The sequence below is a fragment of the Saccostrea echinata genome, unplaced genomic scaffold (genome assembly GCF_033153115.1).
Source record: "Saccostrea echinata isolate AGI-Se365-2 ecotype Australia unplaced genomic scaffold, CSIRO_AGI_Sech_v1 ptg000033l, whole genome shotgun sequence".
Classification (NCBI taxonomy): Eukaryota; Metazoa; Mollusca; class Bivalvia; order Ostreida; family Ostreidae; genus Saccostrea; species Saccostrea echinata.
In genome coordinates, this window is record NW_026889782.1 from 32,648,512 (window position 1) to 32,720,600 (window position 72,089).

The 72,089-nt window shown below is 33.2% G+C and overlaps 1 protein-coding gene and 1 long non-coding RNA gene across 3 annotated transcripts; both read right to left on the reverse strand.

Annotated features, from left to right (window-relative positions):
• Nucleotides 1-21,226: 21,226 nt before the first annotated feature.
• Nucleotides 21,227-25,814, reverse strand: LOC133199235 (uncharacterized). Of its 2 annotated transcripts, XR_009722768.1 has the most exons (5): nt 25,754-25,814; nt 22,115-22,534; nt 21,918-22,039; nt 21,672-21,768; nt 21,227-21,369 (listed from the first exon to the last, which is right to left on the reverse strand). It is a non-coding gene; the product is annotated as an uncharacterized LOC133199235 (long non-coding RNA). The 2 variants fall into 2 exon arrangements; XR_009722769.1 differs by lacking the exons at nt 22,115-22,534; nt 25,754-25,814 and adding an exon at nt 24,579-24,684.
• A 23,262-nt stretch (nt 25,815-49,076) lies between these two features.
• On the reverse strand, nt 49,077-57,321 carry LOC133199227 (fibrinogen-like protein 1). The gene is made up of 6 exons (XM_061335068.1): nt 56,648-57,321; nt 56,428-56,567; nt 56,188-56,284; nt 55,727-55,894; nt 49,638-49,897; nt 49,077-49,492 (listed from the first exon to the last, which is right to left on the reverse strand). The coding sequence occupies exons 1-5, from the start codon at nt 57,261-57,263 to the stop codon at nt 49,638-49,640; spliced, it is 1,281 nt and encodes a 426-aa protein (XP_061191052.1). The 5' UTR covers nt 57,264-57,321; the 3' UTR covers nt 49,077-49,492.
• Between the last annotated feature and the right edge of the window lie 14,768 nt (nt 57,322-72,089).

The following is a 72,089-nucleotide window of genomic DNA, read 5'->3' on the forward strand; positions in this document are numbered from 1 at the left end:
TGACGCAATGCATTGAAAAATGACGTCACAAAGAGCAATCGTAGAAAATATGTATTTTAAACAAATTCTTCAGTCTTTGCAACTTTGATAAATATTCACTCAATATTTACAGTGTAGAAAAAGTAATGACGACATAATTTGGGATGGTTCAGGCGATTAGTTTACATTTAAAGCAATATGAGCTGCAACTTTGATGTCGGAGATTTTTGTTGCAATATAATATTGTAATTAACTATTTCAATTACAGAAAAAAAGAATGCTTATTAACTTCTGTTGTTTATATTTGTGATGGAAGAACTATTTTTAAGCTTTGTTTAAAGCAAAGCTACATTATTGTCGTCCTGTACAATACTGATTTCTTATTTAATACTGCTGAAAAAAAATCATACTTTATTTTAGTCTAATTGATTATAAAGAATTAAATTACACACAGAATTATCATAACAGCACATTTTAAAAGCAAAATAAAATTCTCAAAAATGCAGCTCATATTGCTTTAATTACATATGTGCCTCCAATTAAAACGCGTGTCTCCTTCATAGTGGACATTGGCTTTATTTGACTGTTCAAGAAAAGAATGATTTTTTTTACCTTTTTATCGAAAATCATCAGCTTTCTTAAGTATATTTTATTCGTTTTCAATTTATATATGTCTGGGATTCATAAATATTAAAATGAAGACAATAGCTAGTGATCGGGGCGGGAAAGGGAGGGGGGCTAGATGGGAGGCTTAGCGTATAGCAGTCACTATTTGAACATTTTTTTCAAACTTGTTATCCTTGTCGCTGTATTGTCGCAGATTTTATTTGACAAAATTAATTTTGTCAGAAAGAATTCTAATGTTTTATCGCTTAATCAGGAAGTGTTTTATATATGACTAAACACTTTTAAATCTTCCACTGCCGACCTACATTTACTTATTGGAGGTCTGCAGCTGGGAATGGAAAAGTTCTTATTTACACATACATTTATCATGCTGATCGGAACATTGACATCAGTGTTTTCAAGTAAATTCGGGTTTAATTTATAATTTACAAGAAAATTTAGATAAGGAAAAAAATTAATTATGTTGACAAACCAAGTTTATAAGGCTTATAAACCTATACAGTGGTGTACGTTTTCGGTATTTTCTACGAAAATTTAAGTGAAACATGATACAATCAACTTTTTTTACTGTCTATAAATAAAGATAATCTGCATGTTAACGTTCCAAGTTCTGTAAGAAATACAAACAAGATCATGCATTACTTGTGGACAAGATACCCACCTTTCCGTTCCATAGTCAATTATTTTACTCGATTTTTTTTTCCAGAAATAATTTCCTAATACATTTAAAGGCATTCCAAGTCTTGAAATGAAAAAAGAAAAAAAAAGTTACTCCATAGATATTTACCTGTATAAAAACGAATGTACATATTAACTACACTACATATTGTTAATCTTGAAGTAAGCGAGTATTTTTAAAAGGATTTTATCAATGAAATAATACATTAAGTATGTTATAGGAAATATGTTCAGTTCATCAGGGCAGAGGAAGGGGGATGCGTCCTGCCCAATATCACCTTTCTGAAAACGGTGCATATTATCTCTGAAATTTAAAGATTTCAACATCCGTCTATGATGATAATCTATTCCAGAAAAAATATTAAAAGCATTTTATCGTTACTACAAGGACAAATGTACAGTTGCGAAGGAAATGCCCCAAAGAGTTAAAGCTATATATGGCGTATCTGAGCTGAAAAGTAAAAATGAAAGATTAAGTGTAGATCAACATGATATTTGTTATTTAGGTTCAAATTAAAATTTGACCGTTGATCGATCTTTTACTGATTGATATCAATGCAAGTGTCTGCCTCTTCATGCTGCATCGCTTTGAAGAAGACATGCACGCGCAGATTTCCATAGCTGATGTTGATAAACTCTATATTTAAATCATACACAAAATATGATATCCTTATTTTAATAACTTTAAGTTTAAGGGAATTATTCCCGTTAGAGCTTACCACGCCCATAGGAAGCAATTTCACTTTGTGGGGGCACAACCATATATTTTCAGTTGGGGGGGGGGGGGCACTATCAACTACAAAATTTCTTTGACAAGAAAAAATAAAAGATCATCAGACGTTATTATTGAGGGGGAGGGGGGCAAGCATATAATACATGTATATCGGGGATTATTCCTGGTTAGTGCATTTGACATGAACCATACAGTAAAGCGGACCCACTGGAATGAATAAATAACGATCTATAAAAGAAATCCTAACATCAAAGAATTTTTTAACGCAGTTTAACAGACACCACCTGCCCGCGTGACGCAGTGGTTAGAGCGTTCGCTCTAGAGTCGCGGAGTAAGAGTTTGATCCTTGCGTCGCGGGTTCGAATCCCACTGTGGGACGTGGAGACCGGTCCTTCGGATGAGACCGTATAAACCGAGGTCCCGTGTCGCAGTAGGTGCTGGCACGAAAAAGATCCCTCACTGCTCAATGTCCCTATGTGCCGAGTATAGGACAAAATTTGCAGCTCTCCACCGGCAAGTGGTGGCGTCTCCATATGAGTGAAAAGTTCTCGAGAGGGACGTTAAACAATAAACAAACAAACAAACAAACAGACACCTCCTAACCCCGTAATAGTGAGTAATTAATACGTTAATCAAAAAAAAGAAGAAGATGATGAAAATACGAAATTAATAGCGCTGCCATTTGATGGAATGGAAAAGGGGGAGTGGTGTCGACGGCTTTTTATTTCCAAAAATCAAATCTTGAAAACTTTATATGGGACGTTTCAATTTTCTGTTTAACTGATTCATGTATCTTTAAAATTTTTAATGTAACTTCATAGACACTAAGATAAATGGTTAAAGAAATCATTAGGAAATTTTTACATAAAAAATCATAGATTTGATAAGCGCACAATTTTAAAAGAAGTACGTACCTTGTCTCGTTTGCATGGATGAATCAAGCTTCATTACTTGTCTGATAAAATCGTTTGCAATAAAATTATATTTTCATACAAATTATTATACTCCTTCCAGCTATCAAAGATACATATACGATGAATTGTTTCAAAATTGTTTTCTGGAACGTAAGGCAGATTAAAGCAAATAGTTTCCGGCTCGGAGAATATAAAGATTTCTCTTAACGTAACGTTAAAATCAGTAACGCCGGGACGTTATCACGTCAACATTTGTAATTTTTAAAGAAAACTTCCCATTTTCCGAGATCTCGGACGGAAAAACGGTTTGTGACAATTTAAAAAAATAAAATGGTTTTGAAAGGACACATTGTAGGCATGTTTGTAAAAACTGAAATCAAATTTGGAGGTAGGGCCGCCTTATTATACGTAACGTACCCAGTTCTTTAAAACAGATTTGACAGACTCTGTGATGTCTTTAATTTTGAGTTTACTGGGATATATCTAGTCGACAGCTGAGATGAAATAACTAATATTTATTTATAAAAAGTCGTCGATATATCTGAATGCGAATTTGAAGACCACATTTTTCTTTTCTTTTTCTCATGTAGAAAATGATACACAACTTTTGAATCGAATTACTTATTTTTGTTCAGGGATTGATTGATTGTATTTTGTTTTACGCGCCATTTAAGAATTTTTCATTCATACAGAGACGTCATCATATACCGGTGAAGGATTTCAAGTCTAGACCTTTACTCGGCACTTAGGGCCATTGAGCTTCAAGGGTTCTTAATCCTGCCAACGCCTACCGTGACACGGGGCCTCAGTTTTTAAGGTCTCATCCGAAGGACCCGCAACTTTCACTTTAAAGTGCCAAGTGCTTGGCGAAGGAACAGTTGCTACCTATTTTTTGTCGACGTAGGTCAGTCGCGGCCGGGATTCGAACACACGACCTTCCGATCGAGAAGCGAGTGCTCTTCCGACTGAGCTACTGTGAAGGCTTGTTCAGGAAAGTTCAGGTACAACTTAAAAAATGCTTTAAATAGACATCGGAAACATAACACAACCAGAATCACTTAGTATTTGAACTGAATAAATTTCCTTTAATCATGGTGTTTCGTAGGCAAACTGCAGAGAGAATTGATGCATTTGATGTAAGCATCCATTTCTTTACAGATGATATTGTAAGCAATTAGTCCTCATTATTATTGAATTAGAAAAGAAGGCCAGACAACGATATTGTGATGACAGGAAATAAACAAATGGCAAAAAGGAGAATTAAACGTTAACCTGGAGTTTGAAAAATTCTCTTTAACTTCAATCATGGTGTGGTCTTAGCAGTTTTGTGCAAGAGAATGAATGCGTTTGATGTAAGTATCTATTTCTCTTCAAGTATTACATAGGTCCTGATGAACAATTAGTCTTCATTAATATTTGATTCAAAATGTCATATTCTACCGACATCATAATTGCTTGGAAAAGTAAGAAGACATAGCTAAATCAACAGAATGTTTACAAAATAAATTTCAAACATGAGCACTCCTCAAGTACAGTGTTTTAGTCCTTAATGATATATAAAATATCATTCATATGGATAAACTTCCTCTTGTTATCCCTGATCCTGATTTTACACACAAATACTTTGATGTTTCTTTTACAAACTGATTGTGTTTCTCATCGATAGTGTCTATAACGCATTCCAAAATCAAAACAGAAAATCTTTTTTTTCTGTTTTAGGCATTTTGCCCTCAGGTATTGACAAAATCTAACAAAAAAAACACACTTTTATAAGATATTTATTCATAAGATTGTGAAAAATCTGCGTTTTTCTAATAGAAACACTATCTAGTGTCACAAATAAACTAAAATGTAAATATTTGGAGGAACTATTGACAATTAAGCAAGACTTTACGGGGTAAATTTCCCCCGAAAGAAAATCACTGATTCACATCTTAAAGTTAGCAAATAACTACAGGGTAAATTTCCTCTCAAAAATGACACTGAAACAGTGTACCTACAGTAATTCAAAACAAAAGCAACCATCTTTTAGATAGCAAGACTTTACGGGGTAAATTTCCCCCATAGAATATCATTGATACAGTATTCACTACTCTTATAAAAAGCGAACAGTTCACTTTGAAAATCGCAGAACTCTACAGGGTAAATTTCCTCTCAAAAATGACATTGATTCAGTTTATATACAGTGTTGAAAGCAAAGGCAACCATCTTGATGATAGCAAGACTTTACGGGGTAAATTCCCCCCCCCCCCCCCCAAAGAAAATCACTGAAACAGTATCTTTGATTCGCAAACATCTATAAGATATCAACAATCTATAAGGTAATTTTCCTATTAAAAATGACATTGATACAGTTGATATACAGTATTTCAAAGCAAAAACACCCATGTTTAAGATAGCAAGACTTTACGGGGTAAACCCCCCCCCCCCCCCCCCCGCAAGAATATCACTGATACAGAATTTATAATATCTTGGAGATAGTAAAAATTTACTGGGTAAATTTCCTCTAAAAAATATTACTGATACAGTTAACATCATACTTAAAAAAAACAAACATTAAACTTTGAAAATAGCAAGTATGCACGGGGTAAATCCCTCCCTCCCAAAGAGTATCAATAATACAGTTTATATTATTCAAAGCATGAACAAACTCTGCAACTCGATGATAGCAAGACTTTACGGGTTACCCCCCCCCCCCCCAAGAATATCACTGCTGCAGTTTATATAATTCACAGAATAAAACAAATATTACTTTTTGAAAAAAGCAAAACTTTTCAAGGTAAATTTCCTCTCATAAAATAAACTAATTCTGTAGATACTGTTTACAGAAAAAGCATACATTACATCTTGATGACAAAAATCGGGGTAAATTTCATATCAACGAATATCAATAATATATTATTTTCATATTACAAACGATACCTTTATCTTAATAGCATGCAAGCTGGAAAAGCTAAATATTAAAGTTAACATAATATTAAACCTTCTAAACATAGAAAAACATACAAAAACATAAAAAAAAACCTCTGACATCTTTCTTTCTCTGTTAAAGGTATAAGATTTCTTTGTGTCCCGTTACACTTTCTTTACTTAAACAGCGTCCTCCTTTAATATCTTTGACCGAAGTTCCAATACTATGCTTTTCTCTTGGCTGATACAATAGACAGATTGTAGAGTGCATGTTCCAACGGAAATCTGGCAACCATATTCTGAACCAATCCATAGTCGACCTATGGATGAAAATTTTAAGTCTCATAAACTTCAATTTTCCAAAGCCTTAGGCATTTATATATGATTTCATGACAGATATGACTGGTTTAATATTGCGCACTAGAGTAGATCAGCAGGTGCCTGCTCCGAATATTTGTAAAACAATCTTTCTGTTTATATTGCATGGAAATTGCATTCTTCTAAAGATCCCCCCCCAACACACACTCATATACACACATACATTTATACATGTTTCTTAGAATAATGCTCATTCGTGATATGGGTCTACATAAGATAATTAAAAAAAGTTAAATGCACTTACTATAGTATTGTATTTGTATTGTACATGTATTACTGATGCCCTCTAGTCATCATGGACGTTTTTTAAGGGGAATTGAGAGAGGTAACTGATAGCATATGCAGATAGTTTTACTGCAACCTAAATGTTGGTTAAAGTTTAACATTTCAGCTTCAATTATTTCACGTAATAAAGAAAGCAACCAAGTTCCGAAATCCTTATTCTGCTCAATGGAATAGTAGATCAGGAACGAATTCAAATGCAGATACTGCCTAAAAAATACATATATCGTGACATATGTAAAATTGTATATTTACCTTGTTTGTTCAAGATTTGGACTTGAATTTGTAGTTCAGTTCCAGTACAAAGCAATCTCTTTTGTATCGAATCGTCCATAAAAGTACACTTTTGAAACATTTTAAAGTACTTGTGTCCACAAAACTGAGAGGTCATCTAGCTTGGTTTCCTTTCCCTATTTGCTTAGTGTTCTGTGTGACCTTTGGCGTGGATGAGCCAGTGAACAAGGCAAATGAACGCCGGCCATATCAATACGGCCAATAATATTTAAATTCCCAACTCACTATTCATCATGTAGTGTATATCACAGGGAAACAGACACATTGCTTTCAAGGAAAATGAGTTAATTTATCAATGAGTGGTTGCGAGAAAAAAAAATTAGGTGATCAGTTTCTCATCACTTTACTGTTTACTCTTCCGCTGCGTGAATTCCAGATGTTAATCAACCCTTTTATTGGATAGCATTGCGGTCATGTCATACATCTGACCTAAGCTAAAATAATTTCTACATTTTCTCAGCATCCATGTCTTGATCTATAAAAAGCACAAGTTGCCCTTCTTAAAACTTGGTGACATTTTACATATACTCTACTGCAGTTGCATATGCATCATCTATTCATGTGGCAGTTATTATTACTTTACTAATTATGAAAGATGTTAAAAAATTATGAACAGTTATTCTTTTTCAGTTGATCTTTCTGCTCTGACACAACTTTAGGTTGAAAAAGAGAGAAAAATATATATAGCTAATGGACAGCAATATTGATAGAACGTATTATTGGCTTTAAAACTCGAATTTATTGTACATCAATTTAAAAATTAAAGAAAAAATATCCACCTTCGAATTGCTTTCTATATACTGGTGTCTACCTTTCCTAGCTGTATTCTTTGCGGAGTATCGTATGTCAAATACAAAAATTAATGAAAGAATGATAGACAAAAATTTAAACATAAGATTTTTCATGTACCATAATTACAGTGACGAAATCTATTTCTGTTTATATTTTTCTCTTTACATGTCTTTTTTCCCGAAATTATAACAGTTATATTTTGTATACATATATACATGTGTATATGTACAGATTTAGAGAAATGTACATGTATAAAAAAATAAAACTACAGGTATGCATGGTAGAGGCCGTGTACCATTATTTTAAACACGCTCATATCGGCAATCGTATATTTGATAAGTAGAAAGAAGAAAAAAGGTTTTCCCTGAGTGTTTTTCGAGTATTAATCTCATCTGACTTCTTATGATACCATTTTTTGTGATTAATTTTAATAATTGAATATTTAAACACTGCACATATAGGCAGAATTATTTATGAACATTTTCAAAGAACAGAATTGTTAGTTAGCAGACATTTTCGACAATCGATTATGCCGGAAATGTCCGAGATGATTGCGATTGTCATAGTCAAGGTCATTTTATTTTAGTACAAAATCGTATCCTTTACAATATTAATGACTTTCTCTATTCCACGTTACACAAAACAACCCCGCGCAGCCAAGTATAGATGGCTATCAGAATATCAACCCATTAGTTCACGATTAGTAGCAATGTGTGCTCAACATGTATGCTTTAGGTACTCAAAGGCAATGATATCGCCTTGCCCATCCTGCAGAAGTCGCCATGCAATTCAGTCAATTAATTAGAAGAAAACAATTCTTTTACACTCTATTGCTTAGCATGGTATTACAAGATATAAAGAAATACACAAAAAAGCTTCAAGAACTTTAGTATTGTTCAAGATTTGGTCTTGAATTTGTAATTGTTCCATTCAGCACAAAACAGTCACTTTTGTATCGACTCGTCATAAAAATACACTTTTGAAACACTCCTTAAATACGTATGTTCAGAAAACTGAGAGGTCATCTAGCCTGGTTTCCTTTCCCTAATTTGCTTTGTGTTCTCTGTGACCTTGGCGTGGATGATCCAAGGAGCAAGAAAACGGACGCCGCGCATATCAATACGGCCAATAATATTTAAATTCCCAACGCACAATCCATCAAGTATGAATGTAGGGTATATTACAGGGAAACGAACAAAATCAACTGTTTTAACACAAAAATTAAAATAAACACATTGCTTTAAAGAAAATTATTGAACATATTGAATTGAGGTGATCTGTCCCTCATCATTTTACCGTTTACTTTCCCGCTGCGTGAAGTCCTGTTTATTCAACCCGGGCTTGTATTGGATAGCATTGCGGCCGTGTCATAAATCTGACCTTAGGCTGTTATTTCTAAATTTTCTCAGCAACTAAATCTGTTATCTATCAAACCTAAGAGATTTTGGAAGAAATTCTGTGGATTTTCTCCAGTGTAGTTTTAGACTGAGTTTAATCAAAGTGCAATTAACGCTAATCTTTATATTACCTATGAGAGCGTTGCGAGACAAATGATGTCAGCAGTGTTGAGGGAAGGATCCAAAACTTTTACAGATTTTAAAAATTAAAGCTTTAAAACATTTTCAGAGAACAATTTGAGGCCCTATTTTTTTTTTTTGGGGGGGGGGGGCATGATTTCAATATCCTACGCGCTCAATAATAATAATAATGAATTTAAAATGAAACATATAATTATAGGAAATAAACGAGTTAACAATAAACAAAGTAAAATAAAAAGGAAATTAAAATAAATGTTCGAATCTGTAACCCTTTATTTGATGGTAGAAGGTATAAGTATGTCATAGGTTACTAATTTTACCCCATTTCATTGACCACGCAAGTAGTGCCAATTAAAAACACAGTTTTCCCCCTTAAATATGTCTAATGATGTATACGGGGTGGATTGAGCTGATTTTAGGGCATTGAAAGGAGAGTGTGTTGGGAAAAGAATTAATATTGAAATTTAAAATATTGAGAAATGTTGCCTTTGAATGCTTAGTAGGAAGGGTGTAAATAGGTCATGTTTACTTTCTTCTCAAGGGGTAAGTGAAATATGCATCGTATGGGGTACATGTAACTCGCTGTGTCCTAGAGGGACTTGCACACTATGGATTCTCCTTAGATTCAGAAATATTTAAAGGCTATAATAAAAAAAAAACCCGCTAAATTCCAAGATAAATTTAATTAATTCTAAATAAAATTGAAATAAATTCCACATGTTAAAATGTAGAAGAATACGTGGTAGCGAAATAATTAATCATATCAAAGGAAATAAATGCTAAATTTATCAATGGCATCCTAAGAAAAAAATTGTAAAAGTATTTTTTCCCCTTAGATCCACCTCTCCAAGATTCTGCCATCAATTGTCTCGAATCACTCTTAGGGGAATATCAGTGATTAGCGTTAATAGCACTTGTATTGAGTTCAGCTCACAGCTAAATCGGACGGGATTTCTTGCAATTCACAAGCTGCCCTCTTTGAATTTGTTGATTTTTTTAAGGTCATTGAATTTCATTCCATTATACTAAGTTACTTGTTTTACATGTACTCTACTGCAATCGCATATGCATAATTCATTAATGTGGCAGTAATTATTGCACTGTTGAATTTTTTTTTCAAGATGTAACAAAAATCATGAACAGTTTTTCTTTCCTAAGAAAGTTCATCTATCTATACGGCTACTCCTTTAAGTAATAAAAAGAAAAAATTAATAAAATTAAAAAAAAATAGCTATTAAAAAAGCAATATTAATAGAACTTTATTCCGAACTTTAAAAAAAATTGAATTTATGAGTACATCATCTTTGACATTAAAAAAAACTATGCATTCTTTGTGTATTTCTTTATATCTTGTAATACCATGCTAAGCAAATGAGTGTAAAAGAATTGTTGTCTTCTAATTAATTGACTGAATTGCATGGCGACTTCTGCAGGATGGGCAATGCGATATCATTGCCTTTGAGTACCTAAAGCATACATGCTGAGCACATATTGCTACTAATCGTGAACTAATGGGCTTAAAATCTGACAGCCATCTATACTTGGCTGCGCGGGGTTGTTTTGTGTAACGTGGAACAGAGAAAGTCATTGTAAAGGATACGTTTTTGTACTAAAATAGAATGACCTTGACTATGACAATCGCAATCATCTCGGACATTTCCGGCATAATCGATTGTCGAAAATGTCTGCTAACTAACAATTCTGTTCTTTGAAAATGTTCATAAATAATTCTGCCTATATGTGCAGTGTTTAAATACTCAATTATTAAAATTAATCACAAAAAATGGTATCATAAGAAGTTAGATGAGATTAATACTCGAAAAACACTCGCGGAATTCCTTTTTTCTTCTTTCTACTTATCAAATGTACAATTGCCGATATGAGCGTGTTTAAAATAATGGTACACGGCCTCTACTATGTATACCTGTAGTTTTATTTTTTTTATACATGTACATTTCTCTAAATCTGTACATATACACATGTACATGTATACAAAATACAACGTGTTATAATTTCGGAAAAAAGACATGTAAAAGATAAAAATATAAACAACAGAAGTAGATAGATTTCGTTACTGTAATTATGGTACATGAAAAAATCTTATGTTTAAATTTTTTCTCTATCATTCTTTCATTAATTTTTGCACTTGACATCCGATACTCCGCAAAGAATACAGCTAGGAAAGGTAGACACCAGTATATAGAAAGCAATTCGAAGGTGGATATTTTTTTCTTTAATTTTTAAATGATGTACAATATATTCGAGTTTTAAAGTCAATAATACGTTCTATCAATATTGCTTTTCATTACTATATATATTTTTCTCTCTTTTTCAACCTAAGGTTCTGTCAGTGTAGAAAGATCAACTGAAAAAGAATAACTGTTCATAATTTTTTTCACATCTTTGAAACCACATATTAAGTAAAGTAATAAAAACTGCCACATGAATAGATGATGCATATGCAACTGCAGAAGAGTCTGAGTATATGTAAAATGTCACCAAGTTTTAAGAAGGGCAACCTGTGCTTTTTATAGATCAAGACATGGATGCTGAGAAAATGTAGAAATTATTTTAGCTTAGGTCAGATGTATGACATGACGGCAATGCTATCCAATAAAAGGGTTGATTAACATCTGGAATTCACGCAGCGGAAGAGTAAACAGTAAAGTGATGAGAAACTGATGACATAATTTTTTTTCTCGCAACCACCCATTGATAAATTCACTCATTTTCCTTGAAAGCAATGTGTCTGTTTCCCTGTAATATACACTACATGATGAATAGTGAGTTGGGAATTTAAATATTATTGGCCGTATTGATATGGCCGGCGTTCATTTGCCTTGTTCACTGGCTCATCCACGCCAAAGGTCACACAGAACACTAAGCAAATAGGGAAAGGAAACCAAGCTAGATGACCTCTCAGTTTTGTGGACACAAGTACTTTAAGAATGTTTCAAAAGTGTACTTTTATGGTCGATTCGATACAAAAGAGACTGCTTAGTGCTGGAACTGAACTACAAATTCAAGTCCAAATCTTAGACAAACAAGGTAAATATACAATTTTATATATGTCACGATATATGCATTTTTTTAGGTTTAATAACTGAAGCTGAAATGTTAAACTTTAAACAACATTTAGGTTGCAGTAAAACTATCTGCATATGCTATCAGTTACCTCTCTCACTTCCCCTTAAAAACGTCCATGATGGACCTAGAGGGTATCAGTAATACATGTGCAATACAAATACAATACTATAGTAAGTAACTTTTTTGATTATCTTAAGTAGATCCATATCACGGATGAGCATTATTCTCAGAAACATGTATAAATGTATGTGTGTATATGAGTGTGTGTTGGGGGGGGGGGGGGGTCTTTAGATGAATGTAATTTCCATGCAATATCAACAGAAAGACTGTTTTACAAAAATTCGGAGCAGGCACCTGCTGATCTTAAATATTAAACCAGTCATATCTGTCATGAAATCATATATAAATGCCTAAGGCTTTGGAAAATTGAAGTTTATGAGACTTAAAATTTTCATCCATAGGTCGACTATGGATTGGTTCAGAATATGGTTGCCAGATTTCCGTTGGAAAATGCACTCTACAATCTGTCTATTTTATCAGCCAAGAGAAAAGCATAGTATTGGAACTTTGGTCAAAGATATTAAAGGAGGACGCTGTTTAAATAAAGAAAGTGTAACGGGACACAAAGAAACCTTATACCTATAACAGAGAAAGAAAGATGTCAGAGGTTTTTTTTTAAATGTTTTTGTATGTTTTTCTATGTTTAGAAGGTTTAATATTATGTTAACTTTAATATTTAGCTTTTCCAGCTTGCATGATATTAAGATAAAAGTATCGTTTGTGATATAAAAATGATATATTTTTAATATTCTTTGATATGAAATTTACACCGAGTCTTTTTGTCATCAAGATGTATGCTTTTTTGTAAACAATATCTACAGAATTAGTTTATTTTATGAGAGGAAATTTACCTTGAAAAGTTCTGCTTTTTTCAAAAAGTAATATTTGATTTATTCTGTGAATTATATAAACTGCATAATTGACATTCTTTGGGGGGGGGGGGTTTACCCCGTAAAGTCTTCCTATCATCGAGTTGCAGTGTTTGGTCATGCTTTGAATAATATAAACTGTATTATTGATACTCTTTGGGAGGGAGGGATTTACCCCGTACATACTTGCTATTTTCAAAGTTTAATGTTTGTTTTTTTTTAAAGTAAGATGTAAACTGTATCAGTAATATTTTTTAAAGGAAATTTACCCAGTAAATTTTCACTACCTCCAAGATATTGCAAAGCATTAATTCTGTATCAGTGATTTCTTTGGGGGAAATTTACCCCGTAAAGTCTTGCTATCTTAAAGATGAGTATTTTTGCTTTGAAATACTGTATATAAACTTATCAATGTCATTTTTAATAGGAAAATTACCTTATAGATTGTTGATATCTTATAGATGTTTGCGAATCAAAGATACTGTTTCAGTGATTTTCTTTGGGGGGAAATTTACCCCGTAAAGTCTTGCTATCATCAAGATGGTTGTCTTTGCTTTCAACACTGTATATAAACTGAATCAATGTCATTTCTGAGAGGAAATTTACCCTGTAGAGTTTTGCAATTTTGAAAGTGTAATGTTCGCTTTTTACAAGAGTAGTGAATCCTGTATCAGTAATACCTTCTCTGGGGGGAAATTTACCCCGTAAAGTCTTACTTTCTAAAAGATTGGTGCTTTTGCTTTGAATTGATATATGGAAACTGTATCGATGTTATTTTTGGGAGGCAGTTTACCCTGAAGATTTTTGCTATCTTTAAGATGTTGTGAATGATAAAAACTATATCAGTTATTTTCTTTGGGGGAAAATTTACCCCGTAAAGTCTTGCTATCTAAACGATAGGTGTTTTTGCTTTTAATTACTGTATATAAACTGTATCAATTTCATCTCTGAGAGGAAATTTACCCTGTAGAGTTCTGCGATTTTTCAAAGTGTAATGTTCGCTTTTTCTACGTATAAGATAAACTGTATCAATAATAATTTTAAGAGGAAATTTACCCTGTAGATTTTTGTTACCGCCAAGATATTGTGAAGCATAAATTCTGTATGTGATATTCTTTGGGGGGAAATTTACCCGTAAAGTTTTGCTATCTAAAATATGGTTGTTTTTGCTTTGAAATACCGTGTATAAACTGCATCATTGTCATTTTTGAGAGAAAAATTCCCCCGTAGATTGTTGCCATCTTCACGATGTTTGCGAATCATAAATACTGTATTAGTGTCTTTCTTTGGGGGGAAATTTACCCCGTAAAGTCTTGTTATCATCAAGATGGTTGCTTTTGCTTTCAAACACTGTATATAAACTGAATCCATGTCATTTTTGAGAGGAAATTTACCCTGTAGAGTTCTGCAATTTTCAAAGTGTAATGTTCGCTTTTATAAGAGTAGTCAATACTGTATCAGGGATATTCTTTGGGGGGAAATTTACCCCGTGAAGTCTTGCTATCTAAAATATGGATGTTTTTGCTTTGATATACCGTGTATAAACTGTATCAATATCATTTTGGAGAGAAAAATTACTCTGTAGATTGTTGCCATCTTCACGATGTTTGCGAATCATAAATACTGTATTAGTGATTTTCTTTCGGGGAAATTTACCCCGCCAAGTCTTGCAATCATCAAGATGGTTGCATTTGCCTTCAAACAATGTATATAAACTAAATCAATGTCATTTTTGAGAGGAAATTTACCCTGTAGAGTTCTGCAATTTTCAAAGTGTAATGTTCGCTTTTATAAGAGTAATGAATACGTATCAGCTAATGATATTTTTTGGAGGGGAAATTTACCCCGTAAAATCTTGCTATCTACAAGATTAGTGTTTTGCTTAGAAATACTGTCTATAAACTGTATCAATGTCATTTTTGAGAAAAAAATTCCCCCGTAGATTGTTGCCATCTTCACGATGTTTGCGAATCATAAATACTGTATTAGAGATTTTCTTTGGGGGGAAATTTACCCCGTAAAGTCTTGCTATCATCACGATGGTTGGTTTTGCTTTCAAACACTGTACATAAACTGAATCAATGTCATATTTTTGAGAGGAAATTTACCCTGTAGAGTTCTGCAATTTTCAAAGTGTAATGTTCGCTTTTTATAAGAGTAGTGAATACTGTATCAGTGACATTCTTTGGGGGGAAATTTACCCCGTAAAGTCTTGCTATCTAAAAGATGGTTGCTTTTGTTTCGTATTACTTTAGGTACTGTTTCAGTGTCATTTTTGAGAGGAAATTTACCCTGTATGTTTTTGCTATCTTTAAGATGTGAATCAGTGATTTTCTTTCGGGGGAAATTTACCCCGTAAAGTCTTGCTAAATTGTCAATAGTTCCTCCAAATATTTAAATTTCAGTTTATTTGTGACACTAGATCGTGTATCCATTAGAAAAATGCTGATTTTTCACAATCTTATGAATAAATATCTTATAAAAGTGTGTTTTTTGTTAGATTTTGTCAATACCTGAGGGCAAAATGCCTAAAACAGAAAAAAAAGATTTTCTGTTTTGATTTTGGAATGCGTTCTATGTAATCCTTCAAAACCCGATTTTTCAACAGTCTAGTGAATCTCCCATGACAACGTATTCTACCCTGTTGTCGGCAGACCTGCTTTTGTATTAATATGAAGTAGAATTTATTCAAAAACACCTACAAAAAGAGACGTGCATTGTAAGTCGCATTACAACATTACTTGTAAACAATTGCACAAGAAAGAAACATGGTCTAAAATTACGGAGTATCACATTTGTAAATGTTATATGATACAATTTTTTCCCAAATTGAGACCGAGTTTTTGGCCATCCAGTACTAGTAAATTGAGCAAACAATTGCAATCTGAAAGTTTCGCTATCAGCAAATTATTTGAAATGAATATCGTTTACTATCTTGAATGCTTAATCAGAGCATTCCTTTCAGTATAGAATAATTTGGGAGGCATATACAACAACCATCATGCAATGTACATAAATAAGGAAGGTTAACAACGGAAAATTTGATGCCACCCCGTTTGCCATACAGTCTAGGTGTTAGTTGACCTTTATCGTCTTTAGTAAACAGACAAATGTGAAACAGATGTAGCCGGCTCTATGGTGTCTTAAAGTCTTTAATTTCGAGTTCACTGGGATATCGAGTGGACATATGAATGGAAGTAACTGTTGTTTATTGATAAAACGCCGCCTGTATCTGAATATTAACTTGAAAACCACAACAAATGTTTTCTTTTTCTTATATTTTATGCACACATTTTATAGTGAATTAATTGATCAGAGAAGTCAATGTACAATTAAAGAAAATGTTTTTAAAAAATCATGGAAACATTTCAGTATAAATGGTTTTCCTTTAGCCTTGGTATGTCTAGGGAAACTGCAGAGAGAATAAGTACATTTGATCTTAGCATTCATTTTTATACACATGATCTTGCGAGCAATAAGCCCTCATTAAAATTGGATCAGAAAAGGATATGCAATCATTTGATAATGTGAGGAATAATACAAAAGTTTATAGAAAAAACCAACTTTAATCACGATGTTTGTTTACAATTTTTGTGAAAGCGAATAAATACGTTTGATTTGAGCAACTATTTCTTATCAAGCATTTTTATGTTTTTACGAGCAATCAATCTTCTTTAATATATAGAATTCAAAATGACATATTCTAACGACATCTACATTGCTTTAAAAAGTAAGAATAATTGAAAAGAATAATAGAATGCTTAAGCTATGAATTTTGAGCATACTGCTCCTACTCGTACACTGCTGTGTTCTTTTCATATAGACCATATTTTTTTAAAATAAAAATTTGATTCCTTAAGTAACTCATTTAATAACTTTTATTTTTTAAGAAGGAATTTCAGTCTTAGATCAAGGAATATTCTCCCGATTGTATTTCGTACTATATTGAACCGTTTACAAGACTGAGTCCAAATTTTCTGATGACTGACATTTATGTTTCAGAGCGGTTTAAAGGCATATTTATATAAAATTTTACACAAAATCTATCTAAGCCTTCTTTTAAAAAATGGCTAGAAATTGTCCGACTTAAAACTTAAAAAAAAATTTCAAGCTCCAGAAAACGGTATATTTTTTTCTTTCCTAAATTTTTCATCCCGTCAATAAGTATGTTGAAATTTTCTGTGGAAAAATTTCGTACATACCTACCGACCTTATATTTCACCCTGAGTCGAGAGAGGGCTAATAAATTTTATTTTAAAGATGGCCTTAGTTTATAATATTAGAGTCAAGCGGCCAAGGAACAACTTCAGAAATTGTCTTAAAAGGGAACTTATAAGTATAAGGCATTAAGAAATAATCAAAAAGGACAAATAATTTCAATGTTCTCTTAAGAGCAAATCTGTAATCAGGGAATAAAATTCGAAAATTGAGATGTGGAAACGGATGCATTGGATGGGTAAATAACCCCCCTTGATAGACTATAGCTAACATGACCTTTCCTTTTTATCATGTAGACGAAAAAATCCATATTTTTTTTTTTATCAAAAGCAATGACGTTATAATTTGTATAGAATACGTCAGTCAAAATACGGCACAATGATAGGTTATGTTTGCAAACAAAGTCATCTGTATAAATGACCATAGAATTAATGAAATACTGATTGTAAACTACGATTTTGAACTCCTAATTGGAAATTTAAAAAAAAAAATTAAAAAAAAATGTGGGGTTTTTTATGCATCAAATATAAGACATTGTTTACAGCATATTTCATGTTAAGCTAAAACTTTATTCCTGTAGAATTTTGAACCAAATAATCAGTTTGAGCAATGGAAGAAGTTTCTCAATTGAATAAAGGAAAAAAAAGAAGTTCTTATTCTTGTGCATTCATCCAATTGAAGGAATACCTTACCTTTTTACAGTATATATTGGGTTAAGCGCGACCTTCGGGCATACTTTTTTTTTTTTTTACCAAAAAGCTGTTTAGGCTTCCATTTATATTTTTCATTCTTTTCTGAATATGAGACTCGGAACTCCTCTTGAGATAGGTAGTGGCTGTTTTGATGCATGGTGAGTTTGTTGTAGAAGGTGAGAATAACGGACGGAGATTTAAAAAAACTATAATAATACATATTTGTGAGGAGGCCATAAGACACAGACCCATAGAAACTCCAGAGGTGGGATCAGGTGCCCAAGAGGAGTAAGCATCTCCTGTTAACCGGTCACACCCGCTGTTAGCCCCATGTATTAATCATCAGATAGACAAAACTATCCTTAGTCTAATTCCGTATAAAACAAAGGCCAAAAAATTGATAAGGAAGAAGTAAACCAATTTCGACACCAAATAGGTTATATTTGAAAACAATGTCAAATTAACGACTCCAGAGTTTACAAAATGCCAACTTTAAACGAGGTTGTTGAATTCACTTTGACAACTTATCAGTGTATAGCCTGCGTCGCTTCAATTTGAAAATTGATCATACTCAGAGTAAGCTCTTGAAAAGTGAATATTTTGGGAGAGATAAACACAATAAACATAAGATAGTGAAATATTGCAACATAAATATTGCTACATAAATAATGGCAGTTGATGGTGGAAAAGCTGAATTCATTTCGTTTTTCATACAACTTAGTTGTTATTTTGTCTTGTCAGTTAAAGATCTGAATATTAAACATATGTGGCAGACCCTGTGGTGTCTTTTATTTCCAGTTCACTTGGAAATATCGAGTCGACACATGTATGAAAACAAGTATTGTTAATTGATAAAACATCGTCAATAAATCTAAAAGTCGAACTGAAGGCCATAACAATGTTTTATGTTCAAAGTTTTTGATAAATTCTGCTTCATAAGAATGTAATAACAGCTCAGCTTATACATGTAAAGGAGCACAATTAGTGACCATCGGAATCTCAACAGTTTGTTAGAAAACTAGGTCTCCGAAGTCTACATAATTGTTGTCAATAAGGGACTTTTAACTAAGTAATATTGCTGATGACCAATCAAAAGATGTGAAAATTTGCGTGTTCGGTTTTTTTTTGGAGGGGGGGGGGGTGGAGAAGCAGATGTCTCTGATACCAAAAAGTCTAGATTTTAATTTATTATGAGGAATTGATGTAACAAGTACATGGATAATCTTCATATCAGATCTGGTAATTCAATCACGTGGAAAGATAAAATAAACTTTATCGTGTCAGTGTAACCCGACCTATACCCATACCTCCCTTTTTAAGAAGGACATTCTTCAAAATCATATGTCAGTTTTGATTATTTTTAATATTCCCAACAACCAAAATGAATATGAATAATTATATCTATATTAGATTCCGAAACTTTATAAAAATCCTTACAAACAAATTTACATAGCGGTTCCAGTAAATGTTCCATGATAAATATATTAAACGCGTAATACAGACCACACAAAGGAATGATTTAAACAAAATAAAGAGGATCAAATGACCATTAAAAATAATTGAAATCAGGTTGCAAATGGTTGCGTGAATTCTTTTCTACAAGTAATCGCAAGTGCTCTGCAGAGAAAAGGATAACGCTTTCAATCAGTGACAAAAGTATATTGCTACTATTACTTCACAGACAGCGCAAGGGGCAAAGAGTTAAGGGGGGTATTTATCCGTATAGCGATACAAATTCGAGTGTCTCTTTATGCTTCTAAATAGGTCATGAAGATATAAATCGCATGTAACTGAAGTCAGCAAAAAGATTTCAAATCACAACACTTTTAATCAGAAATCATAAATAAATAGATAAAATAACTGCCGTTTTATATTGTATATATATTTTTTAAAATTAAATATACTTATAAAAATGAAGTTTATTAAATATTTTTTTAACAATTTATCAATTTGAGTTAAACTATCCGCTAATTTTCCTCCTTATAGCAGAATTTGTAAATATTAAAAGATTTCTTCGTTTCCCTTTATTTAAAATGCATAAATGCATAATAGCGATGATTTGACCAACCAACAAGAAGATAAATATTCCTTCAATTATACTCCAATTTTATTCAAAGATTTTTCATTTAAACCATTCATAAAAACGCATATTTAACTCAAAGATTTATTATCAAAACTCGTTATATATAAAACACAAATGATGTCAATTTTTTTACCACATACAAGAGTAGTCTATTGAGTCATCCATAGTTTTATCCTTGACAATAGTAGTCTTTTGAATTATCCATTGCTTTACCATAGACAATGGCATTTTATTGAATTATCGATTGCATTATTACAGAATTCTATTGAAATATCCAACCATTTCTTTTCTCCTTTACAGTATGTATCTGTAAAGAAAGAAAGCACACTAAATAGAAAGATTAACAAGAAAGTGTAACCTTCTACTGCTTAAACTCGCAATTTCTGATTATAAATTAAACAATTTTAATGTAAATTTATCAGAAAAATAGACAATGTATAGAAAGAATGACAGATGTTTACCTAGTGACGTCTTATCAACATCATGGTCCTCCTCACAGATGTCCCACTCTTTACTGTAGGATACCAAGGAGAGACCCAGACTGCCGGATACCACTGACCGTTGAGGAAGGCGTAGTGACAGGCGTTGAACCACCAACCTCCTTCCCAAGTCACAGCACAACTAGCTCCACTTCTGTCGTTATCTCTGTCGTGGGTGGTGAAGTACATCCCATAGATATCAATCACAGAATAAGGAGTGTCAAACATTTTGTCACCTGCAATTGTAAAGGTAATACGTGAATTATTACTAAGAGTAATGTAGTCTCATTATTTTTTGTTAATATTCTCTTCTTAAAATTAACTGAAATATATAAAATTCTTTCATTAAGCGGCAATTTAACATTAGTATTTGAGAATGTCAACTAGTAATGCAATAATTTATGACATTAAGCGTTGCATTCCAATGCTTAATGATATTTCTATATTTCATAAACACTAAATAAAAAAATACCAAAATGTTCTTTTAAACATTTAGAATGATTCATTTCTTTAATAATTCTCTTTCTCTCTCTCTCTCTCTCTCTCTCTCTCTCTCTCTCTCTCTCTCTCTCTTGCATTGATAGTCATATTATTTACATATTACTCACCCTCCAAAAAGGAATCTGTAGTTTTCTGTTTCATCATAAATAGAAAACTGTTGATAGACTTCATACAAAGTTCTGCCATTTCGTAATGTAATGGAAACGTATAGGGAAGAGTTCCTTCCCTTTGTCAGCTGGTGAATAGCGTCATTTCCTACAATATGTCAATTTTAGCGCTAAATATGAAAGGAATATTTTAAATTGTAGGAGCATAATATGCATTCTAAAGGTTAATATATCTGAATTTCAGGACTGCCTAACTTTAATAAAATCATTTATATGGATACATGTATGTCATAAGTGAGAAATAAATGTGTTTAATTGCTGATTTGTAGGAACAAGATACTATAACATATATTTTGAAATGAATTTTAATTCATAAAATTACATTCGTTGATATATCAACAGAAACAATAAATGGATACTGTTTAAGATATTTAATGTGTAAGTATTTACCAATCCAGTAAGAGTCGTAAGCGCTCCCGAACCCATTCTTGTACTCCACCCACGTTCTGTTAAAACTCACTGATCCGCTCACCCGTTTCTGAATTGCCTTTGGGTTAAAAAAGAAACAAATGCTGAGTTTACAGCATTATTTGTTTCTTATTTTGTTATTTTATAGAAAACTCAAATTGTAATTTTTAAAAAAAAAGGTTTAGATAGATAGAAAGAGAGAAAGAAAAAAAAAGACAGAGATCTTACTGTCCACCCTCCGCCTTCTGTCACCATATCACAGTACACGTCTATCTGACTCTCATTACCGAAGGGACTAATTTTATATACACCGGACTATGTTTGTCCTTGTAGATAGTGGTCCTTACAATCTGCAAATAGTTTTAAATCTATATAGCAAAAGATGCAAATAATAATAATAATAGAGAGAAAGAGAGAGGGCATACCTTTTTTAAAGGTTTGCAATGTTCTGTTATATAGAAAATCGTTAACTTCGACGATGTTTCTATAAAATTCTGTTCAATTTCCTGAATCTTTTTCTGCCAATTCTTGTTTTCTATTGTCTGCTCCTGAGCCAGAGAATCAAACTTTCTTTGTAATGTTTCTACCTTCCGTTGTAAAGCGTTATCCTGACTTAGATTAGTAAACTGTCTTTCTAATGTTTCTATTTTCTGCTCCAAAGTTTTGCCCTGTCCTAGAGTATAAACCTATCTTTGTAATGTCTCTACTTTCTGCGCTAAAGTAGTGTCTACAATTAACGAATCAACCTGTCCTTTCAGTGTATTGAGAGTCTGCTGTAGCGTGGAGTCAATCGTATCTGTAGACGCCATGCTTCGCTTCACAGAATTAACGTCGTCTACTACTGTCTTACAGTCCCTGAAACGTTCTACTTTCCAATTTTTCCGTTCGCTCACCGTTCGTTTACCGTTAGCTCTCTGTTCACAGTTTTGCGTTCTGCGTTCACCGTGCGCTCGCGTTCACCGTTCACAAAGCGTTCAGCGTTCGCTCTACGTTCGTTCACTTTGCGTTCACCTTGCGTTCAGCGTTCACTTATCGTTCAGTCTTCACTGTCATTCGGAACTTCGAAGTGAAAGGACTTATCTTTTTTGAAAGTAAGGATTTACAGGATTTGAAATTTAATAATTAACATATCGTGTTTAAAGGATCATTATTTCACGGAAAAAAAGTTTTCTACAGTATGTTTTATTAATATTCTAACTTAGCTGTTGTGTTATTTATTAAATTACTCTGGAAATAAATGTTGTTATAAGTATGTACCTTTGTAGAACGATGCTGAAAAATTAAATTTAAATACAGACAATATAAGAGTACTTCAAGCACTGCAACATTTTGTTGTTATGTTAAAGACGACAAATCGTTAATCGAGAGATACTAATCCATGTCAATTAATTTACCAACTGCAGCAAAATTACGAAAGTATTTATTACTAACACGGTTTTTTTTTCAATTACTATAGAAATAAATTATTAAAACTAGTTCTGGGAATCATAAATAGTACTGCAGATATCCTGTTAATTAAATATCTTTGGAGCAAATTAAATTGATAGTATGGTTAAAAAATATTTATTGAAATGTAATACACTACAATTCATATATAAAGTCTTTTGTTAGAGAAAAAGAATTCATTTCACAACAATAACTTAATATGTTTGCAATTCAATATGATTAAGACCCCCCCTTTCACCTAAATCGGTTACTTAGTCATCATTTCCAGTATATCTTAATTAATATCTAAAAAGATGTTAACGCGTTTTGTAGCACAAAAATCTCAGTCAAAAAAAAATGCATCAAAATAAAGTCATTAAACAATAGTAGTTCAAAATATACACGTGCCAACGGTGGTATTTTAATTGGCCAGGGAGTATGTTTCAAATTCATTCCAAGTGTTCATGCCCAGTGTATTTTATTTATCTATTAGAAAAGATGGAATCAGATCTAGACTTGATAAAAAATGTTAAAACTTCTTGGACATACTACGGTGTAGCACTTCGCCTTTGGTGTAACGAGACTTTCACACCTGCAGTGTCGAATGATTTTGATTGACAGGACAAACAGGTCTTCCTGTGAACTTAAAGCAGGAAAATAAAATTATGACTGTCAAACAAAATGAATTTGTTGATAAAAAAAAATGTTAATTTCACTGCCTGCCTCATTTTGATAAAAATTAAGAATTTTTGTTGATGCAGGTACCTGTACATGTACCTACATTTGTTGGAAAGGGGGGTTAAACGGAAGCTAGCATTCTCCATCTCTCTTTCTCTCTCTCTCTCTCTCATTTGTCCGTTGAATCAAAACTATGGCAAGTATTACTTAAATATCAAGTTCTGAAATTTTAATCTATAACAAATAATATGAATGCTTCTTTGTATCATCTTGCCCGAGTATAATCACAGGGAATTGTCTACAAACACATGTAGAAGTCTGCTTAATAAATCATCATTAAAAAAATGAAAAGACATAAATATACAGTGTATTATTGCATTAAATTTTTAAAATACGAGTGTATATACGCAATACGTATACGCAGCTATGTTAAGGCTTCCCGAAGCTTTAAAACGCGCTCAAAACATAATATGTCATTACGAGGTCGGTTTTGGTTTTAATTTATAAGTACTGAACTTAAGTACTTCCAATTTATATAGAGGGTTTCCTCGGCTACATATTAACATATTTGTTATGGTATCACATGACTTTGTTGATCACGTGACGGTCATTTATAATTTTTTGAAGTGTTTCATATAAATCGCTTCGGCGCAGGTGATTAACACAATAATTATTAACATTTTGTTATATAAGTAAACTCATCGTATCCTTGTGTATCCGAAATGTGCTTGGGAAAAGTTATACTATTACTTAGATACAAAATATTTCCTGAGAAATTCAACTTACCTACAAATTTGAGGGTATCTTCCACACAATATCGTAATCTGTATTAAAACAAAGCCAACACACATTTTTCCCAAGCAAGATTCAGTTAGAGAACAACCTCTTCTTACAGATTTCCACAAAAATTCTCAGATTAATCCTCATTAATCACCTGCGCCAGACGCTTTTATACACACAAAATAAATTCTACCTCCAACCACGGGTATAAAACAGAGTACATTTCAAAAGTATATTTTTCATAAGCATTTTGAACATGCTGAATTTCAATCAAGGGTAGGTAAGCGGTGTATTTTTAAAATATTCGGACATATAAGACTTAAAAAACCTTTAACAACCCGTGAATTTTGCAATAGCTATCTAGCATTTTACATGCAGTTTGAAATAAAGTGTTAAGTTCATGACACTCTCCCCGTCATAACACCTCAAGTTTGCAGAGACTTGACGTCATTTTCCATTATGACGCCATATTTTAGTAGTTCAGAGATGTGAAGGCACAGAGTGCACTGTGATATTCTACGGGAAGCCTTAACCTACCTGCGTATGGAAATACACGGAAATACATTTATGGTTGCTACAACCGTCGTTATTCATTCTATAAGTCAGTAATGACCTCTTCGAAAATCATTATTTGCAATGGTTTTATATATCAAATAAGAATAAACATATTTATTTTACAACTGGAATAATTTTATCTTTTAAACTACAGCATTCGGTAACAATGACAATGTTTTACAGTGATAAAAATCGTGTGATTAAACAGGTGAATTTAAGCATCATACATATGTGCAGAAAATATTGTAAGAAACTTAATTAATAGTTTTACTTAATACGCATGTTTTGTCTTTCTTAGGACAATTATTGAATATTTATTTATTTATTTTGCGCCTGACATTAGAATACAATAGAATAGAGACAATGCATGGAAAAAATCAGATGCATTCCGAATAAATCGTTTATCTTGCGTTCACCGTTCGTCACGTTCACTTTGCTCTTGCGTTCGCGCTCCGTTCGCGTTCTGCGTTCGCTCACCGTACAGCGTTCACCCATTGTTCACCAAGTTGCGTTCAGCGTTCACACATCGTTCACTCACCGTTCGCTCTGCGTTCGCTCACCGTTTGCTCTGCGTTCGTACAGCGTTCGCTCACCGTTCAAGTGGGAAAGTAGAACGTTTCAGGGACTGTAACATTCTTGACCACGGCTAACCGGATAAGGGTCTCTTGGTTGATGATCTGCCGAAGAAAATCGATTTCCTTTATGTCACGTCTTTCATTGATCAAAGCCGTAGAGTTCGGGTCATAAGTGCCGGTTAACAAGGACCCCGTTCTGACTTGTGACATTGATATAAAAAGCAGTAACAGAATGGAAAACATCATATTTTCAATTTCGATGTGAAATAACCAGAACAGAACAATATTGTGTCTCAATCAGAGATATAGAGACGTTTGGGGATTTCCGAAATCTGAAGATGACATACAGTATACTGAAAAGAGATGTCTGGGTATTTCTCAAAAATGCAGAATGTAAAAACAATACTGATTGACATTACTTAATGAAGTAAGACTGGAATCACTTACACTGGGCCAAAAAGATAACATAATTATCTCATAGATTGTTTCTGATTACATCATTAACTTGTTTTCTAGACGAAATGATAAATGATAATAGAGCCAAAAGTACTTTAGCAATAGAAACTCTGCAGTTCTCTGTAGATTAAAGAAGCAAAGGAATTTTTACAACCACATGCTAAGTATTAACTTCCCGATTAAATATATAATTTATTTCTGGAAAGCAGTGAGAAAGAACATCTTAATCTGACATTAGTTAAGATCTGCTATATTCAGGTCAAGTGTTTGTAGTTTCTGATATTATATCGATATCTATATCAACATGTATTGTGGGTTTCTGTTGTTAACTTAACTCCCCTACGCATATTTTGCTTGTTTATTGATCAAATGTTTTACCTGATTAATTTTATATTGAAATTTATATTTAATTTTTAACATTTATATTATCGTAGTAAGTCAATATTAACTCGACCTGAAAGTCCCAACCATAACCTTGAAAAATTAAGTGAACAAAATGTATGAATTGTAAGGAGCATGTTATGTTCTTTTTTTTTTAACTGAACACATAATGAAAACAACCGAAATGTCAAATACACAGCTAATTGTGCCACGTACGTGTAACATATGGTAGCACATACCATATGTTACACATACGTGAAATGTACGTAACACATACGTGTATTCCAACCGCACGTTACACGTACGTGGTATAACGTATGGATAACGTGCGTGTGACAACATACGTTTCACATAACGTACGTGAAACGTGCGGTTGGAATACACGTACGTGTTACGTACCTTTCACGTACGTGTTACATATGGTATGTGCTACCACATGTTACACGTACGTTTATAAACGTTTACATGTGTATTGTCAACCACACGTTACACATACGTTAATGAACACGTGGTTTACATATGTATTGTCAACCATATGTTACACATACGTTAATAAATGCACGGTTTACATGTGTATTATAAACCACACATTACACATATTTCACACACAGGGTTTACATTTATTATCAAACACACATACGTTAATATATGCATGGTTTACATGTATTAAAAACCACACATTACATGTACGTTAATGACAAGTATGAGTGTTATCAGCTATGTTACATGTAGGTTAATAAAAATTGTTTTACATATGTGTGAAAAGCTGGCTGTGTTTGAGAAGGCTGTATATTTTCTATATTAATGGTACTTTTACATACATGTACGATAAATGTAGGTCAACTATAATTAAATTCAATCCTTTTTATTTTTTTTAGTTTCAATTTCGTTTAATTAATTAGTAAAATTATTAATTAATTTTTGTCAATAAGTGAAAAAAATCCCTAAAAGTTTTATTGTTGCTGGGACTATATAATATTCTTTAATTGGTGACATTTTCAAATACAGGAACTTTTTGTACAAAAGGACACCTCAGAGCAAATACTTTTTTTACTTAATAGTTCAGAGTGAATTTGGAGAACTAATCAAGATAATGTTTAACAATCAATAACCTGCAATTCATGAAACAGAGTATTACAACCAACTTGGTCCAAGTATAAAATCCCTCTTAAAACAGGACCCTAGATCATAAGTTGCGTGGATTTTAATCATTATACTGTAATATATTTTAAAGATTTAACTATTTTTTTTTTCAAAAAAAATAATATCATATCATGATCTATGATAATGATGATTAAAACCCAATCACCTCTGAAAGCTCACAGGTGTGTGCATTGTTGACTTGTTGTGCGTGTTTTGCGTCTTTGATGTTCCAATTTATTTCACATTGTTTACCTTACGTCCACTTGCATGTCTGACATGGAGTAATCAGTTCGCATTGGTGTACAATTTACTCTTAGAGCAGTAAAACATAGTCTACATACAAGTACACCAATCTCGTAATGTGTATATCGGATATCGGTAGAGGCACATAAAATTGAACTCGATCATCGGTAGATATAATCATTCCGAATTCAGGAGCAAAAGCTGAATTTAAAAAAAAAGAAAATCACGATAATTTCACAACAGAACTCAAATGGAATTCACCTAAATAGATATTACATAATTATACTGTTGGTAGCGTCCGTATAACACTAAATATGTAAAATGTACGTTCCGGAATTTTCACCGACGATTGTTATTTACGTTACGGTGACGTCACTGGTAAGAAGTCTGACGTCTGCAAGACAGTGTCTGGAGTCAGGTTAGGAAAAACGGTGAGGAATATACATAACATCAACAGTTATTTATTTACTTTATATTTCAAACTGTGTTGCATGTAAACTAACGGGTGTGTTTCTTTTATTTTAGTGTATAACATAATGTAAACTTAGTTTACCAAATAAGTAAGAACATATTGACGCAGTCAACTGTCTTGGTCAGAACCCCAGCCCAGGTGTGAATCAACACTGGCACATTATATCAAAATTCAGGTGAGGTATAAAACATACTGTTATAAAAAATATTTATTGTAAGATTTTTTTTAGCCTACCAATAAGATGCAATAAAACCCTTGATGGAAAAAGTTCCACCCACCCAATGTATTTCTTTACAAAACATGTAGAGGAAATATAAATTATCTTTTGGGCAATAAGGGTGTAACACTTATTTTTCAGATGTCTTTTTCATACAGTCCTTATGAATATAAATAATGTATTTAGAGATTGTGATTTTAAATGTACACTCCAGGATGGTGGCTGAAGCTCATCTCCTATGTAAACACCTAAATGCCAAGTCTGGACTTCAAAAACAGATTCTGAAAGTTTAACCAGCATTATGGTAATACTCTTAAAAAAGAAATCAAATTTTCTGATCCCACTGCTTTTAGACTTGCAATTTAATACACAATATATCATGTAATGATGTGCCTTACATTTCAATCACAAGAGGAGAAAATGTTAAATGTTATCAGTAAAATAAGTAATTTTTCATATTGTTTGTTTTGCTTTACAAGTCTGAAATGCAATTTTTTTAAAGATATATTTTCTTTTTTTACCCCAAGGACAAAAAGTATACACTTCGAACAGACACAAAAACATATAGGTCCATGCCAAGCTGTGAAAGATTTATGTTGAGGGTAAGTTCTATTATTACACAGAATTTAATTGTCAGACATATGGTTATGTCTAAAATTTTACTGTTGTATTTATATCAGTGATAAGCAATATTTTGCACCTGAGCTGACTTACATGTAATCACAAAAAAATGTTATAACTAATTAGGTAACCTGAGTCAGTCATGACCTATTGCTTTCTGTTTTTAGCTCACCTGAGCTGAAAGCTCAAGTGAGTTTTTGCTGATCACATTTTGTCTGTAGTCTGTTTGTCTGTCTGTAAACTTTCACATTTTCGACTTCTTCTCCAGAACCAATGGCCTATTTCAACCAAACTTGCCACAAACCATCCTTGGGTAAAGGGGATTCAAGTTTGTTCAAATAAAGGGCCACACCCTCAATAAAAGGGAGATAATTACGAAATAGTGAAAATTTATGGGATGTTTTAAAAATCTTCTTCTCAAGAACCAGTGGGCCAAAAAAGTTGAAACTTAAAGGAAACCTTGTATGTCAAAGTGTAAATTCAAATTTGTTTAAATCATGAGCCCCAGGGGTAGGTTGGGGCCACAATGGGGGATCAAAGTTTTACATAGGAATATATAAGAAAAAATCTTTAAAAATCTTCTTCTCAAGAACAGCAAAGCCTTGTTTAGTCATATTGATAAGGAAGCATCATCAAGTAGTGTAGATTCAAGTTTGTTCAAATCATGACCCCCCAGGGGTAGGGAGGGGCCACAATGGGGGATCTATATGTTACATAGGAATACATAGGAAAAAAAACTTTAAAATTCTTCTTCTCAAGAATAGCAAAGCCATGAATAGTCATTTTGAAATGGAAGCATCCTCAGGCTGTGTAGATTCAAGTTTGTTTAAATCATGATCCTCTGGGGATAGGACTGGACCATAATGGGAGATCAAAGTTTTACATAAGAGTATATAGGAAAAAATCTTCTTCTCAAGAACAGAAAAGCCATGATTAGTCATGTTTATATGAAAGCATCATCAGGTAGTGTAGATTCAATTTTGTTCAAATCATGAACCCTCGGGTAGGGAGAGGCCACAATGTGGGGATCAAGTTTTTACAAAGGAAAAAATCTTTAAAAAATTTCTGCTCAAGAACAACAAAACCATCTGTTATATTAATATTTCTTATGACCTGAGGGTGTGTCATCACCTTGACCCAAGGTCATTTGGGTAAGTTCAAGGTCACTGACAGAAAAAAATCATAATTCGTGTTTACACAAAGATTGCTTATGACCTGAAGGTGTGTCATGACCTTGACCCAAGGTCATTTGGACAAGTTCAAGGTCACTGACAGAAAAAGTTTATAATTCATGTTCGGTCCGTATCTTTCCTATGGAGAATAATTATGGATGTTGGGAGTATCCACTTCACACAAAGATTGTTTATGACCTGAGGGTGTGTCATGATCCTGACCTATAGTCACGTACTGTAGAAAACATGGATAAATAATGCATCCATACTTTCCAACAGAGAAATACATGAAAAATTGTTATTAATTTTTCAATGTAATAAAAAACAATATTATTATTAGTATTGCTGTTTTACTAGGCTATGCCAAAGTTTCATTCATTAAAAAAATATAATGAGCAATTACTGGTAAATTTTCTCTCTAAATGTATAAACAATTTTTGAACATCTTTAGATCCTAAAATACTAGTATTAGTGACTTGGCATCTTCTCTGAAAAACCTAGTGGGGGGTATTTGTCCATATTGGACAGTTCTAGTTTAGTTCTAAAGGGAATCAACCAGGAGTTATATGTAGAAAATAATAATGTTCTGAAAAAAACTATGTGTTTTTCCATATGCAAATTCATTTAATATTTTCTTTTTCTTTACAGATGAAAGGGAATTGCAGAAGAATGAATTGATGTCAACATCTCAACATTAAATCTGGCTTAAATTTGAATATGTCTTGTTGTGATTGCATGCCTAAAGAGCAATTAGGATCAGGAAATTTGAGTTGAAGGATCTCCAGATATGTACCTTCAAAATGTGGATCATTCAACAGATGAAAAGAAAATAAGCCCCTGAAGAAAATTATGTCAAATGCATGAAATGAATATTTTAATTGCACATCATTTTTGTTTCACGTATGTTTACAATATATATGTGAAAAAGAATGTTCGGTGGTCAAAACATATGTTTAACCATGGTTTGGCACATGTATGGTACTTATACATTTATCATATGAGCAGTGCATTTAACAAACATGTTAAACGCATGTTTCTAAAAACATACATTACACACACGTTGCATGTACGTTATTCATACGTAAACCATATGAATAACGTACGTGTGCAACATGTGTGTAACGTATGGTAGTCAATACGTATGTTTAACGTACATGTCACGCATGATATTCATACGTGTGAAAACGTACATTTAACATACGTGGTGCTTTTTTCATGTGATACGTACGTGAAGTCACATACGTATCACATACGTTTAACGTACGTGATACGTACGTGGCACATTTTGCTGTGTATGATAATAATTTTAAACGGTATCACAGAATTTCCTGATTTTTTTCTTACAGATGTCGTTTATTCATATTCAATTAAAAGTTAATGTATCCTATAAAGGTATTCTTCTATCATTTTTCTTCAATGACACACACTATTAAATAAAAACAGTGATTTTTTTTTAGTAATTAATTGTGAGACAATGTTTTCATGATTCCATAACAATGTCTTCATACTGTTATCAGACTAAAACTTTGGATGACTTTCTTTCTTTTTCGTTCGCAGCACATAGCATTCTCTGACAAGGAATGTTGCAAATTTTAAATAACAGGTATAACGCCTAGAGAATAAACATTGTTTAATTTTTAGACAGAGGTCTGAGACCTTGAATAGAAATTTCAAAGGAAGCCTTTCTTTTTCTTGCATGGGTAAGGGGGGTGTATATTTCCTATGAAGACGGTTTCATTTTCTACCCTATATTCCGTGTTATTACTTTACAGAGTGGCATCAATTCAGTGCCAAAACAGTCTCTACTTACTTTTCTACGACAAACACATGTAGTGCGTGTCGACTTTGATCTATAATGTCTTAAACTATGACATCTGAAAACAAAGAAACAGTAGAGTAAATGTCGAAAGGGAGAATTTACATAAATAAACAGTAGGAGAATGTCAATGAGAAATCCCAGGTAACATCGTTATTTTCTGATGACTATCATGTCGAGGAAGGGAAGGAAGAGATAAACAGAATAAAAAGACGGTTGGCCGATATATAAAATAAAGAAAAGAAAATCTCCTCTGACTTAGTGATTAAAAATATTCTCTGTGTTTGTTCTTGATAATCAACAAAATTAATACGTACTTATTTTAATGCTATTAAAATTCTGCACGAAGGTTTTTTTTAACTTAGGTTAGAAAGAAATTTAAGCGTTTCAATATGATACGTAAAATAATTTATTATGCATATGATGTAAATCAGTACATGTATCAACACTAAATGTTTGTTTTGGTAAGATTGGACTAATGAGATGACACAGATATATCCCTAGTTTGGACATTTCATTCAAGTAAGTAATAAGATGGCATAGATGTATCCGCAGTTTGGACATTTCAAGTAAGTAATGGGACGACACAGACGTATCCCTAGTTTGGACGTTCAAAAAAGTAATAAGATGAGACTGATGTATCCCTAGTTTGGAGATTTTAACTTCAAGTTATTAGATGGCACTGATGTATCCCTAGATTGGATAGTTCAAGTAAGAAAAATACATGACAGTTGCGCTCACTTATTTTTGAAAAAGTCGCAGCACTGATAAGGCAAGCTATGATTGTTTGATTGTATATTATTTAACGTCCCATTGGAGAATTTTTCAGTCACATAGAAACGTCACCATATACCTATAAAGGGCTTCAATTTTTGACCTTTACTCGGCACTCAGGGCCATTGAGCACTGAGTGATTTTTATAGTGCCAACGCCTGCCTTTACAAGGGGCCTCGCTTTTTAAGGTCTCATACGAAGGGCCCGCAACTTTCACTTCAAAGTGCCGAGCGCATGGAGGAGGAACAGTTGGTACCTACTTTTTATCGACTTAGGTCAGTCGCGACCGAGATTCGAACTCAAGACCTTCCGATCACGGAGCAAGCACTCTACCGACTGAGCTACCGTGAACGGTAGGCATGCTTTGAAGAAATCATCAGAATATAGAAGGGCACAAGTAGATACCTTTTAAAACTGTATTTGTGTTTGTAAAGATTTCATTATAGCACATAAATTTGATTCCAGTTGAAATGACATATTAAAATCTTACTCTGTAGAGAATTTAGCTTGGTCAACTGATTGACAATCACGTGATAAATGCACTAAATGTGTACTGCATTGAGGTCATAAACAAATTTCAATATCGTCAAAGTATATCCTCATTCAAAGTGAAATTTTAATTCATTTATTGTTTCTATACATCTTGTGCTTTCTGTAAATGCTTTTGCTTTGTTTAGAAGTGGCTTTTTTCAAGTAAAGGGACTACACCTGAAATATACTTGACCTTCAGGGTTCTCAATCATTTCCAATTTAACTGTGGTGCAAGATTTACGCAAAGTACAAATACATATATCTGCGGTCATTTTGCAACCGAATTCTTGAAGGTACCAAGAAATAAATTTAAAAACACACAGCTTCTATGAATCAATATTTTAATGCACAAATGACATTAATTATTTGGCAAAATGATTGATATCTTCAATAATACAACAATTTATCGATTCCATATCGATAAAACGTAGTGTAAAACAAAAATTAGAATGTTTCTTGAATATATCATCTTAACTGTAAAAAGACCAAACCAAACATATACGTACTTATAAATAAACAAATATTAGCTTATAGAATCTAAATATAATTGTACTAGTAAAAACAGTTTTTAGGCATTTAACTCTAATTTATTTAAAAAAATAATTTTGTTTACAAAAGTTGAATTATACAACTACAGTGTTCAAGAACTGATATTTTTTGCATGATGTCACAGTAAACATTTCCCGAAAAAATAGGTCTAGTCTCCTTTATCTAGCCCTAATGGTGCTTCAAACTGCTGAATAAATAAAACATTATGTCGTTAGTAGATGTTATACAAATTCTTTCAAATGCCATACATTGTGAAATCTCTTGCAGTATTTTACAAATAGATGGAGGTTATATTAAGGCTTATACTATAAAAAAAAATGGTGCAATTCACTACTTTTTATTATTGTTTTTTTTTTTTTTTTTTTTTTTTTTTTTTTTTGCCCATATAATTTCTCTGGTTAGAGAATAATTTGCTTCTCAACTCCGTTGTACGCTTTTTGAATGTGAGAGGTTTTTAGACCAAGGACGACCGCTCCTATAATTCTCTGATCTTGACCAGTTTGACCCAGGTTAGTTATGTTATTTCGTACTTTGTTTCTCGAAATAACGCTCGAGATTTAATTGACTCTTCCAGGGAGTAACACCCTTCTTGTCCATAGCACATTAGGAGTTATGGGGAGTGGCCCTGTTACCCAACCTGTATAATTAAGGCAACCAGAAAGAGACACAATCAAGTTGATCACTCTTTATAAAATTGACCAATAAATTCTTATATATTCTCATTACTAAAGATAAACAAATCACGAAGAAATAACTATTATTGTTGAAAGTATTGAAATTACTCTACGATTATAGAACACTCATTTTATTTCTATTTTAAAATTCATAATAAACATTTTGCACAATTCTTTACTTTTTATTCCTTGTTTAGATAATTGATACAGGCACATGATCTCTGGTCGTTTGTATCAAATTCTCAGTATTATATATATATATATATATATATATATATATATATATATATATATATATATATATATATATATATATATATATATATATATATATATATATAAGCTCTTAATCTACAGCCAAATAGTAAACCTCATAAAGCTTTGTATTTGCGATGAATATCCTTGCACACATGCCAACTATCCGTTTTCTTCTATTTTTATCCTGCGTGATCGGCGAAACAATAATGACATCGCTATACGCTTTCCCCAAGATTCCCAAATTCCATAACTTTCTATTTTTATTTTTATTTATTTGTTATGATAAATCCCCCCACTAGCACAATTCTTGTCCTCCAGATTCTATAAACATGTTTTCCTTGAGATCTTACATAATATCTCTTTATTTTCAGATGGTTTATACACACAACCAGATATGCAACATAAAATTATATGTGCACTGGAAGAAAATCTATCTTACACAATACAGATTTTTACATTTTATGATATTATGAAGAATTGATATTTTAGTACGATCTCACAGTAAGCATTTCCTGTATAAATTATTCCATGCCTCCTTTATATAGAATAAACGCTGCTGTGAACTGATTAATGAATATAATAAGATATCGTTAGTATATTTTGAAAAAAAAAATCTTTCAAATGCCATTAATTGCGAAAATCCTTGCAGTATTTTACAATACAGGCCCGTAGGAAGCAATTTCAGTTTGGGGGGGGGGGGGCACAGCCATACATTTTCAGTTGAGGGGGTACTATCAACAATCTTTAGTAATCTATATATCGGCAAAATTATTGGGGGGCACGCCCCCCCCCCCCCGGTGTCCCCCCCCCGGTTCCTACGGCCATCCAATAATAAATGTTAGTAATATATTGGCTAATATAATCATGAATAGTTGACACGTGGTTAGCTCTTGCCTTCCCTCCATTTAAGGGTTATGCCTTATTTTTATATTAGATAGAAGAAAGAATAAAAACGCATGTCTTCAATTTCAAATATCAGCTTACAACTTGTGGGGAGAATGAACTGCTCAATGTTAGAGAGTCCTTATAATCATAAGAACTGAATTCAATGTACAAATATAATTAGATATCGCTATCTTTCTTTTGAAACTTCATCCCATGCGTCTTGAAAAAAATTATGCAGCCTTATCACGCATGTATCATACTACATTAAATCAAAGTACCAAAAAACTGAAAAGCGCTAAGCATGCTTTCATCTAAGATTTTATGATTTACATAAATTAAAAAAAAAAACTTTGCATGACTTAATATTAAAGTACTTATAGCTTTTATTGAATGTCGTCAGAGAAGCAGACATCCCGAACTTTGCAATCCAGGTGTTATATTTACAGTGGACACCAAACATGGCTGCCTAGCGGCAGAAAACGAACTTCAAAAAGTTGTGGGGGGGGGATTGATTACTCTTTATATTTAAGGTAAATGTTGACTAAGTTGCATATCTTATATTTCAAATAAAAGATACAATTAATATTTTTTGAATAAAAAGAATCAGCTGATTGATCAAACCAACTAGCAAACACAGATTTGGCAGAAAAAAAATCCCCCCGGGGTAAATTGAATGGATCGGTCGGGATACCGGAAACAAACATAATTTTTTTAGGCCTTTTATATGCATTTTTCGGTTCTTAATCACCTCTACTTCGTGCTAGTTGGCTAGTATCAGATGCAGACGCCATTTTCTTTCATCAAGAAGAAAAAAAAACCCAGAAATGGATAATTCCGGAATGTATTGTATTTGAAGTATGTTTCCGATGATTGATTATGAAAAATTATAATCGATCACCGGAATCGGTAGCATTTTTTCGTCGACAATCGATGTTTTCTGATTATCGGTACAACACTAATAAGTAGTAAGGGTGCGTCATCTCTGCTTATTACTTGCCAGAGTGTTTGTCATCAGTGCTCTGGACTTGACATCTCTTAGCAGCAAGTGTGTCTGTTTCTTGTGGAAGACCATTGGTAAACGGACATCCTTGCCAGTGTCTTTAGTCTAGAACCGTTTCATTAGAGACAGTCATCCCCACTTGTCACTGCGTAAGGGCATGTGTGCAGTCATCCTTGCTTGTCCCTTGTGGAAGTGCGCTGGTGTATGGACTTCCCTGCTAGTGTATATTGTTTGCTACCAGTAAAATCCATATATGTACGCAGTATCCTGTGAGAAAGACTGCGCATTGTACATATTTTCAGCATCTCAGGGCTATCCGTTTTTATTACGGGTACGAGCTCGCGGAGGTTCACAAGCAGTGATCTCCCTTGTATGTTACATGTATATGTGACAATCATTTAAAATAAAACAAGTGTCTTGCACTATATATATAGAGACAGATACTGAGTATTTGGCACATAGTATTCAGGGAATACTCTTGTCAAAATGTTAAAGAAAACGGTAGAAAAGTAAATTTGTTGTCTAATGAAATATGAAGATAACAAACGGTATTCAATCTCGAATGTTCAATGAAACGATACAAAATTGGAGCAGAGCAAACACGGACCTCAAAACTTAGATGTGGGATCATTTGCGATGGAGGAGTGAGCATCCCCTGCTGACCGCTCACACCCGCCGTGTGCTCCATGTCATGATCGGGAAACAAAAACCGGAAATATGCGTAGACAGTTCAGTGTATAAATGGCCTAACAATAAGTATGAAAAACGTCAGTCAGCATTTGACTCAATGACAGGTTGTATGTGCTGATAAGCATTGTATCGACCGAAAAACTTACGAAAAGATGACTTCAAACGAGGCTATTTGATATCCTTGTTTCGTCAACTTGTTTGTCAATAGCTTACCTCGTTTTATTTTGTATGTTGTTTAACGTCCCTTTCGAATTTTTCACTCATATGGAGATGCCATCACTTGCCGGTGAGGAGCTGCAAATTTTGTCCTATACTCGGCACTTACGGCCATTGAGCAGTGAGGGATCTTTTTCGTGCCAGCACCTACTGCGACACGGGACCTCGGTTTATACGGTCTCATCTGAAGGACCGGTCTCCACGTCCCACAGTGGGTTTCGAACCCTGCCTCGATTTAGAATATGTTCATACGTAAAGCATGCTCTTGCGTATCGAATCAGCTGAGAGACATAAACCCCATATGCAGATGATAAGGTAAATATTGCTACATAAGTAAGACAGTTGACGATTGGAAAGTTGAAGTCATCACGTTTTTCATGAAGCTTGGTTGTTAAGTAACCATTAACGTCTTTTTCTAGTAAAATATCTAAATATGAAACAGATGTGTCAGAATCTGTGGTATGTTTTATTTCAAGCTCACAATGATATCTTACCTAAATATACTATATTTTTTTCATTATTTCACATGTACACTTTAAGTCATTGTTTGATAAACAGTTTATTTGTCCTTCGCAAGAAATATCCAGTTAACAATGTCGCTTACTCCAATATTCAATATAATATGTCAGCAAAGCAATTTACACTGATATTTTTTATTATTTAAAGTATGTAATTTTGTATCAATATGCCTAAACCGGTATTTTCATTTCTATTCTCGAAAACTCAAAAGAAAAAATATATAATTAACAGTTTGAACAAATTAAAAAATATATTTATAACTCACATATTTGCAAAAAGACATTTATCAATTTTCAAATAATAATTAATAAATATTTAAAATCTTTTTTTTTAATTGCCAAGATCTTTTAAGGACGCTTTCATTATCTGATAAAAACTTTATCAGCTAGATCTTTGCATATTTAATAAAGGTTAATGAACTTTAGAAGAGGATCACGACGTCAATTAAGTTTTACATGTGATTTCTATTTTTTCTTAATTAGTGTCACTATTTTCATTTCCCATAAAATATATTTTTCCAAAAATATAAGTATACTATCGTTTATGATTGCTTGTAATAAAAAAGATTACGGAATATTCCTCTGTGAGCTAAAGAAGTTGGTTCAGTTGATGTAACATGACGCCCTCAAATTTACCCCAAAGCAAATTGTACTTTTGAAATATATTTTGTATCAGAAAAAAATGTTAAATATATGAATTATTTAAATTTAATAATGGTTTTTAAAATTGTTGCCTCTATATGCTACTTTTCATGCGATAAACCTCGAAGGAATCCGAAATTCTGGAAAAAAGCCTACAGATTTTCTCATACAATTCAATATTTTACCAGGTGCGCATTGATTTACCAACTTGTTACAATGTACCTTGCCAAAGAATAAAACTTTGTATGAGCGACTTGCATGCCAAAAATTACGATGGTAAATTCTGCGCACTATCTTAATTTTATACAAACATAACTTCAAATTTGGGAGTTGCTCCCCTTTCGTTGTCAACAAAATCAAATATGACGTCACCACAATGACATACAGACAAGATAGTCAACGAGCATAATGTAGAGAGAGATCCAGAACTGTCACTTTCATTTAGGTAAGTTTAAATCCCTAGAATTGCAGTGTCATGAAAACAAACTACATTTGTAACACCTTCCTCCTGACTTTTTTTCGCATGCAGAGACGCGATCATGGTGATAACAAAGTCGTGTCTGCACAAACCATGCAGGTAGATTATGAATTCATTAATTAACGCCTTTTCGACACTTCCAAGGGTATAGTATCCATAAATGTTATTATGATTTCAAAAGTTATGATACACTCTCTTGTGTAAAGTGCATACGTCGTGATGAAGTGCATAATTTTTCAGATCAATCGTTGATCATACACGTGAATGTTCTGATTTCTGTGAAAACGGAGTGATGAGATATATCCTAGTTACATCACATAACAATATTTAATCAAAGAAAGGCCAAAAAATTATCCAGCATTACAACGTGTTACTTTCGAAAGACGTTTGTGAGATAATTCTCACCGTATTCAGGCGCGTAGGAAGCAGTTTGGGGGGTGGGGGGTGGGGGGGGGGGGCAGCCAAACATTTTTCAGTTGACAGTTGAGGGGACACTACCAAAAATTTCCTGACAAGCAAAAAAAAAAAGGTCGTCCAACTACCAAAAATTCCTTGACAAGCAAAAAGAAAAAAAAGTCATCAGACGTTTTATTGAGTGGGCACAAGTATATAGTATCTATGTTTACTTTAGTAATCTATATATCGGCTAAATAATTGGCGGGGGGGGGGGGGCACGGCCCCTCGTGCCCCCCCCCCCCCCGGTTCCTACGGCCATATATCAGAATTTGTTTTTCAGAATCAATCGTTTTTCCAAGTAAGGGGGGCAAGTAGGGGGTAGAGGGTGCCTCCATTGACAAGCAAAAAAATAAAAAATAAACTTAACATAATGCTATTTCGTGGAGAATCGAGGGGGGGTTCAAATAGTCTTTTCGCAAAAGTTGTTCAGTATAAGGATTTGCCAGAGTTCAACCTTAATGCAACAAAAACATGTTTATATATACGTATATATAGAGAGAGAGAGAATTGGGCGATAAGTATTCACAGGGCAGGTCCAATTTGTGTGTTGGAGAAGGGGTGGGGGCTCATGGCATAGATTTTAGAGAAATTGATAAAGTTTTCATAGTCATTGAAAGAGACATATGAAGTTTTTTTTATTTATGACCATTTTTATCAATAATTTGAGTATAATATACAGTTAAAGTATATCATTGAGGGTGTTAGCAAGATTTTAATTCCCCAAGGCCAGGACTATTTCCCGACGCGAAGCCGAGGGAAATAGTCCTGGTCGATGGGGAACTGGAATCTTGCTAACTCCCGCAATGATATACTTTTAACTGTTTTATTATACCGATACAAACGTAACATTTAGAGGATTCATATAGCGTGATTTCAAAGCAGGGATTAGCTCATTGAACTAGCACACGGGGATAAGTCCATTCACATATCATACCAATGTTAAAGTAAAATCTAGAGGATTATTGATTAACCGGGAATTAGCTTTCGAAGCAGGGATTAGCTCACTTGACTAATGCACGGGGGTTAGTACATTCATAACAAATTCTAGGGAATTAGTCACATCTATTCCGAAACTTCCGATTCCGAAACTTCATAAAAATCCTTACAAACAAAGATACATAGCGGGTTCCAGTAAATGTTCAACCAAGCCTCTATCTTTACTCCTCACTAAGATATTAACAGTGGTGAAGGAGAAACTTCAAGAGTACTGTGCAACAATATATTCGAGAAGTGGTGTAAATCAGATGTGGATACTTAAAAATTCCAAGGAACTTTTGGAAAATTTGAAATCACAAGATTTTACCAAAATCAACAGCTTAAAAACTTACGACTTTTCAACTTTATACACAACCATTCCCCACGATAAATTAAAGGCTAGTCTTTTTTATATCATTGACAGCTGCTTTTTCAATAAAAATGGAACTCGTAAATATACTTACCTTGTCATTGGTCATTTGCAAAATTATTTTGTTAAAAACATTCTGATTGTACACACAAGTACTCTGAAGTTGACATTAAAAAGATGCTTGAGTTTCTGATTGACAATATCTATGTGGTTTTTGGAGACCAGGTCTTCCAACAATCTATTGGAATTCCCATGGGTACCAAATGCGCCCCGTTATTAGCAGACCTTTTTTGTATTCATATGAAGCAGAATTTGTCCAAAATCTCGTAAGTGAAAAGAAGAAAACACTTGCTGTGGCCTTCAACTCGACATTTAGATATATCGACGACGTATTGTCAATTAACAATGGCTATTTTTCATTCTTATGTCGATACGATATATCCTGGTGAACTTGAGATAAAAGATACCACAGAGTCTTACACATCTGTTTCATATTTGGATATTTTACTTGAAAAAGACGTTAATGGTAATCTAACAACCAAGCTTTATGATAAACGTGATGACTTTAACTTTTTAATCGTCAACTTCCCTTACTTATGCAGCAATATACCTTCATCACCTGCACAAGGGGTATATATCTCTCAGTTGATTCGATACGCAAGAGCATGCTCTACGTATGTACAATTTCTAAAACGAGGTAAATTATTGACAAATAAGTTGATGAAACAAGAATATCAGCTGTCTCGTTTAAAGTCATCATTTCGTAAGTTTTATGGTCGATACAATGACCTTGTCAGCAAATACAATTTATCATTGAGTCAAATGCTGACTGACGTTTTTCATACTAATTGTTAGGCCATTATTTACACACTGAATTGTCGACGGATTTTTCCGTTATTTCCTAATCATGACAAGGAGCACACGGCGGGTGTGACCGGTCGGCAGGAGATGCTCACTCCTCCATGGTACCTGATCCCACCTCTGATGTTTGGAGGTCCGTGTTTGCTCTGCTCCTATTTTGTATTGTATAATGGACTTTTGAGCTTGAATACTGTTTGTTATCTCCATATATTTCATCTAGCGATCTAATGTTATATAGGGATAATATCAGTAGAGGTATAATTTTATACAGTTAAAGCATGTCATTGAGGGAGTAATCAAGATTCCAGTTCCCCAAAACCAGGACTATTTCCCGAGGCGAAGCCGAGGGGCATGGTCCTGGTCGATCGAGGGGAGGTGGAATCTTGCTAACTCCTGCAATGATATACTTTTAACTGTTTTATCATACCGATAGAAAGGTAAAATTTAGAGGTTTCAGATAGCGTGATTTCAAAGCAGGGATTAGCTCATTAAACTAACACACGGGGATTCGTCCATTCACATATCATACCAAAGTAAAAGTAAAATCTAGAGGATTACGGATAACCGGGAATTAGCTTTCGAAGCAGGGATTAGCTCACTTGATTAACGCACGGGGATTAGTCTATTCATGATTTCATGATTTCCAGGGATTTAGTCACATCTAACGATCTTATTTTATAAGGATAAAATCAGTAGAGGTATAATAAAGGCTGTTAACATGATACCTGTATTATAACAATAAATACATATTTCTTTCATTTTAACAGACACTCGACATAGGAAACGGTAGACAATAAATCACTTGAATTAACACAAGATGAGTTGTCTTTTAAAAAAAAGATATATAAAAGCATATAAATGCACAAACTTTCACATCATTTTTTCAATCAAAGCTGTAAAATCTGGCGGAAAATAAGCTTATAAAAGGCGGATGAACCATCACCACCCTCCCACGCCCCGCTCCGTGGAGTTTTTTTCTTGCAGTTTTTGTAAATATCACAATCTAGTCTACATAATATCTGGATCTGTTTTCAAAAAAAAAAAATCTTGCAGAACCCCTCATCCCTACCCCCATCCCAATGAAATATGATTAGACGGTCACCCCACCCAACCACTTTTTTTTTTACTTGTCAAAAAATTAAAATCCCCCCTTTCTGAAAATTCTATATCCGCCACTGCTTTTAGTCCTATTCAGACAGAATTTTTTATGGGATTTTATGTTTATATTTCACAGCTTTAATATAATATGATTGTCAGCATTTGCTTGTATTTTGAATACAAATGTGTAGAACATTTTATTCACACTTTTGATTTCGTGATTTCATGTTTTCATTTTTATTTTCAGAGCGAGGTGGGTTGCCCCATGTGGCACATATCAAGTCAATGCGGGGGAACACTTTAGTAAGGATGTTATATGGACTCATTGGTTTTTAAAGAAGACCAATGAACCTTGATCAGAGTCATGATCAGAAGTAGGCATATCTCCTCAAAGTTTCACCTTTGGATGCAAGTGATCGGCTGATATATTGTAAATGTCGTGCAAGAGTATAGTAGGAATGTGTGCCCACATAGCTGCCTCAATACAGTTTCTTGGTCTTGGACACCATATAGGACAAGTTCATTGACAATACAGCATTTATTCAAGTATGAATCAGATACTGTTTAGAAGAAAAGCAATGACCTGCTCTTATATACTACATATATATACAACCTACATTATGTAAATAAGCTATTGACATTTCTGAAACTATTTTATTAATAAAAAAAAATCTGATGTCTTATTTGTAAAATCATGTATATTTTAAAAACTCGAATCGGATTCATTTTTTTTAATGCAGGTTTATATAAATCCCTTCTGTGAGTGTAATGTCGAGTGCTGTAATAGCCTCTCCACATGTATTTTATTTCTTAATCTAAAGATTAAAATAAATACAGTGAAATATTTTGCCAAATGTATTTACATTTTGAATGAATAAATCATAATTTTGATCATAAATTCATTTATTTATTATTTGTTTCTAAGCTGTTGAACTGCTGTTTGAACTGTTACTTTTATATTTAAGAAATAACACTCAACGTTTCAATAAAATCTCCGGTGTATTTTAAATCAAATTTCCTCTTCCTGTTAAAATCTGTGTTGAATTGGGAAATCATTGGATTAAATAACTAGATATTTGTAGTTAACTTTGCCTCTCAGTATGTATTGCAGATCCAAAAGTTTGTAGTCTTGTATATTTACATGTACTTGAGGTGGTGGTTTTTTTTTAAGATCTAAAATACATAATATTGAATATGTTTTACCTTCAAAAATAACAACAACAACAAATGAATTGCTTGTTATCATTTGTTTACTCCTTTTTTCAGTGAGTATCACACATTGTGCATGTTTATTTTTTAAAATCCCACAATAATTATTGTAACGTATAAATGGGTTTTGAAGAAAATTAATGAGGACACATAATTTGAATTCAATGTAAAAAAAAAAAAAACAAGATGTGTTTGTGAAACACTGATGCCCCCGTATGGCAGCTTATGGCGAAGGTTAAAGTTTCTCAAATGCAAGTAAACATCCAGGCCAAAAGATAAAAAAATGTTAAATTTGAAAGCCCTAGCTGCAACTGTTCAAAAGTTATGGCGAAGGTTAAAGTTTTTTAAAAATAAGTAAAACATCAAGGTCAAGGTCAAAGTTGTTGGTATCCAAAGAAAGGTCTTGTCACAAGGATTACATATGTAAAGTATAAAAGCCATAGCACCAACCATTCAAAAGTTATGGCCAAGGTTAAAGTTTTTTCAAAAGTAGGTCAAACTCCTATGTCAAGTCAAAAGGTCAAAGTGGTTGGTATCCGAAGAAAGGTCTTGTCACAAGGATTACATATGTGAAGTATGAAAGCCCTAACTCTAACCGCTCAAAAGTTATGGCTAAGGTTGAAGGTTTTCAAAAGTAGGTCAAACTCCTAGGTCAAGGTCAAAGGGTCAAAGAGGTTGATATCCAGAGGAAGATCTTGTCACAAGGAATACACATGTGACGTTTCAAACCCCAAACACAAACTGTTCAAAAGTTATGGCCAAGGTTAAAGTTTTTCAAAAGTAGGTCAAACTCCTAGGTCAAAAGGTCAAAGTTGTTGGTATCCAAAGGAAGGCCTTGTCACAAAGAATACACATGTGACGTTTAAAACCCCAAGCACCAACTGTTCAAAAGTTATGGCCAAGGTTAAAGTTTTTCAAAAGTAGGTCAAACTCCAAGTCAAAAGGTCAAAGTTGTTGATATCCAAAGGAAGGCTTTGTCACAAAGAACACACCTGTGAAGTTTGAAATCCCAAGCACCAATTGTTCAAAAGTTATGGCCAAGGTTAAAGTCTCATAAAATTTTGCAAAAGTGGGTCAAACTCCAAGGTCAAGGTCAAAAGGTCAAATATGATGGTACCCAAAGAAAGGTCTCGTCACATGGAATACACATGTAAAATATGAAAGTCATAGCTCCAATCAATCAAAAGTTATCGGCAGGTTAAACCTGACAACAGACAAACAGACAAACAGATAAACAGACAAACAGATAGACAGGACAAAGACAATATACGCCCGGGATCTTTCGATCCAGGGGCATAAAAAAGTGTAAAACTTGGGGGTGGGTGATTATGTTTGAATAAACATGTATGTGTGACACGAGTTATGCAGCTTTTTTTAAATCCCATTACCTAGGAATTAAAAGAAAATTTGTTTGATGAAAATCGTATTAAATAAAAATGATTCCGTCCTTCAATTATGAAGAATATATAGTTGCAGTTGGAGAAGTCTTGACTACTTTTATTATTTGACAGCAAATACTATCGCACAGTATTTCCATCTAAAGTGCCCAGTTGCAACTTGTAACACCGACATCTTTAAGAACTCATTCACGCTAGCTACTATAAGACTGGAATAATTTACTAACACATATTATTAACTGTAAAATTATATAAAAGTTGCAGTTGCGACCAGAGGTGACTAGAACCGGGGGGGGGGGGGGGGGCACTTTTTTGTATATAGTATTTTTGCTTAAGTAAATATTTTGCTTTAGATGCTGATCCCCCCACCTTTTTGTTTCTGTAAGGTTGCGCACAGGACTTGGATGGTTTTATTTTTTTGCTTGTCAGATTTCTCTGGGAAGTGCCCCTTCCTCACTTTATAAACCGTTACTACGGGCCTGAGTCTGGATAAATATTGCTCATTGGTGAGCTAATTTCCATTATTTATTCAGATATATATATCCAATGAATTAGAACTTCTTGAAAAACTGCTGATAAAATTTTTGAACTAAGTGCCTAAATAAATCCAAGAATGGTCAATTATTTATTTGCTACTAGCATTGGAGTTCATGCATTTGCCTGCAAAGAACACAAAACATTCGCAGATGGTATAAGACTGCGTTAGAATTTGACAATCACAGAAAATATGCTTCCTCAACCCCCAAACGAACAATTAAATTGAAATTATAAGGAATAATAATTTATTATTTTATTATTGCATGTTTCGAACAATCCTCCAAAAGACATTTCTGTCTGTGACTTAAACACACAACCACCTACTGGAAATATCGAAATACGCTATCACCGCAGAACGTCCGAAAAAAACATTGCTGTCACTTTAATGTAGTCAAGTACTATTCATATCTTACGTAAACAAATCATGTGTCTACGAGATGGATCCCTGGTCTGTATATGGAAAAATAAAGGGGAATTCGTATGTGCTCAGAATGAATCGAAATTCCCAAATTTAAATGGGGGTTCTCGAAGGGGGTGAAATGTGACGTTGCTTTAGACACTGTGATGTTATCATCCGAACACAACATAAACCCCCGTACTAGTATTTGGTTTATTTGAGCTTATATATCCATTTGAAATTTGTTATAGATATTGACGCAAAATGAAGGAAAGTGTTGTGAACATTTTAGACCGTGGTGTTGATTATTTTTCAATGTAGACAACTTTTCCACGAATTTTACCTAAGAAACCTCATATATGTAGACTGCAAAGCGCATTAACTGTTAGAGAAATGTAAACATTTATTGTACATAAAGCTCAATTACAAAGTCTTCTACATGCTACATGTACAAAAATACATGTATACAGGAGAGTTTGAAGTGATATGAACATACTTTTTTTTCCTTTAAGATGGCTTAAAATTTAGTAACACTGTTTTCAGTTGCATTTCTTCACGCTAACGTTATCAGCGTCATGACGTCGTAAATAGGCGACGTCGATAAGAAAACTATGCTACATTCAACAATATGGTTTGGAGTGATTAAATATCCGACAAAAATAATTTTAGTAATTTTTCATTCTACACATTCCTATTTTAAAAAATCTGCAATAATTAGCTTATTTGAAAGAGGGCCGATTTTTAAAGGAGCTGAACTTTGTTCTTTTTTAATCTTTTAATTAGAGAAGAAATAACTTTTCATTATAAAAGTGATTCCATTGTTTGTATTAAAACAGTTGTACAATTTACAGAAACTTAAAATGTATTTATCATAAAAGTCTTTTTTTCATATATTACTTCACTAAAAAAGAGGCTTTTCTAATTATCAATACTTTTGGGTAAGTCGTTAGAGAAAATCAAACTCGAGAGTTTCGCTGATGTTTTGCCGTCATTAAGAACCTTCAACATCTTTAGTCAGCGATGAACTCGCCCTCCAGTGTTCATTGTGGCATAATTAGGTCAAATAAGTATGGCGGTCTCCAAATTGGGAAGGGTAATCTTGACCGCACACAGAGTAATTTTGAACAAAGCTCCAATTAAAAAAAAACTGTAATCGAAATTTCGTCATCTTGCGTCATATGTAATGGAAAGAAATCATAAAAGAGTGATTCAAGTATACTGACAAAAAAGATGCGGTAGTTTTCAAAATGTGAATATGACATCGAGTGCACGACCCTGATTCACTGAGTTGCATGGCATTAGGAACAGGAGGGGGGGGGGGGGTCAGGGCTTGCCCACAATAATTTTGCCGATATATAGAATACTAATAAAGACATACCTACTTCATGCCTGTGAAGACATACCTACTTCATGCCTTTTCTTCTCGGGGAATTTTTGGTACTTGATAGTGCCCCCAACAAATATGTTAGCATGTGCCCCCCTCCCCAGATTGTTTCCTACGGACCTCAGTTGTCAAGGCATGCTTCTAATTTGCCTACATAGTGGCATATGAACCGAACAGAGGAATTTTCACTGTTCTGCTGACGACGAACTTCAAAGTTAACGAAAATTTATCATTCTCACAAATAAAAAAAAAAATCTCCATGACATGCGATCGAATTTTTTATGTTTTCAGTGGTCCATGTTTGATTTGCTTACAATGTGTATTGTTATAATGAATTTTTGATTTGTAACTGTATGTTGTTTTCAGATTTAATTTAATTTCTTTAAAAGACGAATTATGTGTTCAAGAATCATAATCAACTACAATTACATTTTTTTTTATTCCCAAATTTTTTGCAATAAAACATTATAACAAGATGAGCCAAACATGGCCTTGCTTATCGATAGCAAATGGAGTGTTTCAACAGCGAACTAAGACGTTTAATGGGGGCATTTAACCGTATTACGCTGCAAATCCTCGTGTCTTTTGATGATTCTAAACAGGCCATAAAGAGATAATTCGCATTTACTGAAGTCGGCAAAGAGATATAAAATCACAACACTTTTAATCAGAAATAAAAAAAATTAGGCAAAATAACTGGGATTTTATATTGTATTTAATCTAACATTAAATATACCTTTAAAAAATTAAGTTTATTAAAATATTTTTTTTAATTTACAATTTTATCAATTTCAGTTAAACTATCCGCTCATTTTTTTTCTTCTGGCAGAATTCGTAACTATTTAAAGATTGCTTGATTTCACTGTTCTTTAAAATGCATAAATGCATAAATAAATAATAGTGATGATTTAATCACCAAGACGATAAATATTTATTCACCAATACTCTAATACGCCCATTTTATTCATAGATTTATTATTTAAACTCGTTATTCATAAAACACAAATCACGTCAATTTTCTTTAGATATTTATCATTTAAATTCGTAATTAATAAAACACTAATACGCCCCTTACATTCAGGGATTTGTAATTAAAAATCGTAATTACATAATAATAACGTAATAAAATTCAAAAATTTTGTTGAAAAATTAAAATGTTTATTTCATTGCTTTATAATAGTTATAAAAGTACCATATTGAATTCTCCAAAGGTTTACCATAGACAATAGTAGTCGATTGAATTATCAATTGCTTTATTTTAAACAATAGTATTCTATAGAATTATCCAATGTTTTATCATAGACAATAGTAGTCTTTTGAAATCTCCATTGAATTATCTATCTATTTCTTTTCTCCGTTATCATCTGCATCTGTAGAGAAAATAAAAGCAAAATAAAAAGAGAGATTAACAAGAAAGTTTAACCTTCTATTGCTTAAACCCGCAATTTCAGACTTAAAAAATTTAATATAAATCCATCAGAAAAAAAAATTATAATTTGAATAAGAAATGTTTACCTAGTGACGTCTTACTAACATCATTGTCTCCTTAACATCTGTTCCACTCCTTACTGTAGGCCACCAAGGCCAGGACCAGACTGCCGGGGACCATTGAATGTTAAGGAAGGCGGCGTGACAGTTGTTAAACCACCAGCCTCCTCTTATGGTACTGAGAGCAGCACAGTTACCACTATACCTGTCGTTGTCTCTGTCTGGTGTGGAGAATGACATCCCAGACAGATTATAGTCAGAATTCCCCGTGTGTAACATACTGTCAACTGTAGAATTAAAGGTAATACGTTAATTATTATCAGTAAGCGTGACGAAGTCTCATTATTCTTTTCGTAATATTCACTTCTTAAAACTGACTTTATCGGACTGAAAACAAATCTACTACTAGTATGTTAGTATATCATTGAACAAATAGGAATGCTTTAAAATGACGAATATAAACAAAATTTATCCTTCCCGGTATTTGATATCCCTCCTTTTTTTGTTTTCGTGTACAATTTATTATCATATCTTTCATCCATGCTTCGATAATTATTTAATGTGATTACACCACAAATAGGACTTAATGAATGTATAAAAAAGGTTTTAATTTTCACAATGTAACATATGTAATCAATATGATTGCGCCCATTACAAAAGGGCCTTATGGCAATTTTGCTAAAACAGAGAAATAACGTCATTATACATATATCACATGGCTTCGAGGGTGACATACCAGAATGTTTGCCCCCAAGGTGACAGGAAAGTCCTGGGGTGTTATGTCACCCGATGCCGAATTTTTAAAATTAAAAAATCGTCTAAAATTCTTTAAGTTTAGACAAATAATCCAAAATGCTTTCATGACGTTAGAAATACTCTCCGTTGTTTACATTTGCTTAGCAACCGACGTCATTACATCTCGAACACGAGCTACAATTGCGTAACATAAAAAAACGTGGAAGTGAACGAAAGGGTGTTATAACTGTTTCCGTCGGGTGACATAACTGTTTCCGGTGTGATTCAGCATTCTTCAAGGTTTATAGTGAAACTTATTACATTTGTGATATAATAGGAAAACTTATTCAAAAATGTTATATAAAGATATGACGTTGCAGATGGCGAGCGTCGACGTAGATTTTTTTATCCACGTGTTTTACGTTTGACACGTCTAGCTTTTGTCGTTGTTCTCAACATTGAAATAATTATTTATTTTCATTTATATCTTTAATTCAGTTTTGAATTAAAGATATAAATGATCTTCTAGTCCACTGATATTTATTAAAATATTTAGAATTTTATTCGAGACCCGCCGTTTCTTTACTACATGTAGCTTTAACGTTTCTGATCTAGGCTATTCATTTCCTAGATGTATAGAACCTTCAGACATGACAATTTTCTGGATAATTGAATATGGATGAACGAATGCAATTTTGATATATAGACAAATTGAAGACACGGGTATATTATAAATATATTGCAAAGGAAATCGTTTTCCTGCATAAGATCTGCTCCACCATTCTCAACACAAAAATGGAATGTTTATATTGTAAAACTTCATACATGTATACAATAACATTAGAAAACAATAACATTAGAATTTCATACGATAAAGAAGCCGCGAGAAAGGGGTAGGGGGATTCTACACACACCATTACATAAGATATTTACATGTACCTACATGTGTGCAACCTCGCAAAAATCTGTCATTTCAAAACTCAGCCAGTCAAAGAATATTACGAACCAGTCACATTTAACTGACTGTATATATAAAATTTTCGATTAATTTTTACTCGCAGGTATGTTAAGGCAGTACCCAGATCATATTTCGGCGAATTTAGACTTTTTTCGTAAAATGTAACATTGATAAATCGGAAAAGCCATAGATAAAACATTTACTATTATTATCCATTGTATAGACGTCATTGAGTCTTAGGCTAAAAGAAGCACTCCACTACGACGTCATCACGTGACGTCTATAAATAGAAAAATTGCCTTAATGGAAAAGTTAAAAGTTCAACACTACCCCGGAGATAATTCATTTCTTTTAGTGAAAATAATTATTTAAAAACATCACTGGGCCATGAAAAGTGCTCCTAGAATCCTACTCTCCCGACACAGAAAAAAATATTCCAAAGTTTCGCATGAAACCTTACCAAAATTTTTACACTTTATACATACGATCATGGAATCGTTATCAATTCATGTTAACCACACGATTCTAGCAGCACTTTCCAAGTACTATAGAATACAAGCTTTCGATACAAACAAAGATTATGTTTCAAAGTATGCGGCGTAGTGTTGAACTTTTGCATCTTTGTTGTTATAGATCGACAGAGGAAAGGCTGATCGGGATTTCAAAGCACGGCCTGTGTTCATTATAAGAAAACACGATAAGAATATATCAGCGTATCTGATTTTTAATCTTTAATTCCTTATGAATCACACATAACATTCACGGTATATGCTTTAAAACTCCCATTTCATATATTTGTTTACATGAATTCTCGTCACCTTTAATTTCACTTGGCAAATAGTTGATCAATAGTTATGACGTCATGGGTTTGGTATTTAACCCCCGTGCTAAATAATTACCTACTTATACCACCCAAAAACGACAAGATTTAGTTTATATTATGTTTTTAATGATTCCATCCATTTCTTTGACCTGAAATTAAACTTTAAATATAGATATTAAGAAATCATTATTTCTAAGGTTCACGTCATACAGCTTACTATGACGTCATAATGTTAAGGCAAGTAGGATTTCTCTGGGTGTAGCCTTAACATACCCGCGCTGCCCACCCCCCCCCCCCCCCCTCCCGCGCCGAAAAAAAAAAATTATTAATTAATCTGCATGATTCATAACGACAACATATACGAGGGTTGTCCGTAAAGTTCGTGGACAAGCTAAAATTTAAATAAAAGTTGCGTCCTATATATTTATTATTAGCATATTTATAATCCTTTACTATATGTGAATTACAAAAAGAAAAATTTTATTCAATTTTAAGTGTATAATTACAATTATGACTTCATTATTAAACTTGGGATGGTGACCCGGAGCACAACAAAGTTTTAATTAAAAAGTTATTTATCACTTTATACATTTCATTTGTATTTTGTAAAATTCCGCGGAAATTTGGATGGCTTTTACATTATAAGGTTGACAAAAATTATAACGTCAAACCTGTAAAATTTGAACGTTCAAAGTTTCGAAATGGCAGAGAAATCGAGGTCAGGGTTTATTAAGATAGTTTCGTCATTGGTCGAAAAAGGGACGTTTTCGGAAAAGGTGGAGCAGAGAGTAGTGATAAAATTGTGTGTAGACATCGGAAAAACACCAACAGAGACCCATTAATTCCTTAAACAGTCGGGAAATCATAGTAAAGTAATCTATTCTTTAGTGTTTAAGTGGCCCAGAAGATTTTCGGACGAAAGAGACTGTTTACTGGATGACATGCGTGAAGGAAGACCATCGTTCCGAGATTGTAGTGCTGTAAAAAATGAAGTTCGTAACGTGACTTTGCCGTATTTCTGTACATACAGTCGTTTTACACGGACAGAGGTTTCATGATTTGCAGGATCTGAGACAGGAAGTCGTTAAATATTATTTCATGTATGAAACCAGAACAGTTTGTTCACATTTTTGATGACTGGTTGAAACGACATAAGAAATGTGTTGAGTGAAACGGTGACTGCGTTGAGAAAACTTAAATGTATTTAGCATTTGACGTCGAGTAACGTCAAGGATTTTCGTTTTACTGCTCCGGGTATGAGTGTGTATCTTTTTTGTATCTGATAAAATATAAATTTTGTGCTTTGTTTGTGATTAAAACTTGCATATTAATAAACTGAAACATCAACTTAATGAAAATAATAGTTTCATATATTTTATCAATGTATGTCAGTAAATATCAATGTTGTCCACGAACGTTACGGACAACCCTCGTATATATATTTATTTACTTTTTTTTTAGAAAAATCTATTTGATATTAATCAAAAAATCATATATTGATTTCATTCAAAGTTCGGATAAATTTGTTTAAATGATAATAAAATGTCCAATATCTATTAATACCCAGGGTATACATGTTCTTCTAAAACCATTTAATTTTACAAAATCAAACAAAATTGTTATTCTAAGATGCCACTTTTCTCATGATTGACTAGATTTGATAGCAGTTAAGTTTCCAGTTCCAGGCATTTGGAGCTCATGATCGCTGTTTGTTTTGAAAATGACCCTGCTCATATACCAAAGGAGAGAGCTCAAGGTGCAAACATAAACTGAGGAATTATTTCAAATATTATTTCAAACCTAACCAAATGGGGTATTTGAAGGTTATGGGGTTGGTGGTGGGAAGGCATCCCCCCCCCCCCCCCCCGCACACCTAAAATTTAGAAAGATTTTAAAAATACGACAACCCTCGTATGCTTATTAAACTCATATTAACTACAAGTATTACAAGCGTCTGTCATTTAACATTTAACACCCTCTCCCTCCCCTACACAATTCAACCACTGGTCGTCCTGGGTCTGTTCCTTTCATTAATGCATGTGAATTATAATTCATCCATATGTTTATAATTTGTCAACCTGCTTACTTCAAAGTAATTATTAAAATGTTTTCGTTACTGTGACTGAAAAAATGTGTATCATTTGAATTTTAAAAAGAAGTTTTGTTACCACATGCAGGAAGAAGTCCTTCTGAAATTTTGTGTGATTTTTTTTTTCGAATAATCCTTAACATGCAGTGTATCAACTTAATGTCCTTAAATTGTTGTACAGCGTATACGGTAACTCACTACATTTCACGAATTTACTGTCTAATTATATTTAGAAAAAAACAACAACAAAAAATAAAAATCAAAAACACATTTTCACTAACATCTACCTTTATTGTTATTCCCGAGGATTCTTTTCAAATATTTTTAACTTCACATTTTGAAAGATATATCGTTTATACTGAATTCAAACTAAACAAAAATTGACTTCTTTTCCTATTGAGAGCCATGCAAAAAAATTGTTTTTGTTTGTTTGTTGTTTAACGTCCCTCTCGAGAATTCTTCACTCATATGGAGACGCCACCACTTGCCGGTGGAGAGCTGTAAATTTTGTCCTATACTCGGCACTTACGGCCATTGAGCAGTGAGGGATCTTTTTCGTGCCAGCACCTACTGCGACACAGGACCTCGGTTTATTCGGTCTCATCCGAAGGACCGGTCTCCACGTCCCACAGTGGGATTCGAACCCACGACGTAAGGATCAACTCCTTACTCCGCGACTCTAGAGCAGACGCTCTAACCACTGCGCCACGCGGGCGACCAATCATATATGTAAAAAAAAAAAAAAAAACAACAACATATATATATGATTATAAGAATCTGTTAAAAATAAAAAAAAAAAAGATTCGTATATTTAAAAAATACGTAGATAGATAATAAAAACAATCCAGCATGAAATCAGGTATCTACCTTTATTTTGATAATTTTTTATTATATTGTAACCGAATTAAACAAAATCTATACAGTAATAAACTAGGGAAAATAAAGAAAAAAAACTGAAAACAGAGGTGACAAATTTTTATTGGTGTTTTCATTATATATGTTTCATAAACATTAAATAAATAATACCTAAACTTCTTTTAAACATTGAGCATGAGGCCAACTTAAGAAAAATGTTTGTTTGACCTCTCTCAAATCGGTCTGAATATATTGTATCGGTAGGTAAGTGAGAAATCTTTTCTAAGAAAATTTCTATTTAAATGCTTATTTTTTAAATTATATTTTCCTAAGTACAAATAAAAATATTGCTTCCTGGAGGTTAAAAAAAGTTTCGAGTCGGGCCAAATATAGCCACTCGGTCGGAAGAAGTCAACCAAACATTTTTTTTAAATGGTCTGATTCAATTTGTAATAATTATTGCTCTCTCCTTCCCTCTCCTTCTCTCCCCTTCCCTCTCTTTTCCAATTCTCTTTCTGTCAAACCAGTTACACACCTTCCCTCTTTTTCTCCTCATCTCTCTTTCTGTCACACCATTTACTCCCATCACTCTTCTTCCCTCCCCTCCCCTCTCTTCCTCATCTCTCTTTTTGTCACACCAATAACTTATTACATACCTAAGGTTCCGGTAGCTGGCCCTCCAAGAAAAAGGCTGTAGTTGTCTGCTTCATCATTAATAGAAAACTGTTGATAAAGTTCATAAAACGTTGTGCCATTTTTTAATGTAATGGAGACGTACAGGGAAGAGTTTCTTCCCTTTGTCAGCTGGTGAATAGCGTCATTTCCTACAATATGTCATTTTTTGCGTGAAATATGAAAGGAAAATTATAATTCTAGGAGTATAATATGCATTCGAAAGGTTAATTTTTTGGAATTCCAGGACTGTCTAACTTTAATTATGAATTATTTATAGAGATGTGTCATTAGTGAAAGAAACATGTGTTTCATTGCTAAATTGTGGGATCTTGATACTAAAATATATGTTTTGAAATGAAGTCATAAAATTATATCCGTTTATATATCAACAGAAAAAAATAAATGGATATTGCTCTATATGTTTACATATGTACGTATTTACCAATCCAGTATGAGTCATCAGGGAACCCAAACCCATTCTTGTACTCCGCCCACGTTCTGTCAAAACTCTCGGATCCGCTCACCCGTTTCTGAATTGCCTTCGGGTTAAAAAAGAAACAAATGCTGAGTTTAAAGCGTTATTTGTTTCTTAGTTTGGTATTTTATAGGAAACTCAAATTGTAATTTAAAAAAAAGTTTAGATAGAGAGAAAGAAAAAGAGAAAAATAGACAGAGCTCTTACTGTCCACCCTCCGCCTTCTGTCACCATATCACAGTACACCTCTATCTGACTCTCATTACCGAAGGGACTAATTCTATAAACACCTGACTGTGTTTGTCCTTGTAGATAGTAGTGTTTGCAGTCCACATATAGTTTGAAATCTATATGACAAAAAACGCAAATAAAATAATAATAATAATAATAATAATAAGAGAGAGAGAGAGAGAGAGAGAGAGAGTACCTTTTATAATGGTTTCCAACGTTCTGTTATTTAGAAGTTCGTAAACTTCGGTGATGTTTCTATTAAACTTCTGTTCAATTTCCTGAATCTTTTCATGCCAGTTTTCTTTTTCTCTTATCTGCTCCTCAGTCAGAGAATCAACCTTCCTTTGTAATATTTCTACCTTTCGTTGTAAAGCTTTATCCTGACTTAGAGTATTAACCTGTCTCTCTAATGTTTCAACTCTCTTCTCCAAAGTTTTGTCCTGCCGTAGGGTATAAACCTGCCTTTGTAATGTCTCTACTTTCTGCGCTAAAGTATTGTCCCGATTTAAAGAATCAACCTGACTTTTCAATGATTCTAATGTCTGCTGTAGCGTGGACACCATCGTTTCTGAAGACGCCATGCTTCGCTTCACAGAACTAAGATCGTCCACTACTGCCTGCACATCCTTGACCACTGCTACACGAATAAGAGTCTCTTGGTTGATGATCTGCCGAAGAACGTCGATTTCCTTGATATCACGTATTTCATTGATCAAAGCCGTAGAGTTCGGATCATACGTACCGGTTAACAAGGAACCCGTTCTGACTTGTGGTATTGGCATAAAAAGCAGAAAAAGAATGGAAAACATCATCTTTTCAATTTTGAAATGAACTTACCAGAACAGAACAATGTTGTGCCTCAATTAGAGATTTCATGCGGTATATATAGAGAGGTTCGGGATCTCCTCAATCAGAAAATGTCATACGGTGTATAAAGAGATGTTTGGGATTTCTAAAAATAAGCGGGATGTAAAAACTTCTATACATGAAAGTACTTAATGTAATAAGTATAACGGGAATCATTTACACTGAGCCAAAAAGAAAACAAAATTATCTCCTACAAATGCTTTTGATTATATCATTAACTTGTTTTTTTTTTTTTTTTTTTTTTTTTTTTTTGTAGACGAAATGATAAATGATAACAGAGCCAGAAGTACTTTTGCAATTGAGATTCTTTGCTGCTTTCTGTATATAATGGAAGCAAATCAATTTTACGAATACATGCTCAGTATTTACTTCCTACTGCATTATAAAATCAATTTCTGGAATCCCGTAACAAAGAACTTCTGAAACTAAACCAAGTTAAGATCACCTATATTTAGTTCAAGTGTTTGCAGATTCTGATATTATATAAATATTTACAGAAACATATTTTGTGGATTCTGTTCTTAACTTAACTCTTCTATGCATATATTGCTTGATTATAGACCAAATGATTTATCTAATTTAATTTTCTTTTGTATAATGAATAAGAATTTTTACAGATATTTTTGAAATTCATATTTAATTTTTAAAATTCATTTTTATCGTAGTAAGTAGATATTAACACGAACTGAAAGTCCCAACCATAACCTTGAAAAATAAACTGAACAAAACGTATGAATTATATAAGAGCATGCTCTTATTTTTTTTCTTTTTGTTTGTTTGTTTATTATTATTTTTTTTTTTTTCGTTTTTTTTTTATGTTTTTTTTTTATTTTTGCAACTGAACACTGAATAATGTAGACAACTTAAATTGCCAAATATGACTATAATTTTGAACACGTTTGAGAATTTGCCGATTTTTTTTTTTCTTCTTACATGTTCGCTTATTCATATTCAATCTAAAATTAAAGTATCCTTTAAAGGAAATATTTCTATCATTTTTCTTCAAAGAAACAAACTATTTAATAATATAAGATTGATATTGTTTTAGTAATTAATTGTGACAGCACAAAGTTATATAATCAAACATTTGCAAAAATATATTTCTAATACCGAAATAAGATTACAGATGATCACTGACAAGAAAATACTCGATGTTGAAATATAAGTAATTTAAAATATGAATTAAAATTTAAAAAAAAAAAAAGGAAAAGATAGATAGATAAATTTCGAATATTAAAATGTCTGGCGTCTGAAACCAAGAAATAGAGAGGAAAATAGCGGAAGAAAGAATGAACGTAATGAAATTTATGGAGATAACGAACAGTATTCAAGCTCAAAAGTCCATTAAACAATACAAAATAGGAGCAGAGCAAACACGGACCTCTAAACATCAGAGGTGGGATCAGGTGCCATGGAGGAGTGAACGTCCCCTGCCGACCGGTCACACCCGCCGTGTGCTCCTTGTCATGATTAGGAAATAACGGAAAAATCCGTCGACAATTCAGTGTGTAAATAATGGCCTAACAATTAGTATGAAAAACGTCAGTCAGCATTTGACTCAATGATAAATTGTATTTGCTGACAAGGTCATTGTATCGACCATAGAACTTACGAAATGATGACTTTAAACGAGACAGCTGATATTCTTGTTTCATCAACTTGTTTGTCAATAATTTACCTCGTTTTAGAAATTGTTCATACGTAGAGCATGCTCTTGCGTATCGAATCAACTGAGAGATATATACCCCGTATGCAGGTGATGAAGGTATATTGCTGCATAAGTAAGGGAAGTTGACGATAGAAAAGTTAAAGTCATCACGTTTATCATAAAGCTTGGTTGTTAGATTACCATTAACGTTTTTTTCAAGTAAAATATCCAAATATGAAACAGATGTGTCAGACTCTGTGGTATCTTTTATCTCAAGCTCAACAGGATGTATCGTATCGACATAAGAATGAAAATAGCCATTGTTAATTGACAATACATCGTCGACATATCTAAATGTCGAGTTGAAGGCCACAGTTAGTGTTTTCTTCTTTTCACGTACAAGATTTTGGACAAATTCTGCTTCATATGAATACAAAAAAAAGGTCTGCTAATAACGGGGTGCAATTGGTACCCATGGGAATTCCAATAGATTGTTGGAAGACCTGGTCTCCAAAAATCACATAGATATTGTCAATCAGAAACTCAAGCATCTCTTTAATGTCAACTTCAGAGTACTTGTTTGTACAATCAGAATGTTTTTTAACAAAATAATTTTGCAAACGACCAATGACAAGGTAAGTATATTTACGAGTTCCATTTTTATTGAAAAAGCAGCTGTCAATTATATCAAAAAGCCTGGACATTAATTTATCGTGGGGAATGGTTGTGTATAAAGTAGAAAAGCCATAAGTTTTTAAGCTGTTGATTTTGGTAAAATCTTGCGATTTCAAATTTTCCAAAAGTTCCTTGGAATTTTCAAGTATCCACATCTGATTTACATCACTTCTCGAATATATTGTTGCACAGTACTCTTGAAGTTTCTCCTTCACCACTGTTAATATCTTAGTGAGGAGTAAAGAAAGAGGCTTGGTTGAACATTTACTGGAACCCGCTATGTATCTTTGTTTGTAAGGATTTTTGTGAAGTTTCGGAGTCCAATATAAATATGGTAATTCAAATTCATTTTGGTTGTTTGGAATATTCAAAATATTCAAAACTGACATATGATTTTAAAGAATTTCTTCCTTAGAAAGGGAACTACGAGTATAAGTTGGATTACCACTTGTAGAATTAAATCCAAGTTCCTCTAAAATACATTTAATATAATGAGCCTTACAAACAAAGACAATGTTGTTACCTGCTTTGTCAGCAGGGACCAGTACGTACTGATCATGTAATCTATCTAATTCTTTTTTCACTTCTGGATTATTGAATACAGAAGGATAGATGGTTCTCATATTGCCCCTCAATCTTTTAATGCGTGATTTTAACATACATCTGATACATTTAACCCATTCTGACAAAGTGTCAAGGTCTTCTTTTTCATGTCTGGCCCATCGACTGGCGTAGTCCTCTACAGAATCCATAATATTTATGAAATTCCGACGCCAGTTGAAGGATCGGGGTTCCCTAATTTTAGGACCTTTTAAAATTAGTGATCTAAGGTCCTCATTATTAACTATATTAACGTCACCAGTAATAACGTGTCCAGCAGGACTATAGTTATAGTGCGAAGAAGAACATGAACACGATGAAGGATTATGTTTCAGATATTCGATATCCAGAGCCTGTAAAGATATCTTGTAATTAAAAATTTTGGAAGCAATAGTCGATGTATATTTGTAGGAAATACAAGGTGTAGTCTTTAACTTGAAATATGGTGGAATACAAGACTGGACCCTTTTGTGATTAAGAATATTACTTATATTAACCGCGTCAATTCCTTTGTTGGCATATTGAAGTTTAAGGAAAAAACGGATTGTTTTAGCTGCATTTTCTTCAGTAAAACGCGGGGGTATAAAAAGCCTATGATTTGCAATATCCATAATCACAGATCCGAGCCTATATTCTGGTGTCGAGGAATCAAAAACTGGACTTTCCTCGACCTTTTCAAGAAGACTATTTAAAAGTTTCAAAGGGACAGAGTAAAGTTTGGTGCGAATATGATGTAGACCTAACTGTTGATTTACGTAAGGTAGTAATGAATCAAAAGAGATATCGTGTATTAAAGGTTTATTGTAAGACCGATGCCCATGACTACGCTTACGTCTCTGTGTATGGTTAAAAAGTCCCATCACATTTACATTGCTACACTGTGGACTGGAAAGATTTCCAACACTATCGACATTGTCATTACATCCATAGGGAAAGGCTGTCCCTAGCTTTCTAATCCAAAATTTTTCTCGTTGTCTACGGAAAGGTGTACTCAGTGATGGACTGTTTGTGTGGTGGTAAATAGAATTCTAACTTTCATGGACAAAATTGAATGATCAGGTAAATTAAAATGTTTATATAAAAGTTGCTGAAAATATAAAAGTGAATAAATAAAAACTCAATGAGAGATTCCAGATAATATATTTAATTTCTTATTTTCTATGAGAGAAGATTGATATAAAATATTGCGCAGGTGTACCTTAGTTTGGGCATTTCAAATAAGTAAAATACAAGACCGTTGCTTCCGCGTATTATTGAAGACAATGCAGCATTATTAAGGGATGCTATGAAGAAATATACCAAATCTTAAAAGAGCACAAATTTTAATATGTATTTGTTTTTGTAATGCTATTATTATATCAAAGAAATAATAGAAATAACAGTAAAATCCAACTCTGTATGGAATTTAACATGGTCCACTGATTTGAAAATCACGTGATAAATGCACCTAATGTTTACTGCATAAAGGCCAGGAAAAAATGAAGATTGCAATGGCAAACCCTCATTCATAGTAAAATTTCAATTCATAATTTGTTTCTATGCAATTTGTGCTTTCTGTAAAATGCTGATGCTTTCAATAGAATTCACAATTCATCAGTTTGAATTTCAAGTAAATGGACGCTGAAATTGACCTTCAGAGTTTTCCATCATTTCAAATTTAGCTGTGGTGCAAGATTTACGCAAAGTGCAAATACATGTTTGCGGTCATCTTGTGACCAAATTCTCAAAGGTACCACAAAATAAATTGGGAAAAAACATAGCTCCTATGAATCAATAGTTTAATGCACAAATGGCATTAATTATTTGGAAAATCATTGATAAATTCAATAATAAAAAACAATACATCGATTCCATATCGATGAAACATAGTGCCAAACAAAAATTAGAATGTTTCTTGAAATATCATCTAAACTGTAGAAAGACCCACCCAGACATAAACGTACTTTTAAATAAACAAATATTAGCTGATAGAATCTGAGCATAATTGTACTAGTAATAACAAGTTTTAGGGATTTTTCCCTAATTAAAAAAATAAGTTTACAAAAGGTAAATTATACGACTACAGTGTTGATAATTTGATATTTGCATGATGTCACAGTAAGCATTTCCCGAAAAAAAATTAGTCACCTTTATTTAGCCTTAATGGTTCTGCGAACTGCTGAATGAATAAAATATAATATCTATCGCAGATGTTATACACATTCATTCTAATGCTATAAATTGTGAAAACTCTTGCAATGTTTTACAAATAAAGACGCAGGATATATTATAAAAAAAAACATGGTGTAATTAAGTGCTTATTATATTTTTTTTTTGCCTATATAATTTGTCTGGTTACAGAATGATTCGCTTGCCAACTCCGTTGTATGCTTTTTGCATGTGAGAAGTTTGTAGAAAGAGGACCGCCTCTATAATCCCCTGGTGTTGACCAGATTGACCAAAGTTAGTTATGTTATTTTTTGCTTTATTTCTCGAAATGCCGCTATAGATTTAATTTACTCTTCCACGGAGTAACACCTTTCCTGTCCATAGCACATCAGGAGTTATGGGGAGTGGCCCTGTTACCCAACCTATATAATCAAGGCAACCAGAAAGAAACACAATAAAGGTGACCCCTCTTTATTAAGTTGACCGATATATTCTTATTATTTATAATTTATACTAAAGATAAACAGATAGCAGTGGAATAAGTATTATTACTGACATTACTATTAGATTATTAAACACTCATTTTATTTGCATTTTAAAATTACAATGAACCTTTCGCATAATTCCTTACTTTTTATTCCTTGTATAGGTAATTGATACAGGCGCATGATCTATAGTCACTCGTATCAAATTATCAGTATTTCAGAAAAGCTCTTAATCCACAGCCAAATAGTAAACCTCCGTGCACACATGCCAAGCATCTGTTTTCTTTTATTTTTACCCTACGTGATCAGCTAAACAATAATGACAATGTTATATGCTTTCCCCGAGATTTGCAAATTCCATGACTTTCTATTTTTATTTTTACGCATTTGTTATGATAAATCCCCCCACTAACACAATTCTTGTCCTCCAGATTTGGTAAACATGTTTTCCTTGAGATCTTACATAATATCTCTTTATTTTCAGATGGTTTATACACACAACCAAATATCCAATGTAAAATTATACATGCACAGGTAGAAAATATGTTATACACAATACAGATTTTTACATTGTATGATATTATGAGTATTTGAATCTGTAGTACGATGTCACAGTAAATATTTCCTGTATAATATATTCCAAGTCTGCTTTATATAGGATTTACGATCCTCTGAACTGCTATAAATATAATATAATATCGTTAGTATATTTAAAAAAAAAATCTTTTAAATTCCATAAATTGCGAAAAACCTTGCAGTATATTACAATAATAAATGCAGGTAATATAAAATAATAATGATAATAAATAGTTGACACGTAGAAGCCACCAGCTTTCACTGCTATTTTTAGCTTCGAAAGAAAGAAGAATAAAAACGTGTGTCTTCAATTTCAAATATCAGCTTACAGCATGTGAGGAGAATGCATTGCTTTATATTACAGAGTCCATATAATCAAACGAACCGAATTCAGTGTACATTTAAAATTAGATCTCGATATCTTTCTTTTGAAGCTTCACTGGCGTCTTGCGTAAACTATACAGCCTTATCACGCATGTATCATACTATATTAAATCAAAATACTAAAAGAACCGAAAAGCAGTTCGCATACTTTCATCTAAGTTACCTAAAAAGTCAAAAACAAAAAGAAGAAATTTGCATGAATTAATATTAAAGTACACATAGCTTTTGTTCAATGTCGCCAGAGAAGAAGACAAGTCGACCTTTGGAATATTTTACTAAATGACAAAACCAGTAACATCCCATCTGTATACCAAGACATCAACTTTTATCGATATATGTCACAAATGCATGTTTAGAAATATCAAAACGTGATTTTTTGAGTGTAAAAGACAGAAGGCCTTTTTTTTAATTCACTATCGGTGTTGATCGGAAGAGCTGAGGACGAAAAAAAAAATAAATTGTTGTCATGCTCTATGGTTTTTAAAATCAGATAAGTGTTAGGTTGTAAGCACACAATTTAAAAAGAAAAAAAATTGATAATTCATAATTTTAGATTGATGAATTTGGAGTTGCTGCGGATCTTTAGCTCGCTGGTCTGAAAAATTGGAAATGACGAAAAGATTTTGCTAGTAATTCTCCGGGGGTCTTCAGTTCTGTATCTATAATTTGAAGAAAGTGTAAACTATTCTGATCAAAACAAAACATATACACTATAGATTCAAACTTTACAAAGGGCCCATGGCGGGTGTGACCTGTAAACTGCGGATGCTTTATTCCATTAGGCACCTGATCCTACCTCTGGAATTTTCAGGGGCAAGTGTTTTATGCCATCATATCATATTTGTATTGTTTATATTGTTGATATTTGAAATCGATCATTGTTCGTTATCTTAACCTTTTATATTTAAATGTTTAAGTTCATTATCTGGATTCTGTATTTTGAGGTACTGAGTACTTTCTTTTAATATTATGTGCAACTACGGTACTACCCATCTTTGGAAGACGGACAAGTAAACTAGATAATCAAGTTTTAAAAAATGTTCATTATTGACCATGAAAACAATTTAAATGACCAAATGAGTAAATGGCATATGTGACAATCATTTAAAATACAACAAGGGTCTTGCACAATATATAGAGGAACAGATACTGAGTATTTGGCATATACTTTTCATTTGAATCTGCATCCCAAGCGTCTTGCGTAAATAAGACAGCGTTATCACGCATGTACCATGCTACATTAAAAAAGTTAACACAATGTTAAACTCACTCACTAAAGTACTTTTTTAAAGTGTTGGAATGTCTTATTCAATATTTCTAGAAGCCAAAGCTTACCACATTTATTGAAACCTCAAAAACTATTATTTTTTAATTAAAGAATCAATTTTCTCAGAACTAAAAGGATTTATTTACACGAGTTATAAGTTAGAACAATGACCATTTTGTTTAGGTAAAATACGCGATCTTTTACCGAATCCAATCATGTTGCAAATGTACTCACTAAATGTATCCTAATGAAGAAGTGTGATTGTATTGTACTCATTCCCAAATAAGACATTATGCATAAGCTGATGCATATGCATAAGCCGATTCCGATCTACAGAACATATTTTTTTTTCCAAGTATGAACAGGAAAGAAAGTTTTTAACATAATAAATTAAGGTTTTATCATACTTTAACGGAACTAAAGAGACTAACATTCCGGTATCATATCATTTCACTGAGTCTTATAAATAATAGCATTTAACACTGATAGTTACTGAACATATTCGACCGACCTTCACCCTGCCTCCTTAATGTACGTATAGCTGAGGTATTGTTAATGGCGGTCATCGTGATCTAGTTTCAATGTATTGTACCAATTGTCTTTTATTTTTTGTAACAGACAAAATACTCTTAATAAAGAATAATGGTTTGGGATTGCTTTAATCATTGTATTTTTATCTGAAAAAAAAACAACTTCCAACATTTAATATTTGCATTTGGTGTGTTTTTCTACTAAGCCAACTGTGAAATTGGTTTGAAATTCATTTTTGTGTATACTCACGCGTAAAAATATACACGGTGAAACTCGCGCTAAAGTGACGTCACAATGAGGCTACAGAGACGTAAATAAAAATGTAACGATATAGGGCAGCAAGAAATTCAAATATTGAGTATATTATTGAAAACTTTTAAACTTGTAAAATGTAAATATAAGGAAGGTTTTTTTAAGTTTAGTGTTAATTATTGGTGTGTAAATCACACAGACTTGCACGTAGGCATACTTTTCATGAAGCGCTAGCGCGCTTCATGAAATATGCCTACATGACAAGTCTGTGTGATTTACACACCAATAACTCACAAAAACTTAAAAACATTCCTTAATTAAGTTTCATCTGTTTAAGATGTAAACATTGAAAGTTAGATTACGCTGCAGTGTTAAGGCGTAGTATGAAAAAGATCAACGGAATATGAAAGTGCATAAACACATACCTTTTTAGCTGATTTTTTTTTTTTTTTTTTTTTTTTTTTTTTTTTTTGTTAAGCTGCTATTATCACATGACTTTAATATTAATTGAAATAAAATTGTGTACGCCGCTCTGTGTTGATTTTGGTTTTGTCACTTCATTTGACAGTCACGTGATAAATATATGTAATGTGTACTGTATGTAGGTCATGAACAAATGTTAATATCGCAGGGGCATACCCTAGATAAAATTAAAAGTAATAAATTGTTTCTACATATCTTGTAGTTTATGGAAAATGATGCTGCTTTAAATAGAATTCGCATTTTATAAGTTTAAATTTCAAAATATTTAGCTCTAGTAGAAATATGTGTGACCTTAACCTAGTATTTTATGTATTTATTAAGTAATGCTTTCGATTTCAGGAAAGCAGCAACACTTTTCAAGTTAAGGAATGTGTCCGTTATGTATATTTAAAAAATGGTCAAGATCAATAAAGTGTATCCTTTTGCAATAAGGCGATTTAATGGAGCACCTCGGCGAGAAACATGCAAACCCTTTACAAAAAACACGGTAGAATTAATTCAATACATTCTCTCGACAGTTTTTTAGATAATGACACTAAACAAAGGTTTCAGATTGGTATTAATGATCTATCTAACATTTGCAAATAATAGTCTCTTTAATAATACACCTGTAGAACACATTTTTCGCTGTGAAAAAATATTTGATCCGCCTCTCAGTGAACATAAAATGCGTCAAATTTTACCTTGATGACGTCATATCGACAAGTGCATTGCGATCATTAACTTGTTTATATCCTGCTGTGTGGGATTTAACTAGCGATACAAATGAATGCAGTGGTAAGTTTTGATGTAGTTCATTACTCTTATGCAGTTTAAAATCGCAAATGATTTCATTTTCTGTTATTGTGAGAAATTTTTATGTGATGTCAAAGTAAGCATTTCCCGTATAAATTAGGCCCGCCCCCTTTATGCAGCCTTAACAGAGCTGAGTATATTTTAATCTATGTATATTTCAAGGGAAATTAGTTTACATGCTATGAATGCAACAAATGTTTCTAAATAACTTGTCTTAAACTTACTAGAACACTCTTAAAGAAGCATTTTGTCAATTGCTCATATATTACAACTAGTTAGGACTGTTTTTGGCGTTATTAATAGCTCATGTCTTTTCATATTAGTACTATAGTACTAAGGCCCGCCTTAAAAAAACGACGGCATGCTAACACAACACAAGTCCTTAACTTATAAGAATCCGACAAAAAGCATTTGGACATTATCAAAAAGTATAAAAGAGAGCAGAAAAATAAACATAAACACTTGAGCAAGTGCAAAACCTGTTTATCAGAAAAGATGTCATTATAGACGAAATTGGATACAATTTTTTTCTTTTATATTAATTAGGAATCTTTTTTTCTCTCATGTTAATTAGGAATATGTAGTATTCAGTTTTATACAAAACGTGTATCCTTTATTGTCTTCCTGTACAGCATGGGATTATCAACAAATGAAAAGTTAAATACTTTGTCGAATAATTTGTCGATTTCACTGTAATTTTTCCAAGTAAGAAAATACAACCTATCATTAAGTCGAATGCTGACTGACGTTTTGATACTAATTGTTAGGCCATTATTTACACACTTAATTTTTACATGGCACCTGATCCCACCTCTGATGTTTTGGATGTCGTGTTTGCTCTGCTCCTTATTTGCATTGTTTCAATGGACTTTTGAGCTTGAATACTGTTGATTATCTCCATGAATTTCACTTGTGTACGGATTTTTTCCGTTTTTTTAGGGTGACAAGGGGCAAACGGCGTGTGTGACAGGTCGGCAGGGGGTGCTCACTCCTCCATGGACTCAGATCCCATCTCTGGTGTCTATGGAGGTCCGTGTTTGCTCTGCTCTCGATTTATATTGTAAAAATGGACTTGGAGCATGGATAAGGTCCATTATCTAAATATTTCATTGCTTATTATTTTGGAGTGGCATCAATTGGGAAAATCTTTGCAGATTTAAAAAAAAATAATTCACGTTACATAAAAACTTGAAGAAATGATTGAGAAAGAATGCGATATTACCGTGTACCCTAATCACCAACATATGGGGTATATTCTCACAGTTGATTTGATACGCAAGAGCAGTCTATTGAGAAACAAGCTTATCAAACAAGAATTTCAACAGTCTCTTTTAGAGTATTTTTATTGCCGATACAATGATCCTGTCAGAAAATACAGTTTAACATTAAGCTAAATGCTAACTGGCCTTTTTCCTATTAATTGTAAAGTTATTATTTATTCACTTAATTGTATTGGAATTTCGTTTTTCTTTCCAATCATGACAAGAAGCACATTGCGGGTGTGACCAGTCGACAAGGGATGATTTCTCCTTCATGCCACCTGATCCAACCTCTGTTGCTTAGAGGTCCTCCTTTGTTACTGATTTGTACTGTTTTCATGGACTTTTTAGCTCGATTACTGTCCGCTGCGATCGTTATGGATGAACATGTATGATGAGGACTACATTTCCGATTTTATCAAAACTGCATACATAGACAGTAATTTTGCGCAACTGATTCAGCCATTTCACGTAAAATGATATTCAGCTTGTCATGAATGAAATCAATTGGCTGAAAATATGTAACCATAATTCTTATATCTCACTTCTATGTCTGTTTAAATATCGCCGGAAAATAGTAAGAAATGTAGCTGTTAGCCAAGTATATAATCATATTTATAGCTACTTAAAAAGAGAAAATTTTTAAAAAGTTTCCTTTTCATTAATAGAATGATAACTTTCTGAGTAGACAAATATCTCATTCTATTTTACTCTATGTGCGAACAAGAACATATAATGAAATCGTGCCCACTACCTGGATCACCATGAAAAAAAAACTGTGATATAACTGTTCATTCCAAATCATTTATAATTAATTCCGATCTACCTGTAAAACTACTTTAATCATGAAGTGAAATTTGGAGATAACGAACAGTTTTCAAGCTCAAAAGTTCATTCAAACAATACAAATCGGGAGCAGGCTAAACAAACAAATCTATAAAATTCAGAGTAAGGATCGGTTGTCATGAAAGAGTAAATTGCTGCATAAGTAGGGAAGTTGACTATTAAAAAGATAAAGTCCTCCTGTTTATCATAAAGTTTTGTTGTTAAATTACCATTAACGTCGTTTTCTAGTAAAATATCCAAATATAAAACATATATGTCGGACAATGTAGTATCTTTTATTTCAAGCTCACTGGGATAAATCGAGTTGAAGTATGAATGGAAGTAACTATTGTTAAATGATAATACGTCGTCGATATATATCTAATTGTCGAGTTGAGGCCACATGTAAAAGTTTTTGAATAAATTCTGCTTCCTATGAATATATAGATAGGTTTGCTTAGCAATGTCGATTTTTATTTTTATTTGTAAGTTATGTACTTAAGTACTGCCAATTTATAAAAAGAGTCCTGTAGGCTATATATATACCTATTTGTTACGATATCACATGGTCGCCCGCGTGGCGCAGTGGTTAGAGCGTCTGCTCTAGAGTCGCGTAGTAAAGAGTTGATCCTTACGTCGCGGGTTCGAATCCCACTGTTGGACGTGGAGACCGGTCCTTCGGATAATATCGTAAAAACCGAGATCCCGTGTCGCAATAGGTGCTGGCACGAAAAAGATCCCTCACTGCTCAATGGCATAAGTGCCGAGTATAGGACAAAATTTGCAGCTCTCCACCGGCAAGTGGTGGCATCTCCATATGAGTGAAAAATTCTCGAGAGGGACGTTAATCAACATACAAACAAACAAACAATATCACATGACCTCGTTGATCACATGACGGTCATTTCTACCTTTTTTAAAGTGTTTCACATAAATCGCTCCAGCGCAGCTGATTAACACAATTATTATTAACTTTTTTGTCACATAAATAAACTCGTCGCATCCTGGTGAACCCGAAATGCGCTTGGGAAAAGTTGTATTATTACTCTGGTACAAAATATATCACAATAAATTCAACTTACCGACAAATTTGAGGGTATTTTCTATTCAATATCGTCATCTGTATTAAAACAAAGCCATCACACATTTTTCCCAAGCAAGATTCAGTTAGAGGGGAAAAGCCTCTAATAGATTTCCACAAAAGATCTCAAAAAAATCCTCATTAATCACCTGCGCCAGGCTCTTTTATACACATACTACAAATTCCACTCCTATCCACGGGAATAAAAAAAGGGAAATGTCATACGTATATTTTCGTATTCACTTTGAACACGCTGACTTTTAAACAAAAATAATAAAGCAATAAAGCGTATATATAAGAAAATAAAGTGGACACTCTCCCCATCATAACAACTCAAGTTTGCGGTGACTTGACGTCATTTTCAATTATGACGTCATAATTTATCATTGAGTCAAATGCTGACTGACGTTTTTCATACTAATTGTTAGGCCATTATTTACACACTGAATTGTCGAAGGATTTTTCCGTTATTTCCCGATCATGACAAGGAGCACACGGCGGGTGTGACCGGTCGGCAGGGGATGCTCACTCCTCCATGGCACCTGATCCCACCTCTGATGTTTGGAGGTCCGTGTTTGCTCTGCTCCTATTTTGTATTGTTTAATGGACTTTTGAGCTTGAATACTGTTCGTTATCGCCATATATTACATTTGTAGTTCAGAGAAGTGAAGGCACAGAGTACACTGCGATATTCTCTGGGAAGCCTTAACGTACCTGCGTGGACATTTTATATTTTGATGTCGTCTAATTCTCATTTGAAGTCCTTTATACCCCTTATGTTGTCGTGTGTAAAGGTATATAGAATCTTTATCTTTATTGACAATGTCATGTCAGTAATTAAAAAAGTATCTTGTTTAAAACAGTATTCTTCTCGACCGATTTAAAATCAAAATTTTTATCAGAGGCATGATCATATATAAACAGTACAAATGAAATTGCTTGTAAGCGCTTGACTCTAAAGTCACTAACATTGATAGAGCACGTCAAACCTTTACCAATATTACTAATTTAGTGCATCATAGGTACAGTATATTATGCTAGAAAAATATATTCAATGTCAGGAAAATGTAACGTCTTACATTACTATGCATACCTTACCCATGAACTTATACTAAAACAAGATCATTAATCTTAACCATCTTAGAGTCAATCCTTACTTTACAAAAAAATGACTAGCATTCGCTCGTTTATCTAAATTACCGCATGAATAAGGTTTGATTGATTGAATGACTGATAAGTGCTTAAGACCGAGAGAACAATATTTCAGCAATATTTCGGAATGCAATGAAAAGATGAGCGAGAAATCTTCTTGGGATGAAATATGAAGGTAATGAAATGTATTCACTCATCAATGTTCAGTTACATAACTGCCACTATAGTCTCTGATCTCTCAGAGGTCCACTCTCTGCCCTGCTTTACTCTGCACGCAATGTCTATTGTTTAACTTAACGTTAAGACCTGATTACAGCACGTTATACTCAGGTTAAGCAACATTAACGAGGAATAAATGAAACGAAGACCATTGAAAGAGAGAAGTTTGTTTGTTTGTTACTTAGACCATTTTTCTTTGTTTAGCATCCACCCCATATTCGAAAACCTATCTTTGTATCTGGGAAAAAAACACCAAAAGGGGAAAAAATACTTTAAATACCTATATAATTCCCCTTCTGTGAGAGGAGTCCAATTCCTTGACTTGCATATGATGACCTTTCCCCTCTAGATATAAGCATCTCTGCATTTTGATTTCTAGGTACATAACAAT

Coding starts and splice junctions, on each gene's coding strand:
- LOC133199227 (XM_061335068.1), bottom strand. CDS start 57,263: ATGATGTTTTCCATTCTTTTTCTGCTTTTTATGCCAATACCACAAGTC. Junction 56,568..56,647: donor GTTGGAAACCATTATAAAAG/GTACTCTCTCTC, acceptor TTTGTCATATAG/ATTTCAAACTATATGTGGAC. Junction 56,285..56,427: donor CAGAAGGCGGAGGGTGGACA/GTAAGAGCTCTG, acceptor TTTAACCCGAAG/GCAATTCAGAAACGGGTGAG.